Here is a 72,089-nt window from a genome sequence, read left to right as displayed (position 1 = left end):
TCTTGTTATTATTGATTACTTCTGAAAAATTAATACAGACTCAAAAGAATTACTGCAACAATTGCAGAAAACCAGAGGTCAAATCAGGCAACTAAATCATATGACTGCTGACAATCATCAGGCCAAGGGACTGGCTACTGAATATCATGCTGCCATGCAGTGTGTGGCTAACACCTTGTCCAACCCCTGCTAGAGGAACAGAAACCTTTAAACTGGCTTGTTCCAAAGAAAGGAGTAAAGGTTGTTTCAGGTGTTGCTCTTGCACACCAAATCCCTCTGCCAGCTACTGCAGTTTATCATTGCTTAACACTTATAGGTCAGAGCCTCAACATGCAAAGCATAAAATATATACCCACCACTGACCTTCTGACTTTCCTTCTGACTTTTTGGGTTTTAAGCAGGAGGTGTCAGAAAAGTTAAAAGAAAAGAAAAGTCAGAAAAGCCCTTGCCTCATCATGTTCTTCCATTTCAAGTGTTTGTCTCTTCCTACTAAGATAGGTATGTGAGCAACCCACACAAACAAGAGAAACTTACGACTGTAGAAAAACCACCTTAATTCTATTAGCTATGTATGTAAGTCTATCCAATATACAAAGAAAACAGAAGCAGTTCTTCCCCTCATTAGGATATTACTGTAAGGATTTAGCCTGATGTCTAAGAAAAGCAGGTTTGGGACTTTTTTGTTCAGTACAACTCCAGTAATTAAAACAAGGACATAAGTCACAACTGAAATTAGCTTTGCTAAATGCTTATGGATGAGAACACCAGTTCTCATCTTCCCACCCCCCACAGTCTATACATACTGTTTTAGTGGAAGAAACAGAACTCTTCTTCCAATACTGCCTTCTGATTGAACTCTGGTTCAGACAGAGCAGGAGTGCAAAATAAGCTAACAAAAAAATTAAATTACGAGAGTTGTAAGGAGAAAAACTACAGCCAGAATGCTAGAAACACATTTGCATATCTTAAATCAGCTGCATTAAAGAGAAATGAACACGCCACAAATCTCCAATGATGCTTAACAAAATGATGGATTTCTTGGCAGCCTGATTATTTTATCAGGCTAACAGCCAGACATGCCAGGTTGTCTCACTCTGGGTACACATCCCAGGACAGCAGAATCCACAGCACCAAGCCAACACACAACCCATGTTCCTGGCTCCACACTGCTGTCCCATCCTATACCTCTCTGCTCTACCTCTCACACTCCTCTGTCCAGCTTCTGGGGAAGTATTAAGGGCATGGAAAGAGGTTGATGCCTTACTGATGAAACTAATTCTAACTACGTACAGAAAATTTTTCTACAGCTTCTATTAAAACACAGAGCAAGAGTTACTTCATGAAATGCAAAGTTCAATGCATGAAAAGTTTGGAAACTTGACAGCAAAAGCCAGGTTTATTATGTTTAATCACTAGAGGCAGTAGAAAGTTCTAACTGCCAACAAATTCTAGCACTTGAAATAATAAATAAAACTAAGGAATGCATTATTTACTTAAATGTAAAAGTTTTCTATAAGGAGCCCAGGAAAAGCTGTGAACAGAGTGACACAGCATTATAGCTATACCATGGCAGCACTAAAGCAAAGCAGCTGGGAGAAGAAAAAAAAGAAAAAATGAGGGATAAAGAAGCCCTCAGCCTTCAAGGTCGGTGCAGGAAGAGGGCAGGAGGTGCTTAAGGAATGGAGCAGAAGCTCCCTGCAGCTCAGGAGAGGCCCACAGAGGAGCAGTCTGCTCACTGCAGCCCAGGGGCACTGTGCAGAGCAGATCTCCACGTGCAGCCATGGAAGAGCCCACGGTGCAGCAACGGTGTGGCCTGAAGGAGGTACAGCCCACAGAAAGCAGCCTGCTGTGGGGACTTATGCTGGAGCAGCATGCTCCTGAAGGATGGGCTCTGTGGTACAGAGCCATGCTGGAGAACTGCTTGGAGAGCTGCAGCCTGCGGGAAGCCCACACGAGATCAGTTTGGGAGGGACAGCATCCCATGGGAGGGACACCACATGAAGCACGGGCAGAGAGTGACCAGGGACAAAGCATTAGGAGCTGACTGCAACCCTATTCCCCATTCCCCTGTGCCATTTGGAGGCAGGAGATAGGAGAGGTGGATGAGAAGAAGGTGCTTTTAGTTCTCACTGCTCTCATCTGTTATCAACATGTAATAAATTACATTAATCTCCCTTACGCTGAGTCCACTGCCTGCGATAGCAACTGCTGAGCCATCTTCCCGTCCTTATCCCAACCCAAGAGCCTTTTCTCACCGTATTTCCTGTTGCCCTGAGGAGCAGAGTGGTGGAGCAATGTGCTGGAGCCGAGCTCTCTGTCTCCACGAGGCCACCACGTGCCCCACAGCCCTGCAGAGCAGTGGCCTCTCCTCCCACCCAGGCCGCGCTGCCTGCTGCCCTGCCTACCGCCCAGCGCCGTGGGCTCCAAAAACCGGTGCAATTGGCTGTGACCCAGCAGTAGCTGGCTGGAACTGGCTGGAACTGCACTGCCAGCACCTCACCGGCCACAGGCAACACCGACATCATTGCTGACATCAACGGCCACATAACACAGGAGTAGGCAGACCAGTGAGGAAGCCAGCAAAGCCCCAACCCAGAGCCTGGGGTCACTTAGAAACACACAGCTCCTCAGTACACATTTCTGCCCTGGGAGAGTCACAGTCAAAGCTACTGCGAGAGCACGTTCCCTTTACTTTCAGAAGCAAGCAGCCACTGCCACCATCCCCTCCTGCCACAGGATCACAGCTCTGGCACACAGGGCACCAAGGACTCCAGCACTGCTGACCCTGGCACTCGGTGTGCAGCTCAGTGCATGCTGACTCACATTACCTCTGAATGGGAAGCATGGTATCAGTGCACTTACAGTTTGCTCACAGACTGAGCTGATGTGTACTAAGTAAATCCATTCGATTTACCTGCCTCTGGAGAGCTAATGTTCTGTTTTACACCACACAGAGGGACAACGTGTGCCCTGCTCACTGGTGCTGCAGCAAGAAACAAAGGAAGAAAACAACCAAGCAAATCTTTGCCTTCCTCAGGTCCCCTCCTTCCTTCTACTTCCAGTGGCACTGCCACTTGCTGTGTGCATAGAGTAGAACAAATAGCTCATACAAATGAGCTGCTTTTAAAAGCACATCAGTGAAATGTGATTTAAAATAAACGAGCTGTGTTTGAAGATATCACTATTTCCCCTGGCACTTCGTCAGTCTGCAGCTGCAGAAATTCCTCTTAAATTCAAAAGAGCTTAAAGCTTACGCTCTTGTGAAATGGGCTTCCAGATGTCAGTTTATATATAATATACAATACACTCACACTTGATCCCAGTCACCAGACCAGAACAGTTGCACAGTAAAGCCCCCAACACACCAGTGTTTTGCTGATTTGGCTGTACGAGTCAAGAATCTCTCCTCTTTTGGTGAGGGGAAGGCTTCACAACTCTGCCAGCAAATACTCTACTGCAGAAACCCTTCTAGTGACTGCAAATTTTTTTCTGCATGCATAAACCATTCCTTTCCTCAAACCCAGCTCAAGCAGCACCAGCTGAAAAGTCCCTTGTTGCCGTAGGGGCACCTCAGGAGGAAGCTGTGAGGCACAGTAGAGAAAGCATGTATGTGGGAGGGCTGAGGAGAAGGAGAGTATTGCATCAGTATAGCTTCTGTCCACAGAAAAAGGGAGGAAACAGTCACTGCCATCACACCGGGTCTTTGCCAGTAGAAACCAAACTGCAAAGTCACAACCCTACCATAAGCAGTAACGGCAGCAAAGCTCTGCATGCAGGTCAGAATCAACAACTTCATTTTGACACAGATGGCATTTCATTTCCTATATGTACTTTTGTGCATAATAACCTTCACTAATAAACATACAGTCTCAAAACATACGTGGAAGCTATTCAATTTTTTGACAAGCAAATACTAACCCTATTCCACACAGCCTCCAAGGGATGGTTAAATGTTGGGTCACTTAATTGCTTCTTTACTGATAGGATATACTCATATAAGATGCATACTAGCATTTCTTTGCTAAATCATCTATAAAAGCCTCTAATAGCTAAAACCATCCACATACTTCAAATCCAGGATTAAAGAGCCTCTCCACGCTTCCTAATGAGAATACTTATACCACAGTCTCATCCCGATGAGTAGTACTTAAAATTGAGTAGAGAACTAACGGTTAACAAAAAAAACAAACAAAAAAACCAACACAAGTGATAGGCAGATTAAGCACAGTCATAAAGACAGCCATCTCTGTGTTTACACTCAAATATAAATTTTCCCAGTCTTTTTCTTTTTCTTTTTTTTTTTTTTTTCCTTTAAACACAGATCTGCTGCGGGTTATCCATCCAGCCTGCCACAACGCATCAATACAAAAGCCAGGAAGGCTTGGCTCCAGAATTTAGGTCAGCTTGTCTGCGGAGTACATGAGGTCTTGCACATAGCTATACGTTTTCTAGTAATGCTTCAGTAATCCTTCTTCATCCTGCTTTGCAGCTATTTCCCCAGTCACTACCAGCTTTCCTCTATCTCCCTGACAAAGATGCTCCACAGGAGGGATGTTTGCAGGCAAATGAAATACTATCTCTTCCCTGTGAAGCAGGAAGCTGATTGTTGAATCAAATAAATGCTAATTCCTATTTCCCAAGACAAAATAGTGAAGGCTTCCCCACAGCATGCTAGAAAAAGACTCCCCTTTTTTAACTATGCCAGGAAAGATATAATCAGACTGAGCTGGAAATCACCCCAAAAATACTAAGAATATTCTTCAAAACGGATCATCCAAACAAAATTCAACTTTTTTTATGTGGGATAAATAAATAAAAAGTAACATCAACCTGTGACTGCAATAAATTCAGACAATATAAGGGACAGATGCTGATATTTCTAGAAAGAAAGTAGCACTTGAGGTGAAAATCACTGTGCCTCTTCAAATAATACTTCCCTCCAAAAGAAAACTGTGGGCTACTGACATCCCAACTACTGTGTGAGCAGCACGAGTGGTAGTCCTGTTCCTGAATCTCTGATGTGCACAGACAATATGCACATCTTCTCAGAACACGGTCCAAAGAACAGGAGTTCCACATCAACTGAAAAGTGCAGTTATGCAAGGAAAAAAAAACCCAGTACACCGAAACCTTGAACTTCTCTGACTGTCTTTATCAAAGATGAGCCTAACAAAGCCCTCTAGATGCCTGACAGTTTGAAAGATGCGCACACAAGAATAAATACCAGTTTCCCAGAACAGTTGAGGGAATCTCAGAAAGAAAAAAAAAAGGAAAAAAACAGTTAGCAAGCTGACAGTTGGTTTTGTACTAAAACTCATCAGCCTGCTACCTTTCTGTACTGTACAACTTTGCGGTTCTTGAAAGCTGGCACTTAACAAAGAAAAATATCTGTCCTTCAAGACATGAAATCACTCTTCAACACTGAAACACTCACTATGAGCATTCCCAGCCAATTCTTTCCAACCCACACTAAGCCTTGGTAAAGTATTGGCAAGCACTGGGCTGCATCACACACTGAATATCTAAATCAAATGTCCCAGAAAGCATGAAGCTGCGTCTGTTTATGTTCACCTCCAATCCAGTACAGAATGGAGCTTACAGTACACACCCATGCCAGGCACAGGGATGATGTAGATGTCATTCCTGGGCCACTGTGTGACATTTGCAACACTCCTAAGGAACAGAGTTCTGTATTTTATTTTTCTAAATTAAGGATCGTTCACAACCTCACTTCAGGTCAGCATCTAGCAGCCTGTCCCGCTCCCGGCCCCATACCTGACCAGGCTGTGCTTTCCTCCTCCCTCCTCTGGCTGCAGCTGGGCTGAGCTGTGGCTCCAGAAGGCTCTGGTGACACCACGCCAGGCGCTGCTGGTCACTGGCTCATGATGAGGAGTGCCACGGATGCTTCCTCTGCAAAAGCAAACAGATATGAATCAAAGCAGACAGGTAAGGTACAGCTACGGGGGGGGGGAGGGACAGAAACACAGCTTTACCACACAGAAATGGTGCATTAGTCATCCTCTTACCACAACCCCTGGCCTCTGGGGAAGGCTAAGCACACCCTCATAGTAATAATTTCAGCAATATCCTAAATGAGTTGCCTTCTGGTCCCCTCCAGCTGCTCAGGCTGAGTGGAGTCCGTGGACAGAAAGCAGCAGTTCAGCAAAGCCAGCAGCCACGTGTAGGCACGTTATTCATGAGTATTTATTTTCATTTGCTGCTTTTTAAGTATACCTCATTATAAATCAAGTATTTTACAGTAATTGACTCCAATCAGCTAACATGGAGCAAGCTGCTAGGTGTGCCAATGTCACCTCCCAGCCAGTGCCCAGAGAGACTGCACTCCAAGCACAGCCCACCTTGCAGCCTGCAGGGAGCTGCTGCACCAGGCCCTGATGCACACGGGGACCTGCAGAAGGAGATGGGAAGGTGCTGTCGAGAACACCAGGAAATTACAGGGCAGAAACTACAAGGGCTTTCCTTACCCTCTGTCAGAGGGGCTGGGGATTGTGAAGTGGCCAAGTGGTCTCCTGGGAGAACGTGCTCTCTTTGCAGTACCAGAAACAGAGGCTTCAGAGTTTGTTTGTTGCTTTTAAATACATGGGAAAAAAAGCCCTGACTGAACAAACATCTGCAGCGAGCAGTTTCAGGACAGACCTTTGGAGTGTACTTGAGCTCTGACAGAGAATGCTCTGATGGCCATGGGGCCGTTCCCCTTGGCTGTTTCCGTAACCTCTCCTGCGAGGTCACAGATCCATAGCAGAAGGGTTTGCCATACCTCAGCCTCTCCTCTGCAGCCATGCCAAAGGCAACAATCTGCTCTTGAAAACAGAAGGCAAAGGCAGTTCCCGCTGCCAAAGCAAGAGCGCTGTGTTTTTGGAAAACACATCAGCCTTTAAGGAGAGGTGTCAGCAGAGGCTAAGCACCAGGACCGCAACAGTGAAGCATGAAGAGAAGGAAAGCCCTTGCAGATGAGTTCTATTTCAATCTGAAAGCCTGCTGTGGTCCACCACCAGCCTCGTTCCCCTTCCAGGGCAAAAGAAACACACAAATTGGAACATGCCTGGAGGAGAGGTGGAAGGAAACAAATCACAAGAAAAACCACTCAAGAATAAGATTTTGGTTAAAGAAATAAAAATACTAATACTAAAATAGGAAATGCTGCATAAATCACCAGGCATCACTTGGCATCACCCCATCAGCCATTGGGAACCTCCAGCACAGCACGTGCCACTACCATGCACCATGTCCTATACGTTGCAGCTAATGTGCTGCGCCAATTTGCAGTCACTCAATCAAACATTTTTTTCCCACTAATAAAAGCACTACTTCTCTTGTGCTTAGTAGAGAAACAATCGCTGCTTGCACAGTGATAAAAGGAAATCAGATGACACATTTGCAGACCAAATTATTGTGAATTCTGTTAAAAAAAAAAAAAAGTGAGAGAAGTCACAGTATTTTGGGGAAGAAGTACAGATCTTGGGGAAAATAACTCAGTTAATAAAATAACTACAAATGAAGCAGTTTCACTCATTACGATGTTGAGTTTCACAACAACTGAGTAATTCTCAGTTCCACACTTCTCCCAGTGCCCAACCAGCAGCCAACATTTGACAGTCGCTTTGGCTAAAATGCCGTCTTCCTCCCTTGTTGCTGCATGAGAAAGACAAACAACAAGCCGCCACACAGGAAAAATGTCACGCTACGACGAGTGAAGAAAACCCCCAAGCCAGTGCAGAAACCTACTCCAGAAGCATTGTCAAAAGCAGCATGTAACCCAACCAGATAAATACCAGATTCTGCTGCTATCTCCCAGCGAGGTTTCACAACCCGCTCCAGCTCACAGAGGCCACCCCGCTGTTCCAGAGGCCCCCACCCGCTCCCCAGCTGAGCCTGGGTGAAGCACAAGGCCCAGGGCAGCAGGCAGGCAGTGGGGTGAGCAGCCTGCTGCAGCCAGGCCAGGAACCACCCACCCTCCCACCCCACAGATCACAGCCCACACACCTGAGCTCTGCTGCAGTGTTTCCCACGTCAACTCTCCACTTCAGGGGCTCCCCACCATCCACCCCTTCTTCTTCATGCCTCTCCTGCTGCTTCCAGAGCCAGGAAGGCAACTAAGACTCAGCAAAACAAGATCCACTGGGCAAGCAGGCAGGATGCTCTAGTACTGCAGGCAGCCCACTCACTAACTCAGGCAGCAGGAATAGGGGCTGCCAGTGACAGCTCTAGTGTTATATCCTTTACTGCACAGCAGGCTTAAGTACAAGACCTTACAAGCTCAGTCAGCAAGCAGCTGTTGAGGAAGCCCCAAGATGGAGGAAGCAATGGGAGGAAAGGAAATGGAGGAGCACACTGTGTCTGTCCTTGCCCCACTGCTAACACTGCCTGCCAGCCTGCAGCTCTGGGCTGCCCTGCACACGGACACTGCAGCTTCACAGCACAGATATGGCGGGGGTGAAGCTAAGTTCTTATCAGTCCAGCCTGAAGCCTTCAGGTGCCACTTAAACACACTGTAATGGATGTGTAAGTCTACACACAGGTCTATACTGCTTTGCAATACACTTCTGAACTAGTTTCTCTTAGCAGAAGTTGGCCACCCAGACAGAACACTGCTGCTGGAGAAGGCCTCAGCCCCAGCACAACCAGCACTCAAATGCCTTGCACATGCAGAGGATTATGCACAGTCTAATGCTTCAAGATTTTCTTCTACATTTACTCACTCAATGATTCTGCCCTCTCTTGCCTTTGCCACACTGTTGCTATTATCTTTTGCGTTTCAAAACACCTATTTGGTGTTTCTATTTTCTGGTTCTCAAGTATGCTTTACCATTCTTGTTCTACCAGAACACTGGCTCAGCAGTTCCTTTAAAAAACTCATTTTGGTTAAACCAACTGATGCTAATATGGACCCTTATTAATTCACCTTTCAATCTAGGTGCATCTTCAATCAAATCATACTAAAACCAAACATACAAAACATAATCATGATTTGCAACCACCGGAGTCTTATCCAAACCACCACATTTTCCACGTTCCCATTTTATCCATATACCTGTGTCTCACTCTCAGCTTACTCTTGCTCCCAAGAGCCATTCTCTCCACTGCACTTACCAGACCCTCTGCTAACTGCTGCCCACTGGGGCACTCACACTGAGCACCCAGCCCTGCAGCCCCGTGTATCTGCCTTCCACTGCTTCCTCATTCCAGGCGCCAGTGCAGTTGTTGTCAGAGGGACAGGAGAGGTGGGGAGCAGAACTACTGAGTCTATCTTCCCTTTCCCTCTACTAACAACATCAGTGAGTTAAGACAGAAGAAAAACCTCAAACGCATAAGAAGTTTCGTGTTCCTTTTGTCAGTTCCTCTTTCAGGCTAAGGTAGCTCAAGCATTATTTCTTAACTTAATTAGACAGAAAGTAAGTTGGATGGCAGCCACCAAGAGTAACTCTATGTAGATTTGTGAGGTAGTATTTTTAAACACCAGTCAGACTAAGCGTGAAGTCTGGTTCCTCTGTGCATCCTTGATGAAAGCAATCGCTAACGCATGCAGAAAGTGTCTGTGACCACAGCAGAGCTTGAATGGACAGCACACTCATTACCTTTCCCACTTCTCACTCACGTTTTCAGACAGCGACCATCTGATCCTGATTCCTGTCCTCCCTTTCCATGGTCTGTACACAGAACCCCATGTAGAGACATGCAAGATAGATTTAAAGGAAAAAAAAAAAAAATTCATTGACATTTGCTTTGGTTTAGTGGGCAAATTTATACTGAACAACCAGAATGACACAAGCTGGATAATGTGTTCCTCTGTGCAAGACTGCAAAGATGACAAAATGTCTGTTACATAATACTTCTGTATAAAATATTAATATGCAGAGAAGAAGCTTTTGAACCACAAGGTTATTTTCAGTGACTAGCAAAGTACTGTTGTATAAGCTTAAGGTTCTTTTTAATCATTGTATTTAACACAACCTACACCTTTTGTTGACAAAAGGTGCCAAAAATCAACTTTGTACATACACACATAAAGGCACACACAAGATATCCATGGCATGACCAGCGTCTATTTTGACCTTAAAGTACTGCAAGGTTACTGAACCTTCTCTGTCCCCAGCACACAGCTCCTGCAGTTACGGGCACAGACATTCTTCATTGAGATCCCACACCAACTGGAAGCGTGTAAGTGTCCCTTTCTCCCCATGCTGTGATGGCTGAAGAACAGATACATTGCACAGACTCCACCTGCAATGTTTTCTCCTCACAGCTATAATCGAAGTTGGAAAAGTGCTGCAGCAAAAATGAAGTTCTTCAAACAAAGCCTACCCAAACCAAATCAACGAACCAACACTGCTTTTAGGGGCATGCTGGCATCTACAGCATCAGCCAGGCTTGAAAACATATAAGGTGCGGCAGCTCCGTCTCCTGCAGAATCCGAGGGCAAGGCAAACAACTTTATAGAGAAAACTTATCTCAGTGCTGACTAGCATGTTTGTTTTTTTTCCCTTGGACTTCATTCTTTGCATCTTGTCTGAAGCTTTATAGTCATTTAATTGTGTGGGGGCAGAAAAGAGCCTGCCCTGCTGCTTCCCTGGAAAGGCTACGAAGAATCGCCGTATTTGGGCCAATCTTCAGCTAATGGATCTATCCAGCAGACACTCAGGGACACTGCCCACCAACAATCTCCTCATGTCTGCCAGATCCATGGGGGCAACACAAGTAATGCATCCAACACAGCAAGGGACACCTGCATGGGGCAGCCCCACACGTGGTCTCAGCATTGGGGAAATACAGAGACACAATCCAGGCAGAACAGCTCTGAGCAAGTGAGGAGAAAGAGATTTATATTATGACTGTTTAAAACTCTGGTATGGGAATTGTGCCTTTTTTTCCAGTTTTAAGAGCCATTTGACAACAACAGGTAGCAATAACATTTATCTGTTATGTCGACTCTTGGGTCAAAGAAATCTTCCACTGCAGCTTCCTAGCCTTCAAGGCAGGCCTCCGTGAGAAACACCTGAGATGCTCAACTTTCTTTAACAGGGAGACCACATACAGTGAGAGCTCAATCTTAACACTAAGAAGGAATAAGACAGGTCACAAGAACTGGGCCATTTCTTCTATGGATGAGACAATGCAAAATGCAGGACCGCGGGGAATAAAGGCGATTGCTACCCTCACCCACTGCTGGATGCCACACATCTACGGCCTGGCTATTTTTTCTGCTTCACCGAGTGGTCTCAGACATGGAAAAAAAATCTGAGGAACAAATAACTCTTCCCTCCTTCCCTAAGGGTGGCTGAATTTCATACAGGGATCATTTCAGAAACCTTCAGTATCACGAGTACGAACCACTTCTGAGGAACGAGCTCAAGTGGAAAAAAGGAAAATTGCAGGTAGGAACAGCTTTGAGACTACACGAACAACATGCTTTCATAGCCTGGTTTACACATGAAAAGGAGGAAGAAAAGGGGAGGTGTTTCTTTTAGAACAGTGCCAGCAAACAGGTTCTTGGCACATACAAGCTCTCTTCCACAGCACTACTTCCCTCTAGGTGTTGAGGAAAAAGGCATTTTGCTGGGTAACTCCAAGAAAACAAGCTTCCTCCTTCCAGGGATGCCTCCTGAGAACTCAGGGAGGCACTGCATGGCAGTCTTTGAGCTGCCTTCTGTATCCACTCCTGGAGGGAGCTGGGCTGGAAGAATATTGTTGAAAAGAATACAGAAATAACCAAAAAGAGCCTCAAATCTTTTAGTTAAAGAGATTTGTGGTGAGGGAAAGATGGAAGCAGCGCAAGTTCAGTGATGTGGAAATGAATATTACTGATGGCATTAGAAAGTGCCAACTTGACTTGTGACGCACTTTGCTTTTTAATGTGCCAAACCCCAGGATGATTCTCATCAAGTTAAACACTAGAAATGCTGGCTTTGTTCTTTCCTAAATTTGTATGGAATCCCTGAGGGGAAACATTGTTTGGCAAGCAATCAGTACCTATTCTTTGTTACATGGTTAAAAGAAAATTGCACTCAATTTGCTTAGACCAAAAGATCTTGAGCCAAACCCATCCCCAGCTCAGGAAAGCCAAACTTTGAAAAAGCGTGTTTCAAAGCCTCCTCAAGGTAAGAGGTGTGGAACTGCTTTAAAACTGTAATCAGCTTTTACGAATGCAACGCTGGTAGTTCCTAGAAAATAGTATTTCACAGGCATCCTTCTCTGTGTTTCAGCCTTTTTCTGGCAAACACTTCCAGGTCCAGGCTCATGGCAGCTCGACATCACAGCCAAGAGAAAACACTCCAAGATGAAGCAACGCTGCTGTGATCCCAGAGAGCTTTCTGCAAGCGTGCATGCTTGTGAGACTGCACATGTGCAGAAAATTAGTCATATCCACAAGTCTTTGCATGGTGAAGTCCACAGGCTTTTCACTGCTTGTTAGGAAAAAAAAAGTTTAATGTGTCAGTCATGCAAAAGCACAAATAAATCCTTACATAATTTTCCCCAGAAACTTTGAATTTATTTCCATTTCTCCTAATGTATCAACAGCATAATGGTATCACCTCTCCGTGGCAAAGAGACAAAAAAATAACAATAAAATCAAATAAAACAGAAAGAAAATGAAACAAGCAAAAGGAGAACGCTGCATTCTATTTTCAATACAACAAAATAAAAGAGAAATTTAAACTGCAGAAACTTAACGTTTTATTCTTTCCATTTTATACAGTAGCATTCGAGTCTAAGGTAAATACTGCTTACTGTGTTTTATGAACATTTTGGGTATTTTTATGAATTAGTTGAAGATATAGATTGCGCTTTTGAAATAAAGAAAAAAAACTTTCAAGTTCATTATTTGGCAACAAAACAAAACCAAAACCAACCACCACACCACTAACACAGAACTCTCCTCTGTTTGTACCAGTTGAGAAAAGAGTTTCCTGGCATCCGCCATGACACTGCTAGTGACTAAACCACTTCTTGGTAAAACCACCATCGCCAGCCTCACTGATCAAACAGCCTCAGCCGCAGGACACCCATCAGTCCCTGCCATCAGCCAGCGTCCCCAGCCAGAGGAGCATGGGAGGCACGGCAGACCCGGCCGAGGCGCTGAGCCAGCACTGCCTCCCCGGCAGCCCAGCGAGGAGCTGACACAGCCAGCAACACGAGGGGCGCCTCAGTCAGCAACACTGCACTTGGTTCAGTTCCATTTATGTTAGCTGCCTTCAGCGGGGTTTGAATGGGACCTGAACACATTGCAAGGAGCAATAGGAAGATGTGGAGGAGTGAGAAGAACTGCCTGTATGCCGGAAGCCTCAGCGCAGTCACTTCTTGCAGAACCGCACCCAGCACAGCACACGTGGCCGCAAGTGCTCCTGACCACAGGAACGCACACAGTGTTTTCTTCACTGGCATTCTCAGCTGCTGTGCTGCTGCTTCTCAATTCCCACCCCAGTGCTGTGCACAGCACAGAGCTGTCTGCTGCCTTCCGAGGAGCTGGGCCCGGGGCATATACCTGCTGCACATCCGCATCCCTCTGCACATCTGCATCCCACAGCCTGGAGCGCTGCTCAGCGCTGTTTCCTGCTCTGCCTCTCTGTGTGTAGGCTCCATGAGCTTGCCAGCTCTAGCACAGTGACCACGCTCACAAATAACAGCATTGATTTCAATCTTCCCTTTTTATTATGTGCAAAAGCACAGACCCAGCAGACATAGCAGAGAAGCTTCACACCAGGCAAGATGCAAGCAGAGCTCCAAAGGAGTTTGCTACGAAGGCAACGCTCGCACAGAAACATCAAAGAAAATGGTGCACAGCACAAAAAATACAGTCAGGGCAGCATATCCCTGGGTCAGGGCCCCATAAATTGGTTTCATGCAACAACAAAAGATCCAAGGGGATTTATAACTCACAGAGAACAAACGTGACCCTGGCCTTGGAGCAAGCCTTGCTGCATTCATTTAAGATGGCAATCAAGTGCAAATTATGCTGCCTGTACCACCAACCTTTACTCCCAAGTTGAAGAGACGTGAATAAATGCGTCTTTCTCTTCTTCCTCTGAAGAGGGAAAGAAACAGAAGGGGACCTCTTGGCCTTGCCTGGTCTGTGAACGCCTTCTGATAGCTTTGATCCAGTGCCCTAACGGGGGCACAGCCATCCCCACCTCCAGTCCTAGAGGCGAAAGGATGGCTGCTTCCCACCGCTGCCAAGAAAGCCCTTCGTTCTCCGTGTTGCTTTGGAAGCCGCAGCTGACAGCGCCGGCGAGCGGCACGCACCCAGCGCGAGCAGCGAGGACGTTCCGCTCCCCGCGGCGGCGGCTGAGCCGAGCGGCTCATCACTTTCAGCACCACCATTACAGGAAGTGCACGGAGCCATCCCCAGCGCACGGCGGGCCGCTCGCCGCCGCCGCCCTCCATTTTCCAGCCCCAGCAACCTGCCGCGGGGGAGACGGGTCGCGGGGCGCTGCCGGACCGCCCCTATGGCTGCCCGCCGGGGGATGCCGGAACGCCGCGCGGCAGCGGCGGCGGGGCTTCTAACGGGGCCGGGGGGAAATGGAGGTCGCGAGGCTGCGCCCGGCTCACGGGTCGCCGGGGAAAGAGAGATCGGTATCGCCGCGTACCAGGGAGAGGGGAACAGGGGAAGGACGGAGAGGGCGCCTCGAGAAAACGCGGACGGTGCCTGGCGAGGGCTGCGCCGCCCCGTTGCCCCCCACGGCGCGGCCCCGCTCCTGCACTCCGCGCAGAGCCGCAGCGGACGGCGCGCGGTGCTACGGGCGCGCCCCGGGGCCCCGCAGAGGGACGGCGGCGTGTGCGGCCCCGGAGCGCGCGGCGTCGGCGGGAACGGGGGCAGACAGAGCCCGGCCGTTCCGAAGGCGGAATTACAGCGAACAGAAATAAAACGGAAAATAAAATGAAAAGGTAATAAAGAAAGAACGGAGCGCCGGGAAACCGGGGAGGCGGGCGCGGGGCTGCCCACGCGGTTCCTCCGCCGCCCCCGCCCGGGGCTCCGCCGCCCGCCTGCCGCGCCCAGGGGCGACGGAGACCCCTCGGGCCGAACCGAGCCGAGCGCCGACACGCACCTTCCCGGGGCTCCGGCTGGCTCCCGCGGCGCTCACTCCCGCCGCACTGCCATGCGGACGGCTGCGGGCGGCGAGGGGAGGCCGGGCCGGGCGGGCTCGGCTCCTAGCGGCGCCCTGCAGCGCGCTCCCCGCGTGCGACGCGCACCCGCATGGCCCGGCGCACGGACAGCACCGGCTGCCGGCAGCCCGGCCCAGCGCCCCCAGCGCCGCCCGCGGCTCGGCGGCGGCCAATGGCTCCCGCGGCGCCGCGCATGTGAAGGCCCGCCCCGGCCCGGCCCCGCCGCGCTCAGGTGCCGCGGGAGCACGGGTGGGAGGTCGTCCGCGGGGAAGCGGGACTGGGAGCTGTCCCCCGCCGCCTTACTTCATTGCGGTGCGCCGGGGAAGGAAAAGAGCGTCGCTTTCAAACTCTATGTTTTAATTCCTAAAACGTCATTAAAAAACAAACAAACAAACAAACTTCTAGCATCTACAGCTTCTTGAAAGCCAATAACTCTCACCCCAAAAACTATTGGAGCTCTTCTTACCTTCTGCAGCTCGGAAGGCTCCGTGCCCTGTGCTGGGCACTGAGAAGTGACCAGAACTGTACCGGTTCACTGGCTTGCTTGTTTGTTTTAACTAAAACTGAATTTGACCCATTCCTTTTTGAATTATTATTGAACGTGATCAAGAACAGAATTTTAAAAAAGCCAACAATACAGACATTCCAAATTCTATTTCCTTCCCTGTGATTTCTAGGAATGGGAGGGGATGGGAAACAACCAGTGCGTGCTGGTTCAGAACAGCTCTATGGCCCCTTGGAGACTGAGAACCTCTCCCTTTATGTTTCTGGCAGCAGCATTTTTTAATCAGCCCTCCCCATCTCAGTGACTGTGAGACGTATCTGGGGTTGTAGTGGAAGCACTCCTCAGCAGCACTCAGCTCTGGAGACCGAAGGAAACCAGGGCAGCTCATCCCATTCCCAGCTGCTCCGCACTATTTCCATAGCAGCTTTTTCATCTGGTAGAATTTTAGCACAGTTCAAATTTAGTCTAATGAGTTGTCCCTTATTTTAATCTCTGATTTTCAATACCTTCATTTGAGCTTTCAGTTATTTTCTTCTCTGAGATCAGCAGCTCTTGTGTTATTTTTGGTCAGTTTTTCAGACCTCTCTGTTTCCTCAGCAGAGCCAATGCATCTCCCTGCTTATTCATTTACTGTCGCCCTGACCTGGTGCCCAGCCCACCCCACATCTGCAGTAGTGGGATCCCACTGATGTGGGATTAAGAGGAAGAAAAGCACTCTGATATGGCAAACGTCAAGGCCAGTGAAAACAGATAACAGTGAGAGCTGCTGGCTGGGAAACCCTGACTTGCAGGCAGCTGGTAAAGAAATTCAAGCAGAAGAAAAAGGATTTTTTCAAATGCCAGAGTTGGTCCAAACCAGCTGAATCTGCTGTCCTTGGCAATCACAGACACCTTGCTGAGCACATTTCTGACGGGGTCTTATCCCCCTGTTGTGATAGGCATGCAGAGGTAATTCCCGTTTTCTTTAATTGAAAACTCTCCACATTCTTCCTTTTCAGCTGTGTCTTCTCCCTCATCTTAGGTTTGAGTCCCAGTGCTCTGGGGCAGTTTTCCACATTACTGCTGGTGGCTCTTCTGAATCATGCTGAAGTGGGATCTGGGAGAGGGGAGGGGGATAACAATACGGAGAGCCACAGCTGGAGGCTTCGATGCCACTGCTGCTCTGCTTTCCTACAGGGCTGCTTCAGCACCAGTTAGCCAGCTCCATGTCACAAAAGATGATAGAAAAGCACAGACGGTGGAGGGAAAATGGCAGCATTCCTCTTGCACAGGTTTGGAGTTGGCCCTTCACAAATGAAATATCTTTCTTGTTATTTTGATCTGAGCATACGTCTGAATTTGGGTGCAGGAGCTTTGTTTTGGATGGCATGCTGCACGCTGTGCCCCTGTGGCATTGCCCAGCAGCTGCCCATGCTCAGCCTGGGGTGGGCGTGCATCATTACCTGTCTTTCAGCCTTGCTGCTCATGTGAGCAGGACCTTAACTTGGCAGAAACAAGAATAAGGCTGCACATCACTTGGTCATCCCACAACAGGGTCCACGTCCTCAGCCAAGCATGGCCCTGTCAGCATGGCATCTAAGTGCATCTTCTCAGGAAACCAGTTGGCAGCTACCAGGTCCCACCTCTATGGCGGTGAGTGATTTCAGCTCTACGGAGTGAGGGCTGGAAGAGATCAGTCCATGTCCAGCAGGACTGGATTAGGCTGTTTAATCTACTTACCTCTTCCCATTTTTTAAGTTAGCACTTAACTTCTTCTATGACCTTTACTACCCCTGCTCCACACTCATTTCCACAAATACTAAACACTAACCATGAAGCCTGAATAGGAAATAAATGTTAAAACATACGATAGCCTGAATTAGCAGAGTGAACTCAAAGGAAGTTTTAGCTGGCACAGTTTCCCCAGCCCTTTTCACTGGGCTATTTCCCTGCCTCCCCAATATACTTCAGTCTGTTATTTCTTTCTTCAAATCATGACGGAGAACATTTCTTTCCTCTTCAGGCTGCAATTGGCTTTCTCTGTAAAATGGCTGAGGCACCGTACAAATGACATGATGCAAAATCTAAAGTGCTCTACTTGGATCTAGGAAGATGGTTGTCTTTAGAGAAAGGACAAGCCAGTTGTCTTCTGAGTGCTTTGCTATACCTTTCTAGCACTTAGACTTTACTTTCCCAGCCCCACAGTTACAATAGTTAGAGCCTGTTGATTTTGTTATTTCTTTAGAAGAAGTTTTCCTAAAATAGCCTAGCCACAGGGCATAACGAGGTGTGCAGCTGGGCAGGGCTTTCTGAACAGCAGGAGGAAAAAGAGAGAACGTATGTGGGGCCAAAGTGCTGAGAGCCTGCAAATGACTGATTGCAGTCAATCAGATGGCTGGAGATTAAGGATTCACCTTGCTGGAACATTAAAAAACAAATATAAAAAAAAAAGATTTGAGAAAGACCAGGCAAAAACAGCAGGGGGGGAGGGGGGGAGGAAGAGGAAGGGAATAGTATATAATTTATTTCTTACATGCTGCATATTTTCTGTCTTCCTATTTTTCCATGGAGAAAAGAAATCTCCAATCATTCTGTAGACAGGGAGAGAAAGCGTATTTAAAAACAGAGGTGCTTAAACAGGGATCTGTAGGGATGTGGGCTCCTTTCCCACCTCAGTAACTGAGTGTGTGTTTGCCTGGGGTCATGCAAAAGCCAGATTTGCTAACCCAGCTATGAGAGAAGCAGGTTATGCCCAAAACAGCGGGTTTGATCTTTTCACTTTCACTGCAGCACCTTCTGCTAGTTACGTGTACACGTCATTGGTCAAACAAAATCAATCGCTCAATTCTAGAGACCATATCCATGGAAAAATATAGTAACAACAGATATTACAGCCCCAAAGTCTTCCCAATACTTCTTCAAATACAACAGAACCAAAGTATCTGAAGTCCCTAAAGATCCTCCAGCTAGGTATGCACAGTCCATTTAGCATCACGCTGCTCACAGCACAGATCACACAGCCCTGCTGCTCCCACCCACAGCCAGCACGCTCCTCTACAACCTGCTCATCTCCTGCTTCTGAGACGTGTATCTGAGAGCACTGCACGTGTACCGTGATGGGAAGCCAGTGACTAAAATCACCACATCTCTGTTTTCCTTCAGAACATAATAGGAGAAGCTCTCACCATACTGATACGTATTACATGGCTGCGGGTTCACTGCCCACGAGCGCTGTGCAGCCACCACAGGACAGCAACATGCGTACCTGCCCAGCTCCAGCTGCCTCTTGCTTTATGTTATCACCATGCAGAAAAGGTCAGAAGGAGGATCTGGCTGTGCCTCGGCCCAGAACAAGGCTCTGCTTTGCCATAGCAATTGTGCCTGCTGACACCAGGCCCTGCAGCTAGCTGGCGGTTCTCCCCTGGGTTGCCCAGAGACTGTGGAGTGAATCATGAATGCTCGCACGCAGCCCAGGGCCATGTGAGGAGCCATGGGAAGACCAGAGCATTCATTTTCCGGCTCAGCTCTCTGTGGCCAGAGTGTCACAGCCACAGCACAGCCTTGTGTGGCCGTGGGGGCTGCCCGGCACTGCCACCGCCCCACATGCGGCCACAGCCGCCATTGTCTTCCAGCACGGGTGCATTACACAGCTACAAGGCATGTTTGCTGTATGGCTTTGATTTTGGTGTGAATTCATTGCTTTGGCTTTCCAAAATGTCACTGAAATTTTCTGAAATGAATTCGAACAGTGCTCAACATAGGCCGTTTTCCTTGGGGGAGAAAACAAAACCCCAGGCTTTTGACTTTTCCATACACAGCAGCCACTCCCTAGCCGCCAGGACCCCCTCCCCTCCTCACAGCTCCGCAGCACCATCCCAGCTCTCACACCCCAGCGCTCACGCCCCGGGCGCACCGCTCTCGGACCAGCCCGCCGCAGCAGCGCCCCCTGCCGGAGGCCCGCGGCGCGGCCGGGCCGCCACTCCTCGGCCCGAGCGCCCCCTGCCGTCCCAGCGCACGGCTGCGAGGCGGCCTACGGCCCGCATACGGCGCTGCGCGACTGCGGAAGGTAGGGCGGGGAGCGGGCGGCTGGCCCCGCGCCCCGTTGCCTAACTTTGAACCTTAACGTAGCGGGCTCACATCGGAGAACTCAGCGAAACGCTGGCAGTTTTCCCGCGCTTTTCCATTTTGCTCGTCTTTCCACAGTAAGCTCTCAGAACTTACCGTGCCCGGGACTCTTCCCTGCGCCCACGGCTCTCGAGCCCATATTGGCAGCTCGGTTTTACTACGCACGGCTGTAGTCCGAGCTCCATGCATTCCCACTGTCACAGCCTGAGAAGCTTTTGTGCGTTCTGCAGGCAGCAACAGTGAGACGACGCTTCGCTGTTGCGTAGCAATATCCCTGGCCCCCAAGATCCATCAATTACTGGGTCTTTTTAAGCCTGCTTGCAGTGCTCCTTTAGGTGCTTTTTGCACACTGTGCTGCCCTGTTACCCATAGACTTGGGCTCCAAATTTCCAGCTCTGTATCCTCACTGTCTCTTAGGACAGCATCCTGAGTGCATTTGAAATTAGCTTTATCACTTTCTCTTTCCCAAATTCTGGTAGTTGAGAATATGTGGTACCTGTCTAGTTTCCAAATGCCATTTTGTGATGATACTTGATCTGGTGGAGACTGAGAGCTGAACATTCTTCCCTTCCCTTTTTCCAAATCTCTGGAAATAAACCCCATCTCCTTCTGTGCTGTTATTCTCAGCTCTCATTTTTCCATACATTTTCTTACCTGTGCTTCCTGCGGAGTTTCTTCTTCTGAGCTCATCCTTAACTTCCCCTTGCATGCCCTTTCTAGAGTTTGCAGCCTTGTCCTTGTGCTATCAACAAGAATTTCTGTCTTTACTCTTTAAAAACCATGCAGACCTTTCCTGTACGTGCTCATCTGCAAAGCAAATGAAAGTTGGTGCAGCAGCAGTTGAGAAACAGGTATGGAGATTCAAAATAACATAACCCTAATCATAATGTTGCTGTAAAAGGAGCTGTTCTTGTACCCAGATACATGGTTCTGATCTGCATTTGCTTCTATTGCTGATGCCTTTGCTTGGAAAACAGATCAATAAGCTTGAACATATGTAAACTAACATCATCTTCCCAAATCTACAGTAGCCCACTAAAAACATTTGGTTTTCCAGTGGATACCAGCTGAGTAGGTAACATTTGGTAGGTTTCCTGTTGACAGTGGTCCATAACAATATTACCCAGGTAAGCCCTTCACATGCAGTGGGCCTCAGAGCATCTCTTCTTGTGGGAAGAGCTGGCTCCACCGTGGAGCATCTCCCACTTAGAGGTTGTTTACAGAAAAAGAAATGCATCCACCAGAGCGTAAGACAGTCCCACAGCCTTGTCCCTAGCCTCAGAGAATCCACATTTTTCAGTTCTTTTGTAAATGGGTTTCATTTCATGGATAGGATCTCTTTGGTACAAAGGGATCTGACACCCTAACAAGCAGCAGAAACACTGAGCAGTCACCACTTGTGTCTGAATGAGGATGTTTCTTGTGAGAGAGGGAAAAGCCAAAATGCATGGAAGAAAGAGCCCCAGGGAAGATGTCAGGCATTACTTTGGGTTTAAATTAAGTTCCACATCAGAAAATCCCTCTCAGAAATCTGTGACACACTGGGCTCAGGAGTAGAAAACAGAGCAAGTGGGAGAACTGCTGCAACCAACTGCTGCAGTTCTACCTGAGCCCCAAAATCATTCAGTGCTACAGGTGGGAGCTTTGCCAAGAAAGGTTGATGCCAGCCAGAATTGGAGCATGCACTGGGAAGCAGAGGGGTCCTTAGAAATGCAGGTCTTATCCTTGCAATTTTCCCATGAAGTTTTCCATCACAAATTCAATACTTCCATGTGCGCTGGCCAGCTCTGTGGCAACATCAGCCATCAGGCAAATGCTTCCTTCTATTGTGTTTGCATCTCCCAAAGGAACTTTGGCTTGGGTGTCTTTGCCAAGAAATAAGAAGTAGCAAAAGCAGTTGACAGATTGAGATCAGTGATGACGGTAGAAATGAGCTGTCTGTGATGCTGGTTGATGTTTATTCTTCTGAACAACGTGCAGCATCTCTGCCCAGGCCTGCACGAACAGGAAGGAAGAGCTGATTTCTGCTGTGCCTGGTTGAGCGTGTAATGGTCTGGGATGAAGTCTCAGCTTGATAAACTGGTTTGGACTAAAGCTGAAGATCCCTTTCATTCATCCATGTCTCTTTTACCTTATCCACTTTTTGAATCTGTTCTTCCTGTATGGAGTTCCTGGATATGAGTGAGCAGATCAGAGTGAGCAGAGAAAGATGAGGAGGCACCACTGATGGCACCAGCGTCAATGGAGACACGAGATCATAGAATCATCAAATCACAGGATGGCTTAGGTTGGGAGTTAAAATTCATCTAACTTCTGACCCTTGCTGTGGGTTGGGTTTGTCTCCAGCGTTACTTGCCTTCACACAACAGGTGGGCTTCGCCCTCACCTCCTCCTGCTGGGCTTGGAGAGAACAGAAGCAGGAGCAGTGGGTGTTTCCATTCAGCTCAGCTAGCAGAGACCAGATGTACAACAACATCCCCAAATCACATTAGTGTCAGACCCTTATGTTTTCCCTTCTAGGGCTTCATCATTTGGAAAAGAGTTTGAAGCTGGTGTCAGTAGTGCCTGAAAAAGCCAGAGTGTATCAGATACACATGCTCTGGATTTGCTCTTTAGTATTTCAGGATTCTTTCCCAAGTCCACTCTCTGAAGTCTTACAGATATTTTCTTCCTGTTTCAATTCATGCTTGCACAGAAAAAAAAGGTTGTGTGTGGGTTCCTAAAAGCCTCAAATACCAAATACCACTGATGGAGAGCACAGAGCTCTCCACCTGGACAGACAGATTGGTGTCTTGATACTTGCAGATCAAAGCTTAGGAGCTCATCTTCTGTTTTTTGAATTTTTAGGGTAAGTTGCAGCATTTCACTGTGCCTCTGATAAACCATTGCCTCACACAGTGTCACGAAGGGCACAGGTCAGCAGCCAGAACGCTGGTGTGACACAGGGCCTTGGAGACACCTCTGTTGCTGGAAGAGCAACTGGGGGTGAGGCAGGTTACTGTGGGGTCAATGGCCATGGTTTGCTTCCTCTGTGGAGGTGGAGCAGACCTTGACCCATGGCACCAGTGTTCACAAACCTCACTTGCAGAAGGTCTGCTTTAAGAAATGCAATGTTACTTCTGTTGCTAACCTGGAAAACCCCACGCTGTGAAAGAATGGTTCCTTTAATGTCACAAAGGCAGGGAGACTCTCAACTCAGTGAGTAGTAGTAGCATATGCAAAAGGATTGCAGAAAACCGCACGAGTAAAGATAATCACATGGCAAGCATTGAAGGGAAATTCGGCCTCTCTTTCTTCCCATCATTGTGTTTGGAATATGTTTCCAATTGCATTAGTCACAAAGCAATCAAAGAAACACATACACAGTGGTGAACAGAAGATGCTCTATCAGACCACATTATAGGGAGCTATACACTGAATGCTTCATTGCATCAGAAAAAAAATAGTATCCACATGGATTTAGGGCACAATGCAGCTGATTTCTCTGTTAACCATATGCTTTAACAGAAAAGGGAGAACAATTCTTCAAAACAGATGAAGAATTCCTTAGGAAGATGCATGCTGACATCCTCTTTGCCCCTTACATCCCTGCCCAGGATCCCACCTCCCTCACAGGATGCAAGGAAGGAGTGGGAAAACAACTGCTCTCTGTCTGGGTCACAGCTGCTCACAAATTATCTGATAAGTCTTTGCACAGCTTTGCACAATCCCCACGCAGCACAGGCAGGCAAGGCCTTATGCGGACATTGCTGCCCTGCCAGCGCGCTCCTGCACCCGGCACTGCAGAGGATTCATGATGATGATCTGGAAAAAGCAACATTTTCCCATTTCCATAACTGATAACAGGCAGCCTGCACTATTAAGTTGGTGCCACATCAGGGCTGAGCTGCAGAGTGACATTGGGTTTTTAACCTCTGTTTTCTTTCTGATTTTATTTTTTAGGTTGGGAAAGCATTGCGCAGCTGCACATTTAAAAAGACTAACAGGGACAGAAGGGGAGAGGGGAGGAGTAGGGAAAGAACTGCATATCATTAATGGATTTATCATAAAAATTTTCCTAATATTGAGCAGAAAGGAGGTGACAAGGACTTGTTATGCAAGTCCTTCCCTCAGAGGAGATCCTCACTGGATCTGTCCCATTCAGATCCCTGTCCTCACTCACCAGTGGGCTCTGGACATCTGCTGAAGCAAAGGAAAGATGTTGTGCAAGGTCTTTGCCCTCCAGTGCTGACGATTACTGCTTGTGCAGGGCAGTTGAATCCACAGCTGGAATGAATGTTTCTCTACTTTATCATTTTCCTTCCTGCTCTTTCCTTTCAAGGAGAGGAAGGAGAATTTTCTGTGCCACAACCAGCTGGCACTGCTTATCTCCACTTGCTGCACTGCTGCAGTGGCTGTGGCTACAACACAAACACTGCTGGCAGCTGCAGTTCTACAGAAACACCAGCAATCACTTCCTGGGGTGCTACCAAGGCCCGAATTGAACAAAAAAAGGAAACAACAGGAAAGGGCCATAGAAAAAAAGAGAAGGAGCTGCCATCAGAATTTGCCTAAGCAGCCAGTGGTGCCTGGCACTACCTGAGGCACCCTGAGATTTCTTAGGCAGCATGGAGCTGCTGGATCCAGCAAAGCACCTCCAGAGACCAGTCAATGCAGAAGCAGCTGCTGGAGGGCAGAAGTGGCACCTAAGGGGGTCTAAAATAGCGCTGGACACCAGCATCTTCCTCTAGAGATAGAGACAACTGGAGAGGGTTAATTCAGAGAGGCAGAGGGGGGAGAAGAAAAACATCTGAGCAAGCAGTCTGATTCTCTTGTAGTGAACTTCTGTATATCCTCTGTTTCCCTTTTTTTCTATCTCTGTGTACCGATGCTTTGCAGAATGGCAGATGAAAAGGGGGTGCGACCCAGTGCTGCCAAAGGCAACATTCTGTGGCTGAACAGAGCAGCATTACCAGGTGCTGCGTGAGTGACCTGAGAGACAGCGCAGCCCCGTTTAGTGCGAGCATTACATGATGAGGTGATAGCTACCTGCAGCCTTTTGCAGCAGGTTTTGCTAACAGCACTCTGCTCTGCTGCCAGTGATGCTCCCAATGCGCATCACTCTGTGTCTGTCCCCTACCTCAGTTATGCCTGTCCATCTCGCATCGGCAGTGATGGATCTCTCAGTCCTGGACATCCTCTCTGCAGTCAAGCATGGCTCCATCTTCAGTACTTTCAGGCACTTTCTGTTAAGGGAGCAGCACGAGCAGCCTCCAGTGGACACATTTAACCAGGACACGCATAACCAACCTTCTACTCCTACCCAGTACTGCATTCTCTTGCCCTGGGGAAATTAACTGCAGCTCCCAGAGCTGAGCAGCTGTTGGGCAGGACAAAGTGCTGCAGGCTAACAGGCAGAAGGGCCGTGGGCAGCATTGTACATGGAAGTCCTTAGCTCCGAGTCATGCACCCTGCTCACTGAAGATGAAAGAAACCTGCCCTCGAGGTACTGCTTTAAACAAGCATGGCTTCTGTATCTGATGCATGTTGAATCCAGATGACATTACCTTGGTTTGACTTGCTCTTTGCATCCACAAAAAGAAGCTAAATACATAGAAATCTCTCTAGTCAATACACACATCCACATGAGAGTTTGCAGCAGTTACAATGCAGAGATCTGAAGGATTCTGCACCATGAGCCTCTCCTGTGGGCCTTTTGGTTATTTGGGCATCATTGTTATTTGGATCATCTCAAAGACTTTCTGGGCATCACAAACATATGCACACATCCTCAAGAGCAGTAAGGTTTTGGCTTGGTAGAGCGCCATTCAGTTTTCCGCTTGCTGCTAGAAATTCACGTATCTCCCTGCATTAATGATTTCATCTCACGCCATTTTCTTTTCAGCAGTACTCAGTGGAAGTCAGTAAGAGAAGCCCATATGATACTATCACACACACCTCTGTTGTTGTCCAGCTTGATCCCAGAGCTGACTGTTTTCTCAGGCAGCGCCATCCCTCTCCTTCCAGCAGAAGGCTTTGCTGCTAGCTGAAGGACTTTCAGTTGCTCATTATACTCTAATCTGATTTTCTGCTTTATTTGCTGTCTGCTCGCTCTGACTCCAAGTCTTCCTGCAATTCAGTGGTCTGAGAATGCAGGTCACTGATTCTGTCAGAGCTGCTTCCTCCTCCACCTTCTCTGAGCTGCTCGCGGCTCTTCTTCCTTCCTGGGCAGATCCTTGTGCTCCTCAGGCTGCGTCTACAAATGTGACACCTCCCCACTATCCTGCATTATGGATAAGCCTTCACAATGATAAATATTACTGCTTTTGTAAGAGAAGAAAGAACCATGCCTCTTGCAGCTCATCTACTGATGACTGCATGGAAAGAGCTGATTCCATACACCCATTCATGCTGAGATTCCCATTAATAATTACTCAGCTGCCATTAATTATTATTATTATTATTATTATTATTATTATTATTATTATTTTAAGCCTACAGGATATCGTGGTGTCTTTCTCCCTTTTTTCTGTTTTTAATGTGATAGCTCATACAGGCTGTGCTGGGAACAAATGAAATCAGATGTTCTACCTTTGACAGAACCCCCTGACAAGCTCAATATTTTATGATTCAGGAGTATTTATAATTCAGCATTAGTCTTTCAAAATGCATACATATGTACATACACTCTCTTTTTTCTTTGATTTAATAGTTTAATTCTGTAGCTTCTCATCACCCACTGAACCATCATCACTTTTGAAGAACTAGAAACCTGGAGATATTTGCATTTGTTTCATATTTCCTACTAGCTTATTTTTCAAGTTACATCCAAGAGTTTGTTTTTAAATTATATTTTTCTATTTTTAAATGACTCCTGTACATCTCTCCCCTGCTCCTGCTGTGTTATCCAAGTCCTGTTAGTGATGCCCAGAGACCAGCTCTCTCTGGATAGATTGGTAGCAGTATGCCTGAAAATAACCACTCCACAGTGGGCCTCATTCACTGGGATTTACAGCATCTCTGTGTGCTGAAACCCTGATGACGTGGTGGTTTCCAGCTCCTGCCTCGGAAAGTCAGTCCAGAAGAGTCAACCAGGAAAGATTTCTCCCTGTGCCCAGCGTGCAGCACAGACTCAGCGCTGAGCCAGGCAAGTGCTGCAGGAAATGGGACCTGAAAAAAAAAAACAAAACACAGGAGATTTTATTTTGTGGCCAAGGACACTCACTTATCTCCACAGTGCCTGCAGAGCACTGGACCATCTGTTTTCTTTTAAGAAAAAAAAATAAAGGAAGAAAAAGAAAAAAGCCTTAAGAAAAGCTTTGCTGTTGCTTTTACAATCAGCAAGATAAGAAGAACAATCCACAATAGCATCACGGCACAGAGCTGCTGCAAGAGCTGCTGATCCAGGGCTTCTTTGCAGCCAAATGGTTTAAAGACTCGTCATCCCTCATGCTGCACCATTTGTATGGCTGTCCCAGGAAGCACATCCATATGCCATCAGCCTGCAGGTACCCAAGTTCTCCATTCTGGCCAGACAAAAAGCTAGGTGGGAAAGAGCAGCACCTCTCTGTGCTGAAACACAATCAGGCTGCTGGGGAGGGAGAGCACAGGAACTGTAACTGTGAGCAGCAGATGACAGACCTCAGGGCTCTGAGTGCTGACTGTGGTCACTCAGGCTGCACCCAGCCTTCTCCCACAGCCCTGTGGGATGTCCTCAGCCTGAGGGCTGCCTGGCAGCACCAGGCCCTCAGTGCAGCACACTGAGGAACCTGCCCCAGCACTGAGGTCAGGGATGGATAGTCTTAAAACAACAAATGTCTCCCCAGTGCTAGGGAACATCTGTGTCACATGTCCTCCTCCCACCACACTGCTCCCTTCCTCCCCAAAGAAAAAGAAAAAAGAAGGAAAAAAAAGAAAAAATAAAAGGCAGTGGAAATACTGAGCTGTGCTACACCACGGGCAATACCCCAGCTTTCTTCCCAGCTTTCTCAGTTCCTTTGACCCTCTCTCTCTTTTTTCAGGATCACACGTGCTGAAGCAGTTTGTAGTCATGTCCAGGTTTGCGTTGCTACTAACTCCATTAGCTCATGGATTTCTTTTCCCCTGGAGTTCTGGCAGCTGCTGATGCCTTGCCAGTCAATTTCTCATATGTTTCCTTTCAAAACAGAATTGAGTTAGTGAGCATATGTAATGAGGCACAGTAGGAAGAAAAAAGGCAGATAACTGCTGACACTGACCAGATGCCTTTCAGCTGCTGCAGCACCAATAGGAAGTACGGGTAAACGTCAGGTGAGTGAGAGAAAGCAGGACGGAGAGCCAAAGAGCCTGCCAGGATTTGATCATAGGCTGCTAACAGGGGGCTTTGGGAATTTCCTGCCCTCAGGAGATGAACGTTTCTCAGAGTTTTCCAAGCACAGTGCAGTACAAGGAAGAGGGAGAGTGAGGCTCATCTGCATTACAAAAGTGCTGAGAGTGTGGGAACCACTGGCTGAAGGAAGACCACAGAAAACTGCAGCCCAAGGGAGCAGGGCACAGAGACAGTGACAAACGACTGAGAAACCCAGCCTACCTGCGCCAGCACGGCCGGCCCTACAGCCTGCTCCAGCACCGAGCAAGCAGCAGCACTGCTCTCACTGCTCTGATGCAAAGTCCCTCTTTCTTTATGAGCCGTGGCTGGTACACAGGAAAGGAAAATCACAGATCACACACATGATAGAAATACAGCTCCTCTGCCCAACCTCGTTTAAGTGCTCTGAAATGCTTCACAGGCTTCTGTGAATGCAAATAGTTGCTGACAATGTTTCCTTCCCTACGTGGAATTTCAGCACATTTTGGGGCTGACAACGTGATCAGCTCCACTGGCACTGCATCAGCTTCTGGGCTGAGCTTCATAACAACTCTTCCTTTAAATAAATAAATAAATGCATAAATAAATTGTTGAAGTTACATGAAGTTACCTTAGAGGAGCTGGGGATTGCTTTCTGTTGACAGGAAATAGGCCTAGCAGATTTGTTCACAGCATTTTTCTGGAGCGTTTATTTTTCGACTCTGAATTCCAGATCCCCACTGATGACCAGAACTGCAGCTGAAGGCTTGCTGAAGAATTGGGAATGCAAAATTTTTAATGTAAGTGGTTTTCTCACTTCTGTTTGCCAGATATTTTATTAAGTGTTAGGAAAATAAGCAAATTAAACCTCCCACTGACTTTATTATAAATAGATCAGGCACTTCAAGCCCTCCAGTTATTTGCAATTTGTTTCGAGAAAAATAAGCTGTTTTTCAATCCTTATGTTCTTCCTGCAGTGTGAAGGAGGAAGGTGCAGCCCTCCATCCCTCCCCTACAGCTTGCTTTTAGACCCACCTTCTTCCTCCTGCGTGAGTCCCTTCTGGCAGCTGATGGAGACATTTTCCACTCTGTGCTTGTAGGGGGAGCTTGTACAAGATGTCTCCAGCATCTTTCAGAGGAGAACCCGTCCCCCGGGTTGGCACCTCTCCAGGAGAGGTTACATTTCCTCAGCTAGTGGAGGCTCATCCTTTGCGTTTAAGAGCAACATAAGTGCCTCTCCCCCTCCCCACCCCCCCCCGGGCACAGCACTTGGGATGTCAGTGTGTTGAGGCCCCGCAGGTAGGAGGCAGAAGGCACCGGGTATAGAAGGATCCAGAAATAAAGTGCTGCAGAGGAAGTTCAGAAATAGCCGACCTTTTCCTGTAAGTCTGGGTTTTTTGTTTGTTGTTGTTTTTGTTTTTGGGACTTCTTTTACCCTCAGTGACGGAGCAACCAGGAAAAGGAGAGGCTCTGAGACACAAGATGAGGGAATAAAAATCTTTCAAAGCAAGTGGAGGAGAAAAAGAATGGTTTAAGGAGGAATAGTAGCAAGAATAGACAGCTTTCAGATTTTTTTAAAAAAGAAAGAACAGAAACCAAAGCAGCAGGAAAACCTCCTTCCTCTTCCCTGCAGACTTCAGCTCTGCCCTTTGCGGATGCCCACATAGCTCCACAGTGCCAAGGGTGGGCTGCAGCATCTGTGTGGCCATGCAGAGCCACTGGGGTCAGCCAGATGGGCCCCAATGTGTGTGTGCCCCCAACAAGGGACACGTGCCAGTGTGGTGTTGGAAACAGTACAGAAGGAGCAGAGATCATCTTTGGATGGATCATCAGAGTTGGAGTTGCATTTCACAGAACCATAGAATCATTAAGGTTGGAAAAGACCTCTGAGATCCTCAGATCCAACCCCTCCCCACCATGCCCACTGATCACATCCCTCAGTGCCACATCTGGTGTTCCGCAGGGGTCGGTGCTGGGGCCTGTCCTCTTCAATATCTTTATAGATGACCTCGATGAGGGCATCGAGTGCACCCTCAGTAAATTCGCAGATGACACCAAATTGGCTGGAAGCGTGGATCTGCCTGGGGGTAGCGACGCCCTACAGAGGGATCTGGACAGGCTGGAGAGCTGGGCTGGAGCCAATGGGATGAGTTTCAACAAGGCCAAATGCCGGGTCCTGCACTTCGGCCACAACAACCCCAGGCGACGCTACAGGCTTGGGGCGGTGTGGCTGGAGGACTGCGTAGAGGAAATGGACCTGGGGGTATTGATTGATGCTCGGCTGAACATGAGCCGACAGTGTGCCCAGGTGGCCAAGAAGGCCAATGGCATCCTGGCTTGCATCAGAAACAGTGTTGCAAGCAGGAGCAGAGAGGTGATTGTTCCCCTATATTCAGCACTCGTCAGGCCGCACCTCGAGTACTGTGTCCAGTTTTGGGCCCCTCACTGCAAGAAAGATATTGAGGCCCTGGAGCGTGTTCAAAGAAGGGCAACGAAGCTGGTGAGGGGTCTGGAACACAGGCCATATGAGGAGAGGCTGAAGGAGCTGGGAATGTTCAGCCTGGAGAAGAGGAGGCTCAGGGGAGACCTTATTGCTCTCTATAACTTCCTGAAGGGAGGTTGTAGTGAGCTGGGGGTCGGCCTCTTCTCTCGTGTCATTAGTGATAGGACCAGGGGGAATGGTTTCAAGCTACGCCAGGGGAAATTCAGGCTGGACATGAGGAAGTATTACTTTTCAGAAAGGGTGGTCAGGCACTGGAATGGACTGCCCAGGGAGGTGGTGGAATCACCGACCCTGGGGGTGTTCAAGGAAAGACTGGATGTTGCGTTGAGGGACATGGTTTAGTAGGAGCTATTGGGAATAGGTGAACGGTTGGACTGGGTGATCTTCTAGGTCTTTTCCAACCTTAGTGATTCTATGATTCTATGATTCTATGATCTCCACAGTTCTTGAACACCTTCAGGGACATTCGCTCTACCACCTTCCTGGACAGCCTGTGTCTGTGCCTCACTGCTCTTTCTGAGAAGAAACTTTTCTTAATATCCAACCTGAGCCTTTCCTACCACGACACATCAGATTAACTAGTGTCTGGTGTATTTGCAGTTGCCATTTGGATCAAATGGGAGTTTGTTACACAATGAAGCGTCCCACCCGTTCCTCCCCCCAGCCTCCATGGTGCCCATAGCCCCCAGTCTGCCCCTCGGTGACACAATTGAAGCCCACACCCTGGGGTCTCACCTCTCCCTTCCACAGCCTTAAAAGGAAAAGCAAAATTGAATTCAAACGCTTTGAAGTTCTGCAATATAAACAAACTTCTTCACGTGAACTGCAATGAGGAAAAAAATCACAGAATGCTCTGTAAGGCATAATAAATCTGGCATCTATTGCATTTCTCTCTGCACCCATGGCAAATAATACATTAAAGACCTTAAAACAAAGTGCTCAGGGACACCACATTATTAAGGAACTGCAAGTCAGCCTGGCTGTTTTGGAAGGCAACCAAAGCACTAGAACACATATCGAGATGGAACCAAAACCCAGCGTGGAGCTGCAGGGCAGGCAGAGCACAGCAGGAATGGCACTTGGTTTCAGCTCCTAAAACTGAAAGCATTTCTTATACAATTAGAGAGAGTTTGATGCCGGGTGTATTTGGAGGCCTGGAGCAACTGTAACCACATAACTATAGGAGTGAAAAGAACCTTCTATGCTGCAGACACAAAGAGTGTGAAAAATGGAAATGTACATGCGATGGAGGCAGCTTGGGGCAGTTTGTCTGAATTCCTTGCTGGCCTGGTTCTAAGTCATTGTTATCACAGATCCCCAACAGTTGAGTGATCTCTGATAGAATGATGATGTTAAGGCAGTCGCTCTGTGAGGAAGGCACACTCACACACTGGGCGGATCTCGCAGGCATAACTTCTAAACAAGTACTGCACAAAATGGATGGATTCTGATTGGGTTTCCAGTTTCTCTTTAAGGCTGCTTTGGAAAGCCGATTAAATGGGATTTAGATGAAGTTAAAGCTTGTCTCTGCTCCTGTCAGGGGAAAACATTCACAATTGTTATTAATGATTGATCTGGGGGCCGTTGCTTACTTTTCTTTGGGCAGTGTCTGAGCCTGTACAAAATCCTGGCTGCAACTTTTCAGCTGGTTTCTGCATTACAGAGGGTTACAACCAACTGCTGGAATCAAACACACTTCAGCACCCAGGGAGGGCAATTTCTGACTGTGGGCACTTTGGGCTATAAGCACTTAGGACTGAGAATCCCATTGCAGCCAGTGGCAGCCAAGAACCAGAGAGGAGGAGGAGGAGGGAGCAGCGCTCCCACCAAAGGGTCTGATCAGGGGACCCAATCCCTGCCAGTACCACTGAGCCTCCTATCCCTGGAAGCTACTGAATGGCTCAGCTAACAACTATTCCTCATCCTCCAATTCCTAACTCGTAATATCCTCAGCCAAAAACAAGGTCAGTGTTCACTCCTGGCAGACGGAGCACACCTGCAGCAGTGAGAAGGAGAACTATGGTGACATTGCCAGTGGGCACACCTGACATGGGCCCCACCTGTACTTGACCGCTTCACGTTGTTACTAGTGTGTTTAGGCATGTTGCCCTTGCTGGAATCAGGACACACAGGCAGCCTGACTGGCCGCAGGAGATGCACTACTTCAGTCATCTTCTAGATTGTCAGAGGAGTCAGGTTAATTTCCCGGGAAAAACTAAAAAATGTCAATAAATGTTTTGCAAAATCTGGGACAGAGAAATAATCAGGTCTGAAATCTCTAAGTTTTGAGCAGCAACATCTTTCATATTTATGTGTAACTTCCCTTAGGAGCAATGACCTCGCCTCCTGCCCTTATCAGCAGGAATCAGCCTTCCTAATAGGAATTACAGCTGCAAAATTGGAAGAAAAAGAAAAAAAAAATGGAGAGGAGAGGAGAGGAGAGGAGAGGAGAGGAGAGGAGAGGAGAGGAGAGGAGAGGAGAGGAGAGGAGAGGAGAGGAGAGGAGAGGAGAGGAGAGGAGAGGAGAGGAGAGGAGAGGAGAGGAGAGGAGAGGAGAGGAGAGGAGAGGAGAGGAGAGGAGAGGAGAGGAGAGGAGAGGAGAGGAGAGGAGAGGAGAGGAGAGGAGAGGAGAGGAGCTTCGGTAAACACAGATTACTTTTTCCCTACATGAAAACCCCAGTTGTCCTAAAGGCAGACTGAGTGCTGGGGAGGCAAGGCCATGCTGCATCTTGGCACTGGGGCTGCCCAAGACCTATCCTGCTGCCTTCCCAGGGCCTCACAACCCTTTGTGTTGGCTCCCAGTGAGTTAAAAAGTGGAAGAAAAAGAGCCTACATCCCTGCTGCCAGACTGCCATGGCAACGCTGCTACTTCTCCCACTTCCCCATTCCCTGCGGCATCAACATGGGCTCAGGAGCAGCATGAGTCCCAACAAAGCCCGTGCACACTGGTCCCCCATGCCTCAGAAACAGTCACTGGCCTGGGCAAGGTAAGGACATGGCTCCCACGGCAGCACATCAGGCCACTCACATGGAGACCCTTGACATGAAGACCCCGTGAGCACAGGAGGAGCGGGCGCTGCCCAACCCAGCCCCAAATCCGAACTGCTGGGTTGCTCTTCCACTGGGTGAGTGCACGCTTTGCAGAGCATGGCTCAGGTGATTACACTTCTGTTTGAAGGTATGAAACAGATGCTCAGGTTTTTGGCTTGGTAAAACTCTTCAGTTTGCTAGAACAACAGGGGTAGAATTCCCCAAAGGCTTACTTTGCTTTAAAGGATATTTAAAGACAACAATAAATCCTACCCACTGGGCACGGCAGTCTCCTGCTCAGCACCCACAGTGCAGAACTGCTGCAGCCAAGGGGGCAAGGAAGTTGCTTCACTGCAGCATCATCTTGAAGCAGAGGCTGGCACGGAGGCTGCAGAGCTCACCAGCTCTTGACACTTCAGCTTCCCCAAGTAACTGTCTGCCAGGGGGATTACTATGCACTTTGTTTTGGTTTGTAACTTGTTCTGGAATTGTAAAAATCCCATTTAGCCTTTAGCTGCAGCCAGCAACTATTCTGAAGGGTTACCCTGTGACGGCACCGGAGTTCTCTGCTCACTGAACTACTCTCTGCCCACAGTAAGGAAGCAGGATGCTATAGCTTTGCCAAAATATTTTACTGAATGAATACAATTGTATTCAGTCTCCACAAGCCAACCTAGCAGTGCCACATGACCCCAACTGGCAAGAGGCAAGGGTTACATCTTAGTTCAATTTTAATTCAACACAGCATCAATGCTTATTTACCGCACTCCATAAAATTCATGTGAAAAAATACCTCTGGCAGATGAGTAGCCCTCTTACTCCAGAAATGCAAAAGCACAACAAATCAAGTCAGTGCACATCTGCAGGATCATGCAAGGCTGGCAGCAAGACATGTTTTAGCGAGATTCCTGGCTGCAGTCTCCACGTGCTCTGTGGCTCTCATTGCATCTGGCAACCTTTTGGAATTCCCTCACTACCTCTGTGCTGTGCGGGGGGACCTGCCAGTCATTGGAAGTAACTAAGGGCCCGTCTGTGTCATGTGCCAGCCAGCCAGCCATGGCAATATTGTAAAGGAGCACAGACACACGTATCCCAACCGTCCTGTAGATACTCAAATGGTTTTGAAGGAAGCACCATCTGGCCATTGCCTTTTCAAGTGCCCATGCCACTGCTACTATGCCACATGGACAGTGCTGCTGGATGAGCCGCTCAGACTCTCCCCCAGTTTAGGTGCAGCTTCATGAGTCCTGGCAGCAGAGGAGAGGATGGACTGATAAAATCATGCCTGACAGCAGAAAGGTTCAAGCCTGTCTGCAGTGTAGGTGTTTTACCTCCACACCCTGGGATTACACACCTTGCCTGCACAGTCCGTGGTTAGTGCCTGGGAATTCTGCCCTGGCCAAGAGCCACCAGACCCCTCTGGTCATGACTGTAGTGCTCCTTGAGGTTATGGTCTTTGTTTTCTTACTGGAGGAACAACATCTGGGTACATCCAGACCCTCCCTGGCCCAGTGGAAGACCGTTTCAAGCCTATGCATCTACAGACAGCCCAAGTGTGAGGACCCACCATGGACCTGCAAACAACCATGACTAGCATCAAAGTTTACTTGACAGAGCAAATGCAGTTGGCCGCAGACCAGTCACAGGACAGCCTGTTTAGTATGGAGACAGTGATAAAAACTTCTGCGCCAGACAAACCTGGAGCCAGGGGGCTGGAAGCAAAGTCGTCACGATGGGCTGGGACCAGTTGCCATCCATTGCACCTCTGCCAAACCTCATGTCTGCCTGCAGCACACAGGCCTTCTCTTATTCCAGTGGGGAGACAGGGCAGGTCCGGCCTGGGTTTGACTGCCAGGTCCTTGGCTGCAGAAAGAGCAGGACATGAGATGGGAAACCAGGATCAGAACCTGGGGTTGTGCGGGTGCTGGTGGGTGGGGGTGGGCCTGCATGGACCTGTCTTGCCAAGCAACCCCCCAGCAGGACAGTCTGCCTGGCCCTGCCCTGGCGCTGCCCCAGCTGCAGGAGGAAGATGAGGGCTTGTCCTCACCTCCCAGCACTCCTGGTTCTGCTTCTGTGCTCCTGCAGTGACCCTGGCCTTCATATGAGGACCATCTCTCCCACTGCTGACTGGGAAGGAGATGGCAAGGGGAAGATCTCCGCCCTTGGCAGGAGGGGCATTTCTGAGATAATCACAAGGGAAAAAGAAACAAGACTGCTCTTCTTCACTTCAGGGTTTAACACATACTCCAAATGAGAAGAGGACAGGCAATCTGGTTGTCTGCACTTTCACATGCAGCATATTACAACAAACCTTCCAGAGCGGTTATTGACAGCTCCCCACAGTTACAACCTGGCTCTTGTCTTGTTGCAGTCTGCTGCCAAGCATGTGAAGCTGTTGCTGATCAGGCGCAGCCTCACGAGCTGATTGGACTCTGGCTCCTTAGGTCCTCCTTCCCTGGACACATCCTAAAGAAGCTGAAAGATGAGGTTTGTCAGAGCTCAGCTCATTCCAGTCCTGAGCTTGCCCTGCAACAACAGAGTTTAAAGAACAGGTGACATCAGTGCTGACAGTGTGGCCTCGCTGCCCCAGGACCCCTTTGCCATTTGGCCAGCATTTCTGTGCCCATCCCAATGGGAGAGACCCAAGATGCTATCTCCTGTGAGGCTGCCGGGAGTGGACCAGCTCTCCCAGCCCTCCACATCCTTGCTACATCGTGTCATTGCTCCCAACCTAAAGAAGTGAGGAACACATACCATACTGAGTGTGAGCAGCACAAGTGCATCGCATTGAGCAGAGAGATTTATCGAGGGTTGCGTCAGCACCAGGGCTCACAGCATCATTTCCCACATGGCGCAGGCAGGCGCTGGGAGCACAGGGAGCTGCTCCCCAGGGACGGCTTCATTGTGTGCCCTCAAGCTGGGAGCCATGGAAGGGAAGGAGTGCAGGAAGCCAAACTGTGTCACCGTAAATCCTGTCACGCCTAACAATGTTTTCTCAAGCATGTTTTCCTGACTTCCCTCCTGAGAGATCAAACCTAAAAGATGGTTGTGCTTGATCTACCGGGAGCCCAGAAACAAAATGTTTCCCAAGAAATAAACACATTGCAGTCTGACCGTGCTCATTATTATAAAAGAATGTTTTATTTCACTTTTTCCTGGGTGCACTATATTGCAATGTAACACTAGGCAGATCTATTGACAAATTCAGATTCTTGGTACAGAATTAAGGTGTTTGTCCATTTGATCAAATCTCAGAGTTTTTCCTTGGCATTCTTACAGGACCTGTCACCACTCAACACAAGAAGTGGAAGTGCCAGAACTGCAATATGAGACTTGGAGCGGGCGCTTCACAATCACAATTTGCAGAAGCTGCTGAATTGGCTAGATGCACAAGGTCAGCATGATATCCATCCTAACTGTGACAAAGGGGGAAGTGCACACTGTCCAATTTTGATCTCAAAGTAGGTTTGTTTTTCAGGCTTAATGCACAATTAAGATTGTCTTCTTATTTTTGAGGCATGCTGTCACCTCTGCTTCCGCTACCAAGGAAGACTTGCATTATTTTAAAGCAATAATGTTAAATGACTCTCTTATATTCTGGCCATTGTATTAGTTATCATTAGGCACCTGATTAGTGTAATTAATTATATGAACTCATACAAACCATGCCTGATTATCCACAAAAAGTCCATCCATTCCAAGCCAAATACTATAGTTCACAGAAAAGTTTTCTAGTACACAATTGCACGTGAATATACATATGAGCAGTACATGAATCACTGAGTAAATATGGCACTTTTATATGTTTTCCAGGAGGTCATACAGAATTAGGAAATAATCTTCTCTGTGCTGACACACTTCTAAAATACTGTAACATAGTTTAGGAAAATGCACCCCACAGACTAGATAGTAAGTATAGAAAAGTCAGCAGTGCAGCTACCTGAGTTTGTTTCAATCAGTTTAACAGTGATCTGATATTTTTTTCATTCACCACAAGCCTGAGGGCTGTCTACCCATGAAAGGCTGCCACCTGACTCTGTTACAGACACAGCACACGGCTCTCCAAGTGCTGAGCTGACCTAGCATCTCCAGAGCAACCCATCCAACTGCTCCAGGCACAGACCCTGGCTGCAGCCCCAGGCCCTTGCCATCAATCCTTCAGAGAGCTGAGCCTGCAGCAAATGTGTCCTTTTCTTTTTTTTTTTTTTTTTTTTTTCTTACTGGCTTTGTTTTCTGCTGGCTCAGTATGTTGATTTGTCCTGTGGAGGAAACAGACAAGCACCAGAGCCGTAAAGGTACGAGCGAAGCAGTCAGATGCTGTGGAATGGGAGCAAGGGAGGAAGAAGGACACCAAGGAAATTCCTCCTCAGGGGCAGCAAGCTGTTCCATTGAATAAGCTGTTCCAGCAGACCAAACCATTGGGGAAGATACAGTTATTAGCTTGAAAGTGCTTAGGCTGGTAAGATTTATTCCTATGCAGAAAGTAATTACGGAAATACCAGCACAAGGCACTTTATACTCATGTAACTGCGTCCACATGAGGGACTGCAATGGCATAAATATAATCAGTGGCAAAGAAAACCCCCACATCCTCTATGATGTATTTTAAAACAGAGAACAGAACAAATCTCCAGCCTTCAGTTATGAGGTGTGCATAATTTCCGTTCAGAAGACAGAGCGCTGCACATGGAACAACATTAGACACAAAATAAATTATAGGCTTAAAATGCGACATCTAGGAATATAAAGATAAAAAAAAAACAACAAAACTTCAAATGTAATCCCGTATTCCAAATCTAAATAAGATAACTATACAGCTCCACCGATTACTTGGACATCTTAAACAGTTTACATTCATCAGGGACAACAGCACTTTGGTTTACATAATTAGGTTAATATGAGCAACGAAACATTTCTCTCCCTCACATTACATCAAAGTGAAACACATTTAGAATATGTATGTACTGCCAACTGCTCCAATAAGTGCATTCCATATATGACTAAGAGTAGCTCTTGCAACAGCTACATCAATTATAGCTCTTTCATGGAACTAAATCAAACAACTTGGAAAAAAATCATTTTGATTCGTGAATCAAAGCCTGACCCAGCTTTGATTAATCACACAGATCTTCTCCAGAACACGCTCAAGTACAACAAATTGCTCACTGAGTCTAGGGGCAAACCTACTTACTGGATTGTGCATCACACCCTGAATGAATGGGGAAATACTCATTTTGTCTCCCCACCTGTGTAAGTCTGACTCAAAACAACAATAAGCTCAAGAACTCAGAACGATGGTAGTTCAAAACGCTTGATTGCAGCTAGAAAACATTTAAGAGCAACCAACCCAGCGATAGTCAAGCAGTTATTTTACAGAACTTTGAACAATTTGCAACTTATGAACAGCATTGGCTCCTAGAGAAAGAAGTACTTACTCCTAGATATTCTTGGAAAGCATTTATCCAGTGCCTGCATCTGACTCAATGTGCACTGCTAGATAGGATGAAAAGATCTCCTCCCAGCCAAGCACTTTGCAATCATATGGTTATTTTTTATTAGCTTAAATTAGCTTGTGAGCAGCACGTGAGTGTTCATGGACTATGTCTGCCAAACTTGCCTAGAAGCAAGCAAGCAGCTGGATAAGTAAACAACAGAACAGTTTCAGAGGACAAAGTTCCCAACTTGAAGCATAATCACTAAAGATATTATTGTCTATTAAATTATTTTAAAAAGCAGACAGACCTCCAAATGTATGACCTCTGATTTAATTACTATCTGGGAGAGGAAAACACAGCCTTCACCACTGTCCTCTGGAGGCTGAGACTTTGAAAAAGTTAATGTATTCAATGAATCCCATTTTTGCAAATCTGCAAATGTTCTTGTGTTGGGCTTGGCAATGTAATACCAAAGCTCAAATAAGGAGCATGTTCACTGCTAAAAATAATGTTATTTCCTTGCCAGAAGGTTCACAAACTAAAGATGATTGCACTTTTTCTGAATCCCGGTCCTGCATGGTGCCAAGCATCCCTGTGGGAAGTGACTGAGAGACACAGAGGACACTTTCTCCCTTGCAGGACCGCACAGTAAGTGGAAGATGGGTAGAGCATTTTTGAAAATAGTGTTTTATCTCCCTGGGTTGACTTTTTCAACACTGCGAGTTCATTGCACCCCTTCCATTCACGTCAGCAGGAAACGGGCAGCTGAATCCCTCTGCACTGTTCATAAAATCTTCAGCATGAGTCATTTTGGTAGAGACTCCTCTCTGACCTGTGCCCTTACTCCTCCGGCTCTGGAGCGGAAATCGCAGTCAGTGCCTCCTGCTCGGACAGCATGCAAACAGAGACCTAGACTACGCTTTCCAAAAGGCCCTGGAGAAGTTCTGCATATTCCCTCCGACTTATGAAAATACCTCCAGCCCTTGTATGGAAAGAACCGTATCTGCTTGCTTTGACCATCTGAGAAAACAGTGCCATAAATTAAAGGAAGGTCAACCCAGACCTTGTTAGATGTTGAACACCTTCAGCTCCCACAAAAAAAAAAAAGAGGGAATGAGGCATTCAGCACCTGCAGTACTACCTGTTGAAGACCTCATCCTAAGAGATTAACAGTAACCAGGAAGACAATATAATTACCTGTTACAAATTATGCAATTCAAAACATACAGTTTAAATACAATTTCCCTATTGGGATTTACCAAAGAGGAAAAAAAAAAAAACAATCAACAGCAGATAAAACCATTTACTTTTGCTAGTAAAAATTAAGTTACAAACACCCTTGCTGTCAGGGCAAAATAAACTTTAAAATATCTTAAAACAGTGAAAAAATACAAGAAAATTTTATTTTAAAAATATATGTACTCCTTACTCCAAATTTGTTTGTACAGAAAGGACTTTTTGAAAAGGCAAAAAAAAAAAAAAGATAACAAACTAAATGCATATTCAGAGTATGCACTTTCTACAGGGTATTTGGTAGAAGCGTTATTTCTGTAAAACTGAGGAAGAGGAAGCTATTTATTCAGCTTTCATTTGTTCCCTGACATCAGAAGGCAACGTTTCAAACAGAGTGTCCTCTACAGTGAAACCAGTCCGCTTCAGAGACCTACATTCACCAAGTTCTGGTGGGAGAATTTCAAAATGATTGCCTTTAATATCCAAGTGGGAGAGGAATACCAAATTACCAATTTTAGGTGAAAGGACAGACAAATTATTTTTCCCAATTTTCAGAGTCTTAAGTTTTTTGCAAAAGTATAGTTCATCTGGCACACTCTCCACTTTGTTGCAAGTAATAGAAAAGTACTGTAAACTCTGCAGGACTCCTATTTCAGGGGGAATAAAGCGAATGTCATTGTAAGACAAATCCAAATATCTGATTTTGTTGCATAGGAACAGGTGGGATGGAAGAACCTCTATTTTGTTATGGCTGAAGGAAAGCCGTTCGAGACTAGTGAGTTTCTTTATGTGCTCTGGGATGTATGTTATACTGTTGTACCACAGCTTTAGGATTGTCAGTTTTCTCAGATGTTGAAAACTTACTATTTCTTCAATGGATTTGAGGTTGTTTTCCTTTAAATCCAACTCCTGAAGACTGAGAAGGCTAAAGACTGCGTGAGGTATGCGCTCTAAATCACAGTGAACCAGTTCCAGCTGTGTCAAGTTGACCATCTTCTTCAGGTTGTTGAGCATCACTAGCTTAGTGCCGTCGTTATGGATGCACAATTTTTGCAGGTGACTTGAAACATCGACTGCAGATTGTGGGATTTTTGACAAATTACTCTTTATGTAAAGAACTTTAAGGCTTTTAAGTTCCCGAAAAGATTCCAATGTAATGTTTTTGGAAATATCATGACTTAAGGAGCCAATTAAGTAGAGTTCTTCCAGATTTCTGAGGCCATACATCCAGTGCGGAAGTTCTCTGATGTCGTCAAATTTCACACTCAGGATCTTGAGATTCTCCTTCAGAAATGCCAAGGCAGCGCTGTGGATCTTAACAGAACACTGGTGCAGTGACAGCTCCTGGAGATTGTCCAACTGTGCAATGGTTGCTGGTATCATTACGTTATTAATGATTTCAAGTTTTAAAGACTGCAGCTCAGTAATTTCAAACACCGTGTCAGGTAGCCCAGAGAGCATGAAAAGCTGTAGCTCCAAATGGCTATGGGAGTTCATTTGTAGCCTCTGTCTTAGTTTATCTGCAGTCCACTCATTGTTTAAGTTCAGCTGTTTCAGCTTATTTTCACTGACTTCAGACAGAAAGACAGCAAACCTCTTCGAATAGAGAGGGTCATACTGATCTATCATATGAAGCATAAAAGCAAAGTCATTCTTGACATCTGGGATATCATCAATTCCTGTCTCCTGCCGGACATATTCAAAGGAATATTCTTTCAGTGAGCGATAGAACAGCCAGTATAGAGTATAAAGGCATGTGAGGCCATAGATGCTTACAAAGCACAGGTAGCAGTATGACAGTTTAGAGAATAGATGTGCCATTGTGTGATTACAGCAAAAATTCTTGTATCCTGTCATGTCTTCTATATCAACATTACAGACGACTGTAAAATTAACTTCTGAGACAAGTGCTGTGTTGTAAGCAATGATAATAAGGAATTTAATTACCTTCAGTACAGTCTGACGAACATACATGACATAGAGTATGTCCCCCTCCTCAACATGCAGTCTAAATTTCTTCACCTTTTCGAACAGTGCTTTGGCCTGTTCACCTTCTTTCTTGTCCAGTGCCCCATGTGTTCCCTTATCCACAACCAGCTTCTCAGGGATTGATTTTAAAGACTGTGTCTTGACCAAAGTGCCTTCAGTGCTTGGTTGGGTAGTATTAGATTTGTTTATGTTGTTTTTCCTGTTATCTTTCTCTTCAGAGTCTTCTCCTGACACTTCAGATAAGGCCCTTGTTGTCCACGGAGAATCAAAACATTTCCCAAGTATTGAAATGAAGTGTTCAATTTTGGAGCTCGATCCAGGGAATTTGAACCAAAAGTTACTACACAGCATGAAGACCAGCGTGTGTATAAGGACAAGGTAAGGGAAGTACTTGGCATACCAGTGCAGGGCACGTTCGTAGCACACCTGATTAATAAAGCTGTACTGCTGAAGGTCCAAATCAGTCTTCAGTCCTTTCATTTCAACTGTAGCTGGAGGGGTTGATGGCTTGGGTGGAGGAAGAGGGGTTGTATCTGGGATTGTGCTAATTACGACTGAAGTATTAGATTGGTTCTGGCAAGGCTGGACTCGCTTTGGAAGGCATATTATCTTGTCTTGCATGACCTGAAACACACAAAAAGATATCTTTTAAACTGATGTACAAACAATGATGGCAGCATGACTGGGTAACTGCCCCTGGAGTTCCTCCAGCTTCAGGCATTCCACCCCATAGCCTAGCACTTGGTCCCACAGTTTGTGAGATGACTATTACTGTTATCAGTCCCAACAAGATACTTGTTCTATATGCCAAGAACTAGGTCACCCCTTTTCATTGATGGTTAGCTTTCCATTATTTGGATAAGGGGGCACTGAGATAAACCAGGAAAAGGAAAAACATGAGTAATGTTTTCACAAAAGACCAGGGATCTCTTGCACTGCTCTCTGCAGAGACAGATTGTTCTCGCTGGGTATATTCACCCTAGCAAAGTGCAACATGGTATTCATACAGCTTAGGCTTGAAAGCAGTGTGACTGCATCTGTGTGACTTTACACTCAGTGATGTCTATCACATCCAAAATGGCTGACAAAGAGTCAACATGAGCACATCTGTGCTGGGACATTCTTTATCTTCAGTCTTAGTAAGGCCAGGTAGGGATACTTAGAGAGTTGTGTTTTATACATGTGCACATGGGCACTGTTTTATTCAGCGTCTCATATAGAGTTCTTCTATGACACTCCAATGTATATAAAAGTACTTTATATACAACAGAATAAAGTACTTCTGCTCCTGAGTCTGTCTGTAACACAAAAAAGAGCAACTTCCTTAATTTAGGCTGTCCATCCACATTGGCAGTCAGGTGAGACTGCCTTAAGGGACCAATCACCTTTGGTTTAATTTGGGATAAGCCTGAGTTACTTGCCACAGTCCCCAGAGGTCTGAACTTAAAATATGAATCCATGTGACAAACCAAGGAGCCCTGTTATTTGCCCTGAATGATTAACTGGGATCATCCTGAACTAAGAACATGCCTTCTTCTGTATTGTGGATGTACCCTTTGACATGGTGGTTGCTGAAAGCACTATGAATAGAGTATGCAACAAGAGCTTCCAAAACAGATCCTCCTTGACAATCTGCCCTGGTGCAGGGAGACGAGACTACATGTTTCTAACAGTAACTGTCGACACTTCAGAAACTCTTACTGTTAATCTTTGCCTGTAAATGTTATTCTGATATACACCATTACTTACACCCTGGATTCATGCCTCTGGTAATAAGCTGGAATAAGTTTGAAGCGTTTCGTCACAGTGTTCTCCAGTGGGCTTCATCCAATCAAGTAGATATATTTAAAACCAAGAAGCTTTACATCATGTGCTTAAGCAAACACTTTGCTGTTGATGGAAAAAAACAGCACTGTATAGGAGAGGTTTTTAAACATGGACACTGTATGTTCTTCAGTGAAAATATCTGAAATGGTGAATCCAGGTAAAACCACAGTAGATTCCACATTAAATTTGGGACATAATATGTGAAAATCTTATGCCACATACGTGAGCAAAACCTTCCTGAAATAAGAGCTCTATCAGTATGAGAGCTCCATTTCTGAGTCATGGCAAAAACTGAGAGACCCATGTCTGAGCTAGTACTGTAACTGCTTGTGTGGAGTCCATCCCAGACAGTATTTTCCATCTCTCTTCAGCTTTTGGCTCTTAAGCAAAATTTGGCTACAGTGAGTGACAGTAATGTCAATTGTTTACATGTAAGCATGTTCGGAGCTGCTTTGGAATGGAGGAAGCATTATATTAGTTGTGGGTGGCATTAATAAAATAAGCACATCCATTTCAAATCACTTTGAAACATAAAAGCAAAAAGTATTAATGCTTGCCAAATAAAGGAAAAACAGAAATTACAGAATTGCATTTTTTCAAGCTCCTAAGCAAAAATGGGATAATATGTAAGAACTCAATTTGATCATCTGTTTTGTTATGCCAAATTGTGGTGAAAACAGGCATCCAGGCACAAGCCAAACCAACAGTTCTTATCTAAGCTGGCACCACTTCACTGACCCTAGCACAGCTCTACTGATTTGCAGCTGTGGAAAGTCTGGCTGTGCTATTTGATGTTTCTGCCTAAACAGCTTTAATCCTGGGAGCTGCAAATTTTGCTTTGTTTGCTGCAAATTCAAGTGATTAACAACCCATGGCATCACCACTCTCCCAACACTTCTGCAAGAACCGCCCATCCCTGCCCCAGCCGATTTACCTGCAGTGTGCACCCAAACACGCCGATCATCAGCATGGCCACAGAGAGATAGTCTGTGAACACATCCCACCAGGGCTTCAGCACCCTGAACGCCGGCTGCTGCTCTGAGAACTGGCGAAACTCGGTCACGGGAATCATCCTCCTGGAAAAAGAGCAAGGCCAGAGCTCAGCCTCCCACAGCCAGCACTCCCCGTCCACATGAGATAGCAAGAAAGTCCTTCTGCAAGGTTTGAAATCCATCCAGGACGTGATGTGGCAGCAGGTCCCTGGCTGCCTCCGACCTGGTCCTTCTGACACCCATCTCAATGTGTCCCATGGCGGCACTGAGGCCCTGTGTGTGCAGGGAGACAAACTGGTCTCACACAGCCTCCCACCCCCACCAGAGGGTTGACGCGGCCTCTGCGTCCCTCCAGCTCTACACTGGCTGTGATCTCAGATGCCTGGCTACAGCCTTACCCTGTGCTCAGGTTTCACAGGCCCTTTTAGCTATTGTGTTTCGTTCACCTCTGTTGCCATTCATAGTGGTTTCTGAGATGTGCTGGAATATTTGTGCGCATACTCACCGCGGTTTTAAACCTACTATGTTTTGAGTGCAAGTTGCTAGAGCACTTCAGCTAACCAGAACTGTGGGTGCTATGGGCAGATCAAGGGCTTTATCTTCACCTCAGATGTCTGGCTGACGTCACCAACTCTTCTGAAAAATCAGCCACCAGACAAGCATGCACGGGCAGAGACGCTGATACAAAAGCCTACAGCGTGTTGTGTAATGCATCCTTGAGATCAAACCAGCACTGAAACTCCCCAGTAAGTTATGATGGAAAGATAAATCCACATGGGAATGTAACAAAAATACTCCCAAGGACAATTAATGAGAAGTGCCCTTTGACTAATACCGTAAATGCTCACCACAATCACCACCTATCACTGCCACATTTTAAGAGCTCACACTCCTGATTCAGCCGAACAGTGGAACCCACCAACATGGTTCAGGTGCCCAGCTCTCCCAGGGGCGGTCCTCAGGATGCACCATGCAGCATGGCCTCTACGCTTGATAGATTTCATTTGTAGTTTTAGGGGTCTTTGTTGTGCTATAGCATTGCTTTATTTCTTGTAAGTGATGTGTGTGGAATTTAGATGAAGGAGATTCTGGCAGTGCAAACACAAGCTGCTGTGATCCCTTGTTCCCTTCAGCGGTTGCTGCTTGCATAGTGCAGCTCCTCATTAGCACAGCACACACGCTGCTAGCCACCACCATGGTCTAAGCGTGGAGCCGCGTGCACAGCCCACCTACCCAAGTCCACCTACCAGGAGCTCTGCAGTCCCCCAGCAGAACCTCTTTGTCACTTATATTGTCAAAAAAAGGACAAAGCTGCTACTCAACAACGGCATTACTGCTGCACGTAATCGTGGTAAGTAAACTTATCAGCAGTGTCTGGTGACAGGCTACGTTTTTAACTTGAGAAAAAGAGACATTCACAAGAAATGTTAAGTGGAGATCAACATGAAGAAGTAGGATAACTTCTTAAAGATTCTCCAGAGAAATGCTTCTTTTGCTGCAGCAGCAATAAAGAGAAAATGCTGGAAAGGTACACAGGAGCCTGGGCTTGCCAGGACTGCCACAGAGCACAACTTACTTCAGTTCACCCACATTCAAAATGCTACTTAATGGCAAAATACATGGCACCTGAGACATGGAATACGACTTGCATCAAATATCCTTCTAAGCCACCGTAGGAAATGTTGAGTTCTAAACACTGGACTGATTGCTGATTAAAATCAGAATTTACTGTTTTTTCTCTCTTGTATTTCCAACAGCCCTCCATCTCTACAGAAAAGAAAACTGCCCATGAGATAAACCACCCGGTGTTCTGCTACCAGAAGGAAGTCAAAAAGGAATTGCGTCAAAGAGCTGTACTGCCTTGTTCTGCAGTACTGCAGGGAAGAGACAGGTGGACAGCAACATGGTGATCAGTCATTTTTTGGTGATGATCTTTACTTCCAGAAAACAAAGAAGAGTCAATGAAGAAAAATGAATATGTAATAATAAGATAGAATGCTATAATCCAGGAAGATGTGCAAGGAATACCTGATCTCCACTGCAAAGGAAAATTAGGGTCAAATACAGTACCCTGAAGGGACGTGCAAACACTTGAAGATAATAAGCAAATACAGTTACTGCTAGAAGGGATATGGAAAAGAACCAAAAAAAAAAAAAAGCCAAAACCACAAAAAACCCAGTCAGATCCAAACTCTTCACTGATGTAAACAGGAAGAGTTTCCAGCCAAATATCAGATAGTTAGTGCTGCAGAAATCTAACCGGAGACATCAGCTGATGCATGGGCAATGAGCAGAACAGCACGATGACTTGATGTGACCTGAAATGGCTGAGGAGAATAAGTACGTCCGAGTGAGAAAGGAAAGTACTGGACACAAATTAGCCTTAATAAACAAGAGATTAAATCAGAGGATGACTCCAAAACGGCCATCCAGCAGAGCAGCTCCCGAGCAATTGGGTTTCATCAGGGGAAATGCAGGGAGGAGGCAGGGACACACAGCACAGAACGCAAAGGAAATTAACTCATCAGCTGCCTTGTGTGGCAGCACTGGGAGCAGGGTGGGCACAGCAGCAGGAAGGGCCTTGTGCACATGGACTGCAGCCACTGTGCAGGGGCTGGGTGGGCAGGAGCTGATGGGGCAACCCACAGCAAGCCGGAGCTCTCCCTCCCTAGGCTGCCTCAGAGCACCTCGGGAGACACCGCATCATTACACTCACAGAGCCCGTAGCACTCAGGGGTGTGCATCTCTGATATGACCCTGAATAAACGTGCTCTTGGCCCCTCACAGCTTCCGGGCCCCACGCTCTAGCACTGCTAAGTGACTGTTGCTATTTTTAAGCAGATTCTTTTGGAGCAGCTTAACTCGTTTTAGACAGCATACCTCTGAACGGATGCACTCCCACCACCAGCTGAAGGGACTGCGCTGCTGAACACCACGGCAAATGCTGGTGCTGGCTGCAGCCTGCACTCAAAGCTCCAGAGGCACGGCTTCTGTCAGGTATGGTGACTGAAAAAGGCACATATAGTGAAACAGAGAGAACTGAAGTCCCTGCCTTCATTCCATCTCCTTCTGTAGGTCTGCCAGCACCAGCTCAGTACCAAGAGCCCAGTATGACACAGCGTGTTGGCCAAGGACCATTACCTGCTGTCCCCAGGCTGGTGACTGGCCCAACCCTGAAGGGAAAGACACCTCCTGGCAGGCAGCACTCGACATCGCCAGCCCAGCAGACCATGTCCTTGCACAGAGAGGCCCAAAGATGGGCCCACACCGGGCACAGCTGTGCAGCAGAAAGGTGGCAGCATGGCCAGTCACTGCTCTGTACATGGGTGACTGTGGTTTGGAAACGTCATGGTTTCAGGTTTCAGGCTACAGGTGTTTGTCTCAAGAACTCAGGCCCTCTGCTACCTTACTCTTCCAGCAGTTACTTAGCTACATTGCCATGCACTGAAGGAACTTGCCATCATCCATCAGTTGTTTCAGGTTAACATCCACAGCCTTGCACCAGAAACAGGGTCCCTGGGTGCTGGACTGGCAATTAATAGCAAGAATTTATTCGTTCAGTAGGGGGAGGGCACAAATAACAGACCAGAGGGAGAAAGGAGGAGAAGCACTGCGGTAGGAGAGAGGTAAGGTTGCAGAAAAAGTGAAACTTAAAACTGGAAAGCGCAAGAAGTTGGTGAGATCTCTTACGCCAACCAGAAAAGACATTTAAGTTATTCACCACTGGGACACATTTTAGTCCCTCAGAAGGCGAACCACACACCACCGAGCCCTGGAGCCACAGTCTCAAGCCATGGCAGCACTGTGCTGGGTGGAAAGGGCAGGGTGAGACTGAAGAACTTGCAACTGAGACTGTGCAGCCCTGCACATAAGAGACCTATCAACAGGAGAAAGCATTGGGCTGGGCTAACCCAGCTCTCCTTGCTGATTTAAACATACTGCATGTGTTAGAATAAATTATGAAATGCCTTTTGGGAATACAGCTGCAAGTAGGTTTCTGGGCTAGTTCCCATACATGATTTATAGCATATTCATCTTCATTAAAGGAAGAGAGCACACTGCACACTTAACAGAGGCTGCAGCAACTACACGAAGCAAGGAGTTCATGTCAGTGCCTTGCTGAGCCCCCAAATTTGGCTAGCGAGGCACGGGTGAAGCATTTCTTACTGCACTGTAAATAGCTGCCCACAGCTGGCTAATTTTAATTCATAATACTTGGAAACCATGGCTTTGCACATGTCCACTACAAGGGCTAAGCCTCGATTCCAGCATGTGCCCAGAGCTCCCTGCACTGCAGATAAACTTGCCCTGTTTCATCATCTAATTGGGAGGGGTTTCCAGGCTGGAAAACAGACAAGACTAAGAGGGAAATGAAATGTTCAGGGCTGGAATTAGCAACTCCTAAATCCTAAGGGTTTGACACTACACCCTTATCTGAGTTCTCACACACATGGTACGTGCAGTGGAATGGTGTCTGAACTCCCCGACATTTGCTGTTGGCAATTACTTTGCTGTATGTTTGCACTGACCGAAGTGTCCATCATGTGGTCTGATCCCATGTAGCACACAGCAGTATCTCTACTAGCAGCCATTCCCTATATAGGAGGTATTGCAGGAGGCCAGTTTCCCCCACTAGACTCTACAGCTATTGGTGCTTCCTGAAAAATTAAACAAAACCTGTCATTTTTTCTTGTTGGGAAAATGACTTTAAAAGCTGGCTTTTTGGAAACACAGCAGAAAGGCCTTGCACACTGCCACTTCAAATGTGGGCTACCTTGTATTCTGATGATCACAGCGGAAGTTTCCACAAGTAAGAAACACCATCATTTGGCAGAAATCCAAACAAACGATGCTGTTGCTCAAACATAAAGCCCACATTGAGGAACTGGACAGTCATTAAAACCAATCCATTTGCATACAAACAAGTCATTCTTAAAAGACATGTGTTTAAGGTATTGTCAAACAAGCTACTTGAAATTTATCTTCTCGGGGCAGCAAGGAAATGTGTCCAGAAGCATGGACAGGCATGAGTCAGGGCTCCCAGGACTCGGCCAAGGGTTCTCTGCATGGCCCTGCCTCAGGAGCCCGTCTGCAATAGGAAGGTGCCCGCTTCCCTCACCACTTGTGGTGGGGGATAGGAACAAATAGTGCTACGAGGTCATAATACCACTTTTTTCTGATTCTCTGCAAATGATTGAGTTTGAATTGACAGCAAGCCAAAACTCCCCTTCAGAGCCATTGAAGCCAACTTGATGCCGGATGCAACCAGAGCTGCATTCAGACATAGTGCAGGCAGTGACTAAAGCCCAGCCAGCCCACGGGACCCCATGCCAACAGCTGCAGCCTGGTGTCCCTGCAGCCAGCAGTGACCTACCGGCTCTGCCGCAGCGCCCAGAGCCGCTCCCAGCCCTGAGCTCAGAGATGCGAGAGATGAACATAACGAGGAAGTGACTGTAATGAATTGCATGTCAAAGTATATGCTGCAATTTCCACCTACGCATCCAGTAAGTGCCGCCTTGGTGGCGGCATCCCAAACAATAACCTTGTTGTTTGTTTTAATTGAGCCACAGTCCTTTTCCATGCGTTCCACACCAAAAATACTTCCTATTGTCAGCAGCTCTTTGACTTCCACTTAGCTGGGCTGAAGACAAAAAAGTGTCCAGGGCCAGATTTTGCCAGATAAGATCTGCACGAAATCAATAGGAGCTCTATTGTACCATAGCATTCTATGATAGCACTGCATGGAGATTTGGCCTTTCTGAACTATTAGTCCAAATTCAAAGCAAAGTGAACACTACACATTCCATGTCAAAGACTACTGCAGAAGCACCACTCCCCACCTTTCAACTTTAGGAATCATGACCCAAGTTTATCAGAGCTGTCACTCTAGCTGAGGGCTCTCTTTCCAGATCTGCAAAATATTCTTAATGTGACTGCTAACCTTTAACAGCAAAGTCTAGCACAAGCAAGAAACTATTCAGAAAGTGCTATTCTAGTACTGCAGAAATAGGTCCAAATGATCGAGTAAAGCAAAGCAGATCAACCTTGAATCAAAGTTACACCAGCCTATCCAAAACACTTTGATACTCAGATAGATAACAAAGACAGGAACAAAACTGTAGGACAGATAATATTACATGAACTAGTACCAGCCATTGCCAAAGGAATAGTGAGGGACTCCAGGTTAACACAAGCAGTCATCATAAAAAGTGTTCAGCTGATATAATTAAAAATTAATTCCTAATTAGGACAGGAAGCACAAAGGCTCCATTCTGAGTCTAAGCAGCTCAACCAGCTGAAAAGTTAGTTAAAAACTTTTTATGCAGTGATTGAGCCAAAAACATTAAAGAAATGCAGCTTTCGTGATTTGTGAGGCTCCTTCACATAAAGGACCTTTTCTGCTCCTGCTCGCATGCTGCACAAGAGAGCTTTCTAAACTCTGCAACGGTCTCATAAAAAATGAATCCCTGAACGCCCTAATAAACACATGAACATTCTCAGCCTGACACACTGCTGATGTGTTTTCCTGCCCCCAAACCATCTTTTGTGACAAAAATCCCCAACAATGAAAATATAGCTCATAGTCTTATCTGCGATCCTGAAAAAATGAAAAGCCTAACGCATAGAAATTCCAGCACATGAAGTGGATACAATCTACATGCGCTCAGAGATAAGCACGAACAGCTACAGAACCTGAATTTCTACTCATGCAGGAAGGCTTTTAAAGATTATAAACCTCAGAGATTTGGAAAACCAGAGCTATCTGCTAAATTGGTAAGATGTTTTCAGCTCCACATCCAGCCGTGGCTGAAGATGGAAGAGCTCAAAGCTTGCTCCATCAGAAAGGCCATGGCTGTTTCACAGAGCAGGAAGGCTGAGTCCATCAACAGCAAAGTCATTGCATGGCGCTCTGGCCATGTCACAGCAGGTGTGTATCTGTCAGATCACACTGTCATAGGTAAACGATGGCAAGGAGCAAATACTCTTTTTAGTCACATTACATTTTACGAAGATTTTTTCTGACAATATTGCGTGTAAACACCCAGCCTGCTCTATAAGCTTCAGACAGTGCTCTCTGAATACCAAAACTGCTTCCTTACAGCAGCCCCTGCTCCTGAGCCATTGCCACAGGGTGACACAAAGCACGTGTGTCTCAGTACCTTGCCCCACTGCAGGGCAGGGCCAGGCCTGCGCTGTGCTCCGCTGCGTGGCCCAGGGCAAGTGTGCGATCCAAGCTCCCATCTCAGCTCCAGGAGTGAGCAAATGAAATTGGAAGTGTTCTCAGCGGTTCACAGCCTTATTGCTACCTTGCTGGGTTTTAGATTCCAACCCTTACAAAATCAATGATGTGCTGTTGCCAATGAAGGAAGATGCAAGGTCCCGTCTCACTGCTTTCAACAGGGCACCACTTAGTCCAGAATTTGAAGCTGGTAGACAAGGCTGGATGCTGCCTGTCTGGGAGTCAATGGAAAGGTAAAAGTTCACTTCAACAGAGAGAAGTACATCCTGAGCACTGCCCTGTGGAGCAAGCTGTGTCGTACCATCTGTGCCAGCCCAGACCCCAGCTCTCCACTTTGGGAGATGAAAACAGTCAACACAACTTCCACGGTGTCAAAAAACACAGAAAAATCCCATCCCTATCGAAGCTCAGGACTCTCCACACGATGCCGTTATAAGTCCTGCTCTGCACCAGCTGAGCCCCTCAAGTGAGGCTCTGACTCAGGAAGCTGAGCCAGGGGCTGCTGGGCCCCATGCAGCTCCGCTGCTTCACCCACAGGGCCGGGAGGTGACAACGCAGCCCTATGCCACAGCCAGCAGCTACAGGCAGGTGAGGTGGCACAGCCACATCTGCATGAGGTGAAGCACACCTCCCATTATGCCCAGATGCACCGTCTCTGGAGTTTGCACCACACCAGTCACACACAATCCCTGAGCACATTACTTGGAGGTGAGACAGGAGTTTCTGGTATTCTAAACATGTGAAATCCAACACTTCTCAACATTCTGATAAATCATTTTGGAGGGAAAATGGCTTCTTTGCTTTACTACATGAGGTTTTTTGGGGAAGTATTTGGGGACTCTTCTCTTTTTTTCTGAGTGTAGAATGTTTCCTCTTCAGGCACTTCCACACCCCTTCCCTGCCTCACACAGCACCCTGGCAGCCCGGAGGAGACTTCCCTCTGGGTTTTCCCAAAGGGAGAAAAAAACCTGTACAATTAAACTCAAGCTCCTGACGTTGTGAATTGTTTGGAGTACCATCAGAGATTTTCTGCTTCCTGCAGCATTGAAAGAGTTGGGCTGGGAAATGAATAGCGGCCACTTGAATCAGTGCAAGCGGAGGTCAGCAAACAATTGCGGGAATTGCTCCTTGGCTTACGCTGTCACGGGGCCACACCGTGCTGCCGCTTGGGCACAGGGCTGGTACGACATCGCTCCCGTGGCAGCATCTCTGGGCAGGCAGTGGAACTGTTGGGAGCAGCCGGCAGGCACCAAAATCCAGCTCCAGGCAGAGCCCAGCACCACAGCACAGAGCTCCAGAGAGGAGTTCAAGAACCTCCAGTGCTTCTCTTCACTGGCATCAGCACCAGCCACGTCCAGAGCTGGACATGTAGTCGCTTATAGGCTTTCCACCCTTTTAAAAACTTATTCCAAAGGTAAATAATAATTAAAAAAAAAAAAAAAAGAAAAAGAGATGGAACGCTATATTACTTTAAAACCATCAATGGGGCCTGTTAGCATCCAGACTGGAAGAAAACAGCATCATGGCTGCCACACATTTTAGCAAACTCAGAGTGCAACGAGAAAGGAAATGATTCAGAAACCACAGGTGCTTTGCACCGCAGGCTGGGCACAGCGAGGGCCTGGAGCCCAGGCCGGCTGGACGAGGAACCGCTCACACCGCGCTCAGCCCCCGACCCACAGTGCGGCCACACGGGGTTTCCGGGGAAGGACAGGCCGGGGAGAGCGCTGCCCTGCGGCCACTGCCCGCGCCAGAAGGAAAAGCAAAAGCAGCTCTGAAACATCGCGGGGTGGGAGGAAGCACGGCCGCTCATCGGGATCGGGCAGGCATTCCTGCCTCATCTCCCACGCCGCGCCTTTTCCCTACCACCACCTCGCAGAGCGCCTTTCTGCCTCTCCAGGGTTACTTTACAGCATCATCAGCCCTACTGAGCTCCATGGGAGCAAATGCAGACACGTGCGTGCTCACACACGGCCGCTCACGAACACTACATCTTTCTTTAAAGGCAGTACTTACTCCTGAAGTAAAAAATGAAAAAAAGCAATCCACAACTCACACGCTTAGCACCGGCAGTAAAATCCTTCACCTTTAAACACCTCCATCCTAACGCAACTGCAGCAGATGCATTCGGCAGCTTTCTATCACCCCCGTTTCTCTGGGCCAACCGCTCTGAGCAGCACCGAGCAGCACCGAGCAGCACCTCCCGCCCCGCTCTCCATCCAGGCCGGGCCAGCCCCGCGCTCCCGGCACCGCGCACACAGGGAGCCCGGAGGCTCGGCACGACACGGCACGGCGGGCTGAGCGTTCCGGGCTCTCCGCGGCGCGGGGGTTGCGGGAATAAAGCAACACGAGCTCCGCGGCACCGCGCCTGGCTCTTTGCCGGGCACCCCGCGGCCGCCCGACCGTCGGGGCCCCGCCCGACCGGGGCAGCCCCTCTGGGAGAGAAGCGGGGCCACCGCGGGGCCCCGCTCCCGGCGGTACCTCGCCGCGGGCTTCCCGCTGCCGCCCCTCCGCAGCGCCGGGCCCCGCGCGGCCCCGTGCCCGAGCCCCGTCCTACCTGCTGCGCGTTCGGCGGGCTCACGGGCGGCGGCCGAGCAGCGGCGCGATCATGCCGCGGAGCGGAGCGGGGCCGAGCGCGGCGGGCAGGGCCGGGCCGGGAGGGGCCGGGAGGGGCGGGGAGGCCGCCGGCAACCGCGCTCCGCCCCCCCGCTGCCGCCGCCGGGCCACGTCTCTCGCCTGACGCAGGCGGCGGGGCCGGGGGCGCGGGCCGAGAGGTCTCTGCTGACGGAGGAGCTCCGGGCGCTCCGCCCCGCGGGCCGAGCCGGGGGCCGCTGCCCGTAACGGCAGCCGAGGCCTCGGGGACCGCGGCATCGCCGCCGGGAGCTGCCGCGGGTGGGGGACGTCCTTTTCCTGAAGCGCGATGCGGCGAGCGGACTGCGGAGAGAGGGCTGCGCCGCGGCTGGCATCGCCTTAACCGCAGGAAAGAGCCTCGGAGAGCGACAATTGGAAACACAAACTTCCAGCCTAGCGATTCAGAACGCGCAGACCGAAAAGCGCTGCTGAAAGGAGAAGCGTGCTCTAAGGGACATCTGTCCAACGTTTCCAAGGAAGATTTACATCTCCGGCGGAACTGAGACGGGACGGAGCGCGCCGAGGGGAGGCACTCGTTCTCTGTGGCCGCCCCCGGCCTTGGAGACAGCCCGCGTGATCCCCGAGGGACGGCACATCTATGTAAACACGGAGAAGCACAAATACATAAACCCCGTAGGGGGGAGTTAATGGAAACAAACAGGACGTGAGGCCCCGCAGCTGCCCGCCCGCACAGCGCTCCCTGGGCCGGGATGGGGAGCGCAGCGCTGGGGGCTTCTCCTGCTTCGTGTGCCTCCGTCCCTTCGCCGGCTGCTGGGGCTGCGGACCGGGCACAGGGCGCTGTTCGGGAGCGCGGATCCGCCGGGCGGCACAGCAGCTGTCGCTTCGCGCGTCGCCCGCCCCAAGCACGGAGCCACCTGGCTCGGCCGGGCCTCCCTCCCGTCGCGTTGTTTGCGGGGACCTCGAGGCCGCAGCAGGCCGAGCGCTGAGCGACCGCTGGCGCAGTTCCGTCCCTACGGAGCCGCCAGCCTGAAAGATTCCTGCAGCGTTTCACCAGTACACGGTGTCACGGTTACCCCCACACGTAAGGGGGATGTGGCAGAAGATTAAAACGGGACAAACGAGCAAGGTTTCCATCTGGGTTTCGTTTCTGAGCTAAAGAAGCCGTTACCATGACTGCAGCATTCATTTTATTAGTTTCTTTCCATTACTCCTAACTTCTGGCAGCAGCTTAGAGAATCCCTCCCTGGTCTGGATGGTTTCTTCTCTCTGCTCACCCTGCCGTCATCGCTGAGCTCATTTAATCTTTCCTCATCAGTCAGTCCCTCCTGTTCCCTTAATCACACTGCTGCCTTTCCTTCAGCTCCCTCGCAGTTGCTCATTTATATGATGGTGGCATGGTAGGTAGTAATTCTGCCATTGTTAACTTTTCCTGTTGCGGACTTTGGGGTTATTTTTGTTCGGAGTAGCTGCTGTGTGGTGAGGGCTGTGCAAAACCCCAGCACCTCACAGGAAAAGCAGTGTGCCCAGCTAACGATGCCCAGAGGACAGAGGCTCAGGGCAGCGCTGCTCTGTGGGCTGCTGGTGGGAGGAAACCCACAACTCACATCTGAAATTAAACACACAACTGCAGCTCCAAGAACTTAATCAGAAGCATGGTACAAAAAAAAAAAAAAAAATAACTTATTTGAAAAATTGCCAGAGGTGTTATTGCTTGCTAGCATGTGCTGCCTTGCGGTATTTACGCTACAGCAAGACAGCTGCAGCACTGCTTTGTTAGCAGCAGGGGACACTGGGCAGCCAGAACTCACCCACCCAAGGGCCAACTCCTTGCTGGGACCTAGGGTCGAGATGCACAGTCCTGAAGCCATTGCTTAGCACCAGCACAGCATCTACCAGAATACAACCCCAAATCTTTAAATCCTACTCAAAGACTCACTCTGCTTAAGAGCCTTGGGTCCCAAGAGCAGCCCTGAAACTGGGAGCAAGGGGACATTGCTGCTTGGAGCCTGGCAGCACCATTCCTGAAGCTGAGCTGGGCAAGAAAACCACAGCTTGAATGCAAGAGCTTGACTGTTCTTGGAAACAGACGCACAATGGAAATGCTTTCCTCAGTCATCTCCTCCCAGCAACTGTTGAAAACAGCATAATCTGCTAACACAGAAAAGCTAAATTGCTTTCAGACGAAGTACTGAGAAACTACTTCTGTGACTTGATTTAACTCATGTCTGAACTGCGTACTCTGATAGCTCCAGCACTTCTCAGATGCTTGAAGTTTCTGTCACAGCTCATCTTTTCCCTGGTTTACATTTCTCCAGATTTACATTTTAACCCCTTGTCACAGCAGTGTTTTTCAAACATGACTTTGGATATAGCAGATGTTTAAACAATAGCAGCATGCTGAGAATACTTTTAAAATGACTTGCATGGATGCTATGGGTTGAATCAAGATAGGAGAAGCAAAGCTTCAGAACAAGGTGAAGATTAAGCTGTCATTTCCTAATCCCGCAACATTTTTTATGTATTAAAAACTGCTTTAATCAGAAGGTAAACAATGAAATCATTTTTCATCTCCTGAGCTCTTTTGTCGCTCTCAAGTAAAGAGGAGCCACGTTCCGTACTTCTGATTACAATGAAAACAGTACCATTACACCAGGGAAGAATTTGGTCTGACTAGTTCTCTGTGGAATAGCTATTGACAGCACTCCTCACGTACCTTGTATTGTTGAGAAAACAGAGAGCTAACGTTTCGCCAAAAGACACAGGGCTAACTCCCTCTTCCTGACCTCTGGCTGAACTGGAGCTCCTGGATGTGAGTGACGCTTTCCCTCTGTATCCCTTCTGATGGCTGGGCTTCCTTCAGCAGTGTGCCTGCAGGCCTAACCAGCGAGCTGCACCACTACACGCAGACCTGACTGCAGCTCCCAGCTGTGCACTCCACAGGACATGACGTCTTGTCATCCAGTTTTAGATGCGAGGCACTCCGTGGGGGTGGCTCATACAAGGCAGGAGTGATGGAACTCAGCAACCAGAGCTCGCAGCAAGCACTTTATGTGATTGCTAAACACCGCTTTCCAAATAACAGTTTATTACGACCAGTGCATCTTCTTTGGTGTGACTGAACAAACAAGCAACAGTATGGACATCTATGGGAGGATTTCAAAGACGACGCAGCTCCACGCTTGCAGCCCTCACACTGCTGCCTCCTAGCCCCCCCAGCTCTGCCGCCTCTGAGGTTCTCTGCTGAACGGCCATGCTTGGTCTTGCACACAGGCCTTTTCTCCTGCATGGGCATTACCTCTTACCCTCAGTCCAGCACCGGGATGGCTTAATCTAAGTGATGGTTTTTTTCTTACACTTAGTTTTCCCAGCACTCCTCTACCCCTCACACAGGCATGGCTGTGGTGCTCAGAGCCAGCTGAACTAATGCATAGAACCCATACATTAACACGAAGCAGCTCTACTCTGAGGGGAGTGTCTGTTTGTCAGAGCAGTGAAGTACCCTGACTGGTAACGTGGTTATGAAGCTGTATGAGACTGAATCACTGCTTACATGGCTTGCTCGCCGGGTTACATCATGGTAAGAGATAACAGACTCAGCTGTGGTCCACTTTGCATCATGCTTGGTTGTTTCAGAAGATCCCAGTTTTTTCTTGTCATTACATCTCAGCTTGCAGTTTCTTCTACTCTTACACCAATAAATTCCACTGGGAAATTACTCTTTTCTCCACTCTCTTTCAACAGTTATTTGCAGATCATTTACTGCTAGCAAAACTGCGTCAATAAATCAAATGAAAAACAAGCAGCTCATTCTCAGTGAAAATATCTTTTTACACATCAAGTAAGTGTTTGTAAAACAGGCCCCTAACTTTCATTATATTTTAAAAGTGATCTGAAAATTAAAAAAAAAGTTTGTTAATTATCTGGAATTTTCAATTTCCTATTCTGCACAGGAACCTAAGCAATCAGACACATGGTATGCTCATTAGCCAGGAAAGGATCAGGATTAGAATAGGTCCTCAAAATTAGAAAGTACTAAAATACAGCAGTGATCTTGGCTGCCTAAACTTAAAATAAAATGTTTTGTGTTAATTGCTGGAACAGATCAACATTGAGAAATACCAAACCACTGAATGACTCTGAAACGTGGTGCCTGGCAGGAGAGAGGAGGACAGGACCCTCATGGATAGGGTATGAGCTACCAATTTACCTGCAAAGATAATTATCTGATACAATCATAGTTGATAAGGAACAAAAAGCTAAGTGTTGTTTGGTAGCACCTCTGGGATCTCAGAAGCTCTAAGAGCTGTGGGACTCTTGATGCAGAAGTGTTTCATCAGATGAAAGTAATCGTGTTTTGAATTTGTAGTACTAAGCATCACTGAGATATTACACACTAAAATTATGATCTCGTCTGATTTCCACACCCAGTGTGAAACTACAGCTTGCAAGGCATCCTGTTGCAAGAGGAAATACAGCAGAAGGAAAATCTTCACATCATCCTAGCTTAGTGCTACTATCATTCTTCAAATCAGTACTGTAATGACAGAAAACAGGTCCCAACTTTCTCCTTAGCATCATTAGACTAAACTCTTGCACCTGATGAACAGACATTTTACGCTTACACGTGTGTGACACAGGTCCAGATCAACACTACTTCCAGCAGGGGAAGTCAGCATACATCCTGTGCTGTGCTTCATATGAAACTTCATCATCTGACATTTGCTTATGTGGAATGCCTCTGAGCCCATTGCCATTATTGATGTTCAGACTTGCCCATGGTTAAAAGATTCTTTCAGTCACATGTATTAGCCTTGCACTTTATTACAAATCAATTTGATTCCAACTCTGGGAAGAAAAATGCCAAAAATATAAGTTTAAGTTCACAATTTCAGCTCTGGCTACTTCATACTAATTTAGCAGGGAAGCAATCCAAAAGACAGCATACTTCACTGATGCAGCACTTCTTTGCTGCAAAAGCCCCAATGGACAGAGTCCCTGAAGAAGCTGTGAGCAGTGTTAGGAAACTTGTAACAGCCTCTTGAGGTATGCAGGTATCACAGAGTGAGGTTGGAAGGAACCTTTGGAGATCATCTGCTTCCAACTTGACTAAAGCAGGTTCCTTAGAGTAAGTTACACAGGAAGGTAAGCAGGTGGGTTTTGAATATTTCCAGATATTAAAAAAAGAAAAAAAAAAAAAAAAGGAAGAGCCTGGCCCCATCTACTTGACTACCATCTTTTAGATATTTATAAGCATTGATCGAATCTATCCCCTCGGTCTTCTCTCCTCCAGGCTGAACAGACTCAGGTCTCAGCCTTTCCCCACATCAGAGATGCTCCAGGACCCTCGTTATCTTTGTGGCCCTTCACTGGACTACCTCCAGCAGTTCCCTGTTTTTCTTGAACTGAGGAACCCAGAACTGGACACAGTACACCAGATATGGTCTCACCATGGCAGAGCAGAGGGGAGGATCACTTCCTTTGACTTCCTGGCCATGCACTTTTAGTACACTCCAGGATACCATTGGCCTTCTTGACCATAAGCTTGCCATAAGCGTGAATCTATATGAACAACTATCACACAAAGGTATTTGAAGACTATATGTATCTGTACATACATACTTTCTATGAGGAGCCTGCCTGTAGCTGCGATGAGAGAGAGAATTTTGCCTTATACCACAAACCTAAGGAGATGGAAATCCAAGCTGTTGGGTGGTATGTGGTAAGGTGATCTTTTGATCAGCAAAAGGCTAAAGATGCATTTTCACTGGAGACCTTTAATAGCCAGCAGGCTATGCAGTAGACAACTTCCCCTTTAGACTGGGTAGTGACAATTTTAGAGTTCAAACCATGCATTTTTCTATGCATGACTTCATCTGCTGCATGGCATTTTTAGAGCACACTATGCGACAAACCTTCCAGGAATCCCAAACACAAATGGAAGCTCCACTGAATTATTTTAAACACCATCAGTGAGGCCACACAACTGTGTGGAATGTGGTGAATTTCCAGGAATAGGATTGTTTCCCGGAGATTGTGTAAAATACAAGCAGAACAAGGGAACAAAGGTGATGCCGATGGTCTCTGCGCTACTAGGCTATTTTAGTTTGTGAAAAGAAGAATGAAGAAAGCAGACCAGGCTAACAGGAAGCCTATATATCAAAACTCTGAAACAAAACAGTACTAATTATCTCAGCATAAGATGTAATCTGCCCATGATTTTATCTTGTGAAATCAAATTCATTTTTAGCTTGATTTCAGCACTAACGAAGGTGTTAAGAGCTCTTTGCTCGTGCTTCCATCTAATAATAATAATAAAGGAATGTCTTGATGGCCATTAGGTATAAGGGCAGAGGCAAATATCCCATCTAAACAAGTAAACTCTGCAGTTTTGCGTGAAAAGAACAGTGCATCTGGGAATTCAAAAGCAATAGGAAATATCTCCATTTAGGCTAATTAAGAAATCAATTCTGCTGCCTTGATTCATGTCAACTAAACATGTCTAAGATACAAGACAAGCAGGGTGTTTTCAAAATGAAGTACCATACAGAATGGTCTCTGGATATAATGAATGCAAACATCCCAGTAGAGCCCTTCATTCAGGTAACCTCTACTACAACGTACCAGAGGAGGAAAAATGACATTTAAATAAGGTCAATCTGAAAGGTTTGAAATGTAGTAATTTCCAATTACTACAGCTAGAAATATTTGCTTCTCAGCTTTACCTAGTACAGCTCGGGTCCTAAAAGTTACTATTATGTAAAGATTGCAACTCCTAATAAGGTATGAGATATCAAATCCAGGTGACACCATGGCTACTGCACAGTGCTTGCATACTTCCAACTTTTGTTGGTCTGTCTTCTCACCATATAAGAAAGTGTTTCTATTTCTTTTGGTTGTTTACTTTTTGGTCTAGCACAGAGAGACAGGAATATAAAAACCCACTTTTAAGTGCAAGGATATTCAACTAGATACAGTCAGCTTTATCAAGGCTTAAATAGCAAACAAGACATGATAGTTACTTTCCACATCTATGTACTGCAAAGAACAGCACATGTCTATACCGCTCACCCCCCTATTGCTACCAACAGGGCTAAAAACCAAACTATCATCTGGGTGATGCACCCAGAGCCATGTTCATACATCATCAGAAAGGGTGCTGGTTATGCCAAAGTTGTGCTATGGGCAACACTACAATTTGCAGTACAGGTAGAGAGGATGCCAGTGCTTTGGCTTCTGCACATGTATATGCACATGTAGTCTGCACAGCTGCAGAAATATCTGCAGACATAGGAGGGGGTGGAGAGCACTGTACCATCAGTTTGTGTCAGCTCAAACTATTAATAGAATTTCAGCTTAGCCCTGCAAAGCACTGTATGCCAGAAAACATCTCTTGCCTAGACTCACATTTGGAAAAAGCAGAGCTGTCAGTCTATCAAGGGAGATGCATTAGAAAATGGGAACCAAACTTTTGTCCCCCAGACCTATATTTTGCCATCACATCCACAGCACCTCTCTGGTGTGAACTTCCATCTCCTCACTGCAGAGCAAGGCACCATTGTGCAGAGATCCTGAACTAGACCAGAGCAGGGATGCAGAGTTGCCTGGCACAGTCCAGAGGACAAGCTTGTAGCCCAGAAGCTGCACAGCAGCGTTAGCTACAGAGAGAGCAGCTCAGTCAGAACAGGGCAGCCTGCATTCCTTCTCCTGACATGTCCCTTGACCTCAGTTAGAATAACTCCTACAGGAAAAATGTAAAGTACCATTTCTAGTTGTTTTTTTTCCCCCAGTATAAGAAATACAAGTATATTAGTGGCTTAAGTTCTATACATTTGAAAGGAACACCATGATTTTATGAAAAAACAGAAACACAGGAAATTATGAGTAACTCTCAAAAAAAAAAAAACAACAACCAAACAACAGCAACATCAGTGAAAGCAATGCCTAAGCAAGGCCTTGACAATTACACCCAGGCAATCTTATTCTGTGTGTTTTTAGGTAGGTAGGACAAGCTCCTCTTCTTCACTTTCAGTGTTCCTCTTAAGACCTACTAGGTAAAGCCAAAAGCTGCAAATAGATTTTATATAGGTGCACACTTGAAACGCTGATTCATGCTCTCTTGCAGAATTCGTTAAAGTGGGGTGGATGATTCAGTGCAGAGGATACCGCATTCAGAACACACACAGTTTCTGCAGATTTTTTGAATGAAGACTGTTTACATCATATTCCCACAGGATATCAGATAAAGAATGAGTATTAAAAGAACACGATGAGTAACTTAAACACTTAATGCTCTGGTGAATTTCAAGCAAGTTTTACAAAAACAAATCTCAGATAAACTGATTTCATTTGAATTGCAAGAAAATAGGCAACTGGCTACATCGGGGACAAAGATCCTGCAAGTGTGCTATCCAAAAGAAAGCCTTCAGGATGAGAACACAGTATCAAATCTGTAAGAGGGAGGTCACTTTTAAATACTCTAGCAATGAGGAAATCTTCGGGGACACTGATCTGTAGCTTTGGCTTGTTTCGTTCAACTTCCTGTTAAGTGATGCAGTGCTGGACTCTTCACTGTTTCAATTTTCTCAACTTCATCTGGTTATGGAACTGTTTTTTTTCCAGAGAGTTAAGGAGTCTGTATGCCTATCCAAGTTAGAAACTCTAAAATGTATCTCAAAGAAAGAATGTAAAGATAACACCTTCTGCATCAGAGAAATCCGTGGGATTTCCAGGAGTTCTTATGATGCTAATAAAGCATGCACTGTACAGATGGGAATCCCTGGCTACGCATATTAGATGGACAATCACACAATCTGACATATTAACAGCCCCAGAATAAAGGCTTTTTTCACTGTTCTACCCTGTCAGTTCTGTCACTGTTCCAAAGCACTCACCAGAAGTAACCTCAGGCTCAACTAGCAAAAACCTTCAGCTGTTTTTTTTTAATCCCTTCTTCCTGATATCTTTTAAAAGCCTACACTGAGAGAAACTACTGACTCCGGTCTTTTCTTCTTCTCTTAACCTTGAATAATGGCAGTGTCAGCAGCATTTCATCATGAACACCAAATATTTAGAAGCATGATACAAGCAAGAGATTGTCCTTTAATTACGTGAGACTTAGTTCTCTACTAGAAGATGATAATGTTGACCTCTAGTGACTAGTCTGGGGATACCTGGTGGCACAGTTACAGTGAAACGTTTGTGAATAGATAGACAAAAATCTCACTGCAGCTGGCACATAAGAATAGTTGCCTTCCTCATGCACACAACTGTACATACCCACAATGGAACAGAAACCCCCAACTAAAATAATGACCCCAGCAAGGCTGCTGTACAGTCTACATTATACACATGCCAAGGTATTTAAATACAGGACAGTGCTGCACAGATTGGAAAGAACTGGACAAAGTCAGTCAGTCAAGGAAGACATCTTTCCTGAAATCAGTGGACTAAGACAATTTTCCTAAACACAGAAATGAAACAGGGCTAGACAATTGTGACTCCCTGTAAATAAGGAAGGCAGCAATACATGCCAACCCACCTTCTGTTTCTTACCTAACATAACCCATTAGATGCAATATTTTTCCAGATGGAAATGGAACACAGACACCAGACATCAGTAGCTTACATATTTGATTATTTAATGTCATCTATTCTCCATAATGGAACTACTTACTCAATTGGTTGAAAATCATGTAGAGTATGTTACACTGGACATTCATGATAAGTAATAAAAACTACAGTAAACAATTGATTCGTTTGGAAGTTACTCAGATCTTAGCCATAGCTTCAAAATAAGTGTTTTATTTCCCACTTCTCCAAATTAAATGAAGTACTTATGAGAAGAGCCACTCAAGGCATATGAAGAAAATAGATTTTCAGGAAAAAGTTAAAGAAAGTGACTCAAGGACTAGGAAGGAGATACTCCAAATGGCCAAGTTGCATACTGACTACTGCTCCATGCAGATACTAGCAGAAAGAAAAAGGTGAGTAGAACATGCTTACAAGTAAAAGTTCTGACACAGATGAAGTGAGAAGAAAATTAACTATTTTTAGTTCCTCCTGAACTGAAGATAGTTGTTTGCTAATGGAAAAAGGGCTCCCCATCCCTTTAAAAAAAAAGCTTACATATTTAATACAGTAATTATGTAATAATTATCTCTGTTCCCCTTATCTCTGATCCCCTTAGTATCAACCATTTACTTCTAAGTTTGCACTAACAAGCATCAGAACTTCTCAGACATCCAGCCAAAGAAAAGGCATATATCGCCACTCAAATAGAAAGATTTTTTCCCCTCTTTTTGCTATTTGCTTTGCACACATTGGCTAACTGCCTGCATGAAGATGAACTGGTGCTGCTGTGCCTCATAAGGGTTCCAACTCCAAGCTTTCATATCTTTGATCCATACTGCAGCAACTGGAAATGTGAGGTGTGCTTACATTCTAACTTCAGAGGGCATCGATTATTATTTGTATTAATGTATCAAAATGTTTTAAACACTCTTTTTAAAGAGATTGTCCATACTTGAAATTCCATTCAGTCATATGATAATGCCAGTAGAGGGAGACAGAGTAAAGTATGCCTTAACCTGCATAAAGCAGAAAAGAAATTTTACAGTAAAATGCCTTATGCAGCACTTAAGTAACATCTGCTACTTACATAGGAGATTTAAAAATAAAGCAAGTAGAAAAGCATCAACAAGCAAGAGCACGTAGTATCTGTAAACATTTCTTTCAACTTTCTGGGTATAGCAGATTACTTCTGAGCTATTACTAGTTTAATCTTCTTAATAAATTACCACACACATACCTTATACATTAGTGCAAGCACTTAACTGCAATCCTTTTATTAGGGCTACTCAGCATATTGTCTCTCAGCTCGCTATGTTCTCAGCACATGTAGCATTTTGAGAGGAAAAGGCAAAGGCATTACTTGGCATTTCCAAATGCATCAAGGTCACCAGCTGCACAGGATGCATGCCCTTGCACCTCACAATAAAGCCTCCTGATTCTTTAGCATATTTTATCTGAAAAAGAATTAAGATAAATGTTACTCCCCTCCCCGTAGGTATCTATTAAAGAAGCCACTGGTTTAACTCTATGAAGAGGGCAAAACTACAGCTCTCAGCTAAACCAATGCTAAGAATGTAAACTGTAAATGCTCATATAGGGAGGGACTCCCTATATGTTCCACAACCAAAGCTTTCACCTCCAAACAGTATTCCCCCCCACCACTTTTGCCAGCTTCAACATGAAGCAAAGACTTTGTAGATAATTACTAAGTTTATCTTCCAGTCTTCTCAGTTTATACTCAGTGTTCTACACTTGGATACGCACATAATTCTAACAATCAAAACTCACATGAACTAGCACTGCCACGAAAAGAATCAGCCCTATTGCGCCCTTCCCAGCTCTTTCTTTCCTACAACACAAGCAGTTCTCCAGCACACCAGGCCATAATAACCAGCTGGGCATATGCAGGAGCCACAGCAATTAGCACCTCCCTGCCTTCAGCACAGAAACCTATGCAATGTTTAGGTAAACACAACAGATTACTTTTAGCATCACCTAGATGTTGTAGGAGATTCCTTTGTCCTATGGCAATTATCACTAGATTTAAAACTCACTTAAGAATAAGCCATCACTGAGAAAAGGCAGGGCTAAAATCAACTTGTAGGCAAGTTTTCCCTAAACAGAGAATTCTGAAAAGAGATATTGCAGTTTGGAGTTCAAAGCCTTATTAAGCATACTAGACTTCTGCAGCATGACATCGTTACTTTGCTACAAAAGAGAACACAGCTTTCAGGGAAGGAAAATCCCTGAACCCTGGCTAGCCCTCTGCTCTAGTTCTGTTTTCCTGAGCCTGCAAGGTACTAGAGCAATACTCTAAGGAAAGTAGATGACAGATCTTAACTGATTAAGCCTGAAGCCTTAAAAGAGAGCTTGTCATGTACAATTTGCCGTTTCACTGCTGACTGAAGACTCAGCTCCTGTGCTTTTTCCATCTTCCCCATCTGCCCACTGCTCCAGCTTCCCACTGACAGTTCTGCATTTCCAACAGAAACGCTGTTGATATATTATGAACTAAGTGCAGGGCAACATAAAACATGCAAAGCTTTTCATAAAAATATCTTAAGTACCACTTATTGACTATTAATCTTTACTTGAGAGCTTAACTTAAAAGCCTCAGTTTTTACTCCCACAGGCTTCGGGTGGGAGTTGAGCACATTTGCATGAACAGTAACTCAGAAACTCAGCACCACACAGAATCAATCCTTGAATAGCCCTACATTCCTTCATGAGTTTCCTATAAAAAGACAGACTGCTTTGAATAAAAAACAGCAGTGTCCCTCACCAGTAGAATAAGGAACTGATACAGGAATACAGATGTGATGTCTTACAACCAGCTACTGCAGCTGGTTTCATTAGTTTCCGTCCTACTTCTAAATTTTCAGGGAACCCCATAGCCAAGGTAACTGAGCATGTCTGCCACCCAATAAGATTATTTCAAGGCATGTTACTTGTAAATTCTCGACAAGTTTTAAACATCTTTTATGCTCTCACTTTCCATTCAATTACTATTTTGAGGTTCACTAAGATAGAAGAGCATATTTACTATAAGAACTGTGCCCCAGACACATTTAATATTAGATCTGGATTTGATACTTATAGGTATATAAGTATCCATATCTGTATTGTAGCTCACCTACAGAAATTACTGCCACTTGATTGGAAAAAAGTACTATAAAAAGCAGCCACAAAGGATAATCTCTTGGCAAGCAAGTGCAAAGTTGTACCCTAAGCATCCATCATAAGAGAAGGCTCTGGTTAGTTATCCCTTTCTCCTATAAACTTTGGCACTTGTCAGACCAAGATAATTCAACTTGTTAAAGAGGCAGAAAACTAGCAAATTAAATATCGTGTTGTCATTATTGAGAATGCAGTGACTGGCATTCCCTCCACTATAATTAGTATTCATCCTTGCATGCTTTTCAAATACTAATTATGTTAGCTGCTTTGCAAAGCATTTTGACAATAGCACTTGTTCTGCAACATGGAGATATGCATGAATGAGAAAGAGAAGGAAAGTTTATTTCATGAAGGAATATTTATATGTAAGTCTTATAAACAGCAGAAGTATCAGTTATATGATATACAGTAGCATTTTCTAAAGCAATATTAAGTAATACATTCACCTGGGCTTTTTAATAGCATGCCCACAAGTGCTTTCGACTAATGCCTCACTGTATTAAGCACCATACACATCATAACCACCTATCAGCAAGTAATACTTCCCAGTCAGATCCCAATAGCTTTGCTGGGCAGCAGATACTGACTACAATTCTTCCAAGATACCTCCCCATTACTCTGAAAAACTAGTCCTTCTTCCTTTCACAGGAGAAGACTGATTTTTAATCTTCCTTGCCATGACTTCAAGAGTTAAAATTCAGTTTTTTCTTCCTAAAGCATTAGATTCCTTGGGGTTTGTATGTACAGGCCATCCATTTGAAAGCCTTTTAGCCAGCTCCTGCTTAGCAAAGAGAACACTAATGTACAAATGTGATAAAAATAGATTGAGTTATTAGAGGCTGGACAAAGAACAGATATATTCACATAAATGGAAGAACATAAGGAAGCAAGAAGACAAATGTAACACTTCATTTACTAAACATACTAAATTGAGTTAATGCCTAAACCCCTTCAGAGGCCAATCTAGCCCCACAGTGATCTGCTACTGCCCCTCCATCACCTATATGTCTTGGCAGCAGAGAAAGGAGATGAACTCCTCATGTAATGCCAGGCTGGTGACTTCTTCAGACAGGAATTCTAGTGACATTACCATATCCTACAAGCACACAGCACTGCAGTAGGACTTAGTTTTTCCAATCAGTTAAGTACCATTTCTCCTCTGTTGCCAGTCTGCATTAGCTATCAACTCCATCATGACAGCAAGCAAGCTGCAGTTTCTGCAGCTCAACTGAAAGTCACCTTCTGAGACACACAAGCTATTGCCAATTGTCTCCTCTAGGAACTAAACAGCATGCTGCAGTAACAGTCAGATTGCAACTAGTTTGATGCTAGCTTAAAAAACTTGCAAATCTTTTCACTGTGTCTCTTTAGATACAATACACATACACAGAGCAACCGATGTGCAGAGCTGGAATTGCCTTAGTTTATTGCTGGGAGAAAATGGGATCATTTTTGTACCTTAGTTCTCAACTAGATATATATATTTCCCCCACAGGGCACACAGGATATCAGGATAGTATAGAGCTCAACACCAGGTTGAGTAAAACATACTGTGGCATTCAAAGGACTCACCCAACAAGGCTAAATAAGGCAACAGCTTAGTCAATTACTGATCTACAGAAACATCCAGAGTTCCATGAAATCCTTGATATAAAGTACAGGATTGCACACACCGCCTTCTGCTCTCAGGATTTTGGGCCATATTAATACTAGAATATACTTCAGCTGCTCTTATATTGTTTTCTATGTCCCCAGCATTTATTGAGATACGAAGTGAAGAGGGAAAGATTCACTTAGAAAGGATCACAGAGAGAACTTCAGCTCACATTCAAAAGATGGAAAGTCAGTGCAGAAATACCAATGAAGTCTGTCAGCATGATGTAAATACACTTGCAAAAAAGTCATTAGAAATACAATAATCTGACTTCATGAGAATTAATCTTTGATTTGATTGATTGCCTTACTTTACTAACATTACGTTTTTCTTTTTGTTGTTGTTTTTTACCAGCTCATAGAAAATCCATTGGTAATGTTAGTAAAGTAAGGCAATGAATCTCATTTAAGCTGTTGTTCCAGGCTTCTACAGATCCAGGTATTTAATTTTATCACCAAGAGACAGTACTGTAAAATTGACAAGGAAGGTTTTTGTTTTAAAAGATCCAAAAATCAGCACTTGAACAAGTAATATTTGCACAACATTTTTTTTTCCTTCTGTTCAAAAAAGAGAAAAAATAGTTTCCCACAAAGAAAACTATTAGGCAAGAGAAATGAGATTCTCAAGCTCACAGTATAATCAGCACTTGAAATACATGCATGACTTAATACAAACAGCATTATTTTTAGCAGTTTAACTGTGCGACAGCCATAGAGGACAAGCTGGGAAATCATCGCTTTCCCCACATCTCTCAGTACAATTCCAAGCTGCATTCCACTTTTACTCAGCTCCTAAGAATTGAAGTGGAAGACCTGTAGTTTGCAGAACTATTAAGATGCAAACTTGTTTCTAGGAGCTTCTCCTCCAAGCCCAGAACATGAGAACATTTCTTTGAAATGGAGCACAGTGTTCATTTTCCACTGCTGCTCTCCTGAAGACACCTGCTAGCATATAGATAGCTGGAAGCAGATTTTCTGAGCTTCATATTCAATACCACATGGGAAATAAAAAACAGTTCATAGAATTGTAATGCAAAAAAATTTATTTTTTTAAAAAAAGCATTCAAGATACGGAAGATCACAATACAAGGGTCAACACAACACTGAAACAACTTGAAAAACTTTTGATTGAAAGCAATTATTAAATACAAAGACTAAATGCCAGCACTGCTTGTTGTACAAAGCTTATGATAGTGTATTTATACTGATTCCCTGAAAACCTCCTCAGTTTGAAGAAATATTAAATATTAAGGTCATGATTGAAATAAGTGTATGAAATTTAGAGTTGTTTTTGTCTCCATTTCTAAGCACTAGAATTGTGCTTAATGGTACAAAATGGGTAATAAAGGCACACTGCGGATTGAAAACAAGGCTGGAGATTCTAGCCATTAAACTCTGGCCTTTCTCTGGATGTCTTGTGAACACTCAAGCATACAGTAAAAAAAATCCAATCCTCTTGAAGTGGCTCAGATTGAAAAAATAATCCTGAACAAAAAAATGCAACTTAAAACTATAAAACAAGTGCATACTCATGCATTTCTTACTGGTTCAAAGGACTGGAGGTTATGCAGTTTAGAAATGAAGTACCATTCAAAGCTTACGCTAGTTTTGCCATAGTGAAATAGAAATGCACACAGATATCATCATTCATCTGTCTGTTGTGTTGATAAAGGGGACAGATCCACTACTAAAAAGTTGAAGGTATTGGACAAAGCCATATACACACCTATTTAACTTTCAACACAGCTTTCTCATTTCAAAAAAGCCTTGAAGAAAACACTTGCTTAATCTTTTTTTCTTTTAAATTACTCGGCTGCAAGCCTTGTGTGTCAAATTCTGCCACGAAGCATTCTCCAGTGTTAAGTTACAAAGTCCTGACAGGGATCCACTGCAATTATTAACAAAACTCCAGCCACAGGGGTGCATATCAGTGTACTGCATTTTAATCATATTTACCATGACCAGCACAACTGGCTCTGTTTGCAAACCACATCAATACCTATGAACTATTATGCAACTCAAAATCAGATGTAAGTAGTTTGAGAAAGCTGCATATGGATGCTATGAAAGATTACTCCAGCTGTACTGATCTGCACATGAATACAGTTATCAGCTTACACTAAACATTTCTAGAACTACATAAAATATAAGTTACAATGCATTGGCTCCCTGAGAAAAAAAAGTGTTCTAACTACAGAAGTCTTTGGAACACCATCAGTACAGTGAATAAACATACCTCTTGCACTGCTACTATAGAGATATCTCCTGCTTTCACACTGATCAGATTTGCTTCTATTTTCAAAACAGACCTTATTGTCCATGTAAGTGACACTGAAATGGGAAGAGATGACTAGAAGCACCCTAGTACTAAAACTGGCTTATCTGTGATTACTTATATTTACAAACTAGAACGCATAGTTAGCACACTTGATGAAAACGCAGTAGTTAAGAGCACAGTTTACCTTATCAATTTCACTGTAGCAGATTATGTTTTCAAGAACTTCAAGATACTACAAAGGAGTTTTCAAGTCTGAGGGTTTGGGAAAGCATACTTCTCCCTCCCCTCCTCCCCCAACACCCCCACCAGAGGGAGAACTTTCAAAGTGAACATGCTGTCTCCAGAGTTAAGTCTCCAAACACAATAAAACAGTGCACAGCAGAAGAATGAATGAAGTCAGGAACCATTTTATTTCCATCCAGTGTTGGAAGTATTAAGGATGGCATATGAACTCATTTCATCACTGTAATTTATGAAGTTATTCCATTCCTAGAAGAGACAAGGCTTACAATTCTTATTTTTCCTTCTCAAGTACT

General features: G+C 46.0%; 1 protein-coding gene across 1 annotated transcript; it reads right to left on the bottom strand.

The window, feature by feature from the left end:
- Positions 1 to 40,577: 40,577 nt before the first annotated feature.
- On the bottom strand, positions 40,578 to 45,123 carry LRRC8C (leucine rich repeat containing 8 VRAC subunit C; the record flags this gene model as incomplete). Its single annotated transcript, XM_079536544.1, has 2 exons — positions 40,578 to 42,848; positions 44,986 to 45,123. The coding sequence occupies 2 exons, from the start codon at positions 45,121 to 45,123 to the stop codon at positions 40,578 to 40,580; spliced, it is 2,409 nt and encodes an 802-aa protein (XP_079392670.1).
- Positions 45,124 to 72,089: the final 26,966 nt, after the last annotated feature.

The sequence above is a fragment of the Tetrao urogallus genome (genome assembly GCF_951394365.1).
Source record: "Tetrao urogallus genome assembly, chromosome: 5".
Classification (NCBI taxonomy): Eukaryota; Metazoa; Chordata; class Aves; order Galliformes; family Phasianidae; genus Tetrao; species Tetrao urogallus.
This window is presented reverse-complemented; position numbering and strand designations above follow the sequence as displayed.